At 37.6% G+C, this 60493-nt stretch overlaps 3 protein-coding genes and 2 non-coding genes across 5 annotated transcripts; 3 read left to right on the top strand and 2 right to left on the bottom strand.

Annotated features, from left to right (window-relative positions):
• Nucleotides 1–3390: 3390 nt before the first annotated feature.
• On the top strand, nucleotides 3391–4898 carry LOC149811587 (uncharacterized protein At5g48480-like). The gene is made up of 2 exons (XM_089992879.1): nucleotides 3391–3656; nucleotides 4369–4898. Exons 1-2 carry the CDS (start codon nucleotides 3391–3393, stop codon nucleotides 4601–4603), a joined length of 501 nt encoding a protein of 166 aa, XP_089849005.1. The 3' UTR covers nucleotides 4604–4898.
• A 3923-nt stretch (nucleotides 4899–8821) lies between these two features.
• TRNAK-UUU (transfer RNA lysine (anticodon UUU)) lies at nucleotides 8822–8894 on the top strand. Its single transcript has one exon. It is a non-coding gene; the product is annotated as a tRNA-Lys (tRNA).
• A 22551-nt stretch (nucleotides 8895–31445) lies between these two features.
• Nucleotides 31446–43956, top strand: LOC149811585 (protein PEP-RELATED DEVELOPMENT ARRESTED 1, chloroplastic). Its single transcript, XM_089992728.1, has 9 exons — nucleotides 31446–31813; nucleotides 32498–32653; nucleotides 34685–34753; nucleotides 34836–35006; nucleotides 37367–37510; nucleotides 38263–38403; nucleotides 38478–38543; nucleotides 38671–38730; nucleotides 43599–43956. Exons 1-9 carry the CDS (start codon nucleotides 31463–31465, stop codon nucleotides 43641–43643), a joined length of 1203 nt encoding a protein of 400 aa, XP_089848854.1. The 5' UTR covers nucleotides 31446–31462; the 3' UTR covers nucleotides 43644–43956.
• A 1001-nt stretch (nucleotides 43957–44957) lies between these two features.
• On the bottom strand, nucleotides 44958–51609 carry LOC149811583 (uncharacterized). Its single transcript, XM_089992869.1, has 5 exons — nucleotides 51472–51609; nucleotides 51010–51144; nucleotides 46635–46830; nucleotides 45794–45813; nucleotides 44958–45337 (listed from the first exon to the last, which is right to left on the bottom strand). Exons 2-5 carry the CDS (start codon nucleotides 51123–51125, stop codon nucleotides 45307–45309), a joined length of 363 nt encoding a protein of 120 aa, XP_089848995.1. The 5' UTR covers nucleotides 51126–51144; nucleotides 51472–51609; the 3' UTR covers nucleotides 44958–45306.
• LOC149811584 (U6 spliceosomal RNA) lies at nucleotides 47374–47475 on the bottom strand. Its single transcript, XR_016428667.1, has one exon. It is a non-coding gene; the product is annotated as a U6 spliceosomal RNA (small nuclear RNA).
• Nucleotides 51610–60493: the final 8884 nt, after the last annotated feature.

Here is a 60493-nt window from a genome sequence, read left to right as displayed (position 1 = left end):
TTGATACCAACGAGGGCTCTACTTGTTTGGTAGGAGCAGCTAGTGCACATCACCTTGGGTTGGGACGTTGCAGGTACAAAACCCAATGGTATTGTTGTATAACTGGTAGGGTCTGCCTAACTCGCGCTTGCCTTTAAAAAAAAAAGATATTGAAGCTCCTTGGATCCTCTTGGATTCATTTTTTATATTTGAAATGTGTTCAAGACTATTTTGAGGTGTATTTTGGAAAATGGATTTATGTTAGGACCGTTTGCTTCATCCAATTTTCATGAAAAATTGTTGAGTTGGCATCAATTGTCTTCCCTTGTCTCCATAAATGAAACAAACATCCAATCATTATATGGGAAAGTGTCAGTGACTCAGTTTCTCCCATTATCTTCCTCTTTTCATGTACCAATCTTTTTATACTTTCCTTGTTGGGCACATTTGCAACTCTTAATGATTTTTTTGGGTTTTATAAGTTTCTTGTGAATTGTGAATCACAACCACAATACTTTCCCAATTTTAGTGAAATATAGAAAAGTGCAAGTTATAATTACAATTCTCATTTGAAAATGCTTGGTTCTTGAATCTTGTGAAAGTTGGACACAAGACTGAACTTGTAACCAAACAATCCCAACTTTTTTTGTTTTTCAGCTTGTCCTACTTGTGACAAAAGCAAATGTCTTTTTTTTATGAGAAATCTTCCCTGAGAACTGATAAACCTTGGGTGGGGCCACTGACACTCAAGCTCTTATCAAGCCACCAGTTAAAGGCAGTCGATGAGCGTGGAACTTGGGATGGAAAGAGTCAAACACCTTGTCCTTAGGTTCTTTGCCACTTGGCAGGTGTGACCAAACCAAATGTTTTACGTATTAAAAGTTTTATGAGAAATTGTGTTGGTATGATTTTTTTGAAATCTGTAACCATTTACTTGAAATTGAGTTTTTTTTTTTGGATAATCCAAGAAAAAAAAAACCTGCCATCACCAATTGTGCATTGGCTCTGGCCTTTTATTGGTAAAACCCGTGAGGCCCTCACTGCCCACCAAGGAGTACACTTAGCTTAGACCTTGCAGCAAGGGACACTAATTGTGGGTTTCGAACTTCTAGCGTCTAGTCAACTTGATGACATTCACAAGTCACCCCTACCAGATGAGCAGAGCCCTCGTGGGCTGCTTGAAATTGAGATTAGGTACAATGTGATTGCACTAGGAGTGGTAATTTCTGACCGACCCGCCAACCCGCTTCTTAGCCGGGTTCGGGTTTGGCTTAAACGGGTTCGTGTCGTAAACGGGTCGGGTTCGTGTTAGGGGTATGCCAACCCGCCAACCCGTTTAATAAATGGGTTAGGCGGGCAGGTCAACCTGTTTACCCAAACCCAACCCGCCAACCCGTTTACCTGACCCGACCCGTTTATTAAGAGGGTTAACCGTGTTGTGTTGTGTTGGGTTACTCATTTAATAAATGGGTCGGGTTCGTGTTGAAGTATGCTGACCCTGACGCAATTGCCACCCTTAGATTGCACACTTTTAGTTGTTGCACTTGATCCCCTACTACAGTTTATAGTATGGATGTACAATGAGCCAAGCTAGCTCGAGCCCGATCTATTTAAGCTCAGCTCAAACTTGTTCAAAAAAATAAATGAGTCGAGCTTGAACAAGGGTTCAGACTCGGTTCACCTAAACAAACCAAGCTTGAACAGGCAAACCATCTCGATAAGTCCGATTATGTATTTTGTCTATAATGTAGGCATCTTACTTTTAAGAGATAAGCCATTGGTCATCTTTGAAAGTGGCATGGGTTCAATTCCCACTCTTTTCCTTTCTTTCAAAAAAGCATTTACACAAATTTCAAAAAGAGTAAAAACCTTCTTGAATTAAAGGTCTTTAGCTCGAGCTCAACTAGAGCCAAACCCGGGCAAAGGTTGTAGGCACCGATCAAAGCCCATTTCCACTAAATGAGATATGTAAATCACAGTGTAAGGTTAGTTTCATGAAAAATAACAAAACAAAAACAAAAGGTACTGATGACAGTAAGTAACCAATAAAGCCCCTTAAAATATCTTATCAAAAACTAAAATATGTTTATTAGTATGAACCAAGATTTGTATAGATTCTTTTACTCTTTTTAAAAAAAAATTATCGTATTAATGTGACCTAAACAAGTGGTTTTATATGTATAGATTCTTGAATCAGATGGATGTATAAGAAAGATCATTTAAGGGTTAAAAATCAATGACTTAAAATTTTTATAAATATTCAAGCATAAAAATTTGCATTTCTTGATCCAATTAGGGTGATCTAACAGTCCGTTTAAGAAAAAAAAAAAACTTATGAAAATCTCGATTCTTACCATCAAATATATTTGGTTATTCCAGTTTGCCACCTTAAACGCAACTCAAACCAGAACTCGGTTTAAAGTTGAGGTTGGCGTCCAGTCAAAAGGGCATTCTCCTCACTTAGCAAATGCGTAATTAAATCATCAATTAATATAAACCTCATTTAAACTTCGCGCTCGTCCGAGTCGTCGCCGCGTGGAAACGAAGTCTGACGTGGCAATGCAGTATCGGTTGAGGTGGGGCCTACGATCCCAACAACGACCACTTAAACGTTGGTCCCCACACCACACCCTTTTTTTCTGTTAAATAATAAAAAAATAAAAATAAAAAAGGAAGAAGTTTCCAGAAGCAGGGACGAAAAAAGACCTTCATTCTCCTTCTCTCTGTGGATAAAGACGCAGTAGAAAGGGCGGGAAAGTGAGGTTTTGGTCGAAATACGAAACTACCCTTATCTACGATCCAAATTACGAAAGAAATGTCTCCTGCCCGAACTACCTAAAACTGGGATATTTGGATCCTGTTTTGAAGTACCAAAAATGGTGAACAGTGAAGCGCGGGTGGTGTGAGAGAATTTCTTGTAGTGGTCATCATCTTCACCGTCCATTTGCAACAACTGACGGTCTAGATGGATCCGGATCGAGAGAGCACTTTACGGATACGGATCCCTTACTGCCAGACGCTATCTGCAGCAATTAGTCATTTTAGTACACTAAAGAATGGATATTTCTGTTACATAAGGGTATTTTTCTGAAAATGGAAAATCAAAAGTAGAGAAAAAACCCTAAACCCTAAACCGGGGCCGGAAGTACTCGTCTCGTGTTCTCGTCGGGTATTTATTATTTTATTTTTAAAATAAAAAAGAGAAGAAAGAAAATTCCGAAGAAGCAATAAATTATTTCCCAAGAAATCTCCACCGTCCGATCTGACCGCAACGCTTCTTTAAGTACTGGTACGCCTGCTCCTCCCAGCTCATTCTTCTGTGCCTTCGTTTTCCTCTCCTTCTTCCCCTGTAGGGTTTGGTTTCTTCTCTTTCTTTCTTTCTCTCTGTGTCGAGGAAGGTAGGAGGCAAAAATGGCGCAGGATGGTGTGGACTACCAGAACGGGAGCTCCAAGGCCGTGGAGTTCTCGTCGCTGAAGCCGAAGCTCGTGGTTCAGGCGCCCAGGGCGGCCGATGCCGTCGCCTTCTACAAGGTCGCATTCGGCGCCGAGGAGTTGGAGCGCTCCAACCACCCTAAGAGGAAGGCTGATCACGAGCTCCCTCTCATCCTTTACTCTCACCTCCGCTTCGGTGCCGTTGAGCTCTTCGTCTCCGACGAAACCGATGAATCTGGCGCCGGGTTGGACCTCTTCTCTCTATTCCTCCCTCCTTATCGTTCTTTCTGTGCTGGTTTTTCTTGTTTCTGTTTCTGCATCATTATCATCATATCTCTGTGTGTGTACTGGTTTCCTTTCTTTATTTGTATTTACGTAGTTCCTTTATTTTTTTTTGTGTTTTTTCCTTCTATTTTCAATGTAAGTGCATCTCAAAACTTGTTTATGGTAGACCGAAAGGAAAAAGGTGTCCTATATGTAGAATGCCACGTTTATATTCTCTCTGCTCACCACCGTAAGGCTTTCTTTCCATTTCTAATCATGATTCCGTCGTCGTCTGTGTCTATGATCGCTATCCTTGAAGCGGTTCTACATTTTTTGAGCCTTTTCTTCGCTCTCCTTCTGAAGACATCATTTGAAGGCTTTCTTTCCATTTCTAATCGTTAGTTTTCTCATTTGTTCTATCCAGAGCTTTTTTCATCATCCATGCGATTTTATTTCATCAAAAACTATTCCGAAACATCTTGTGGACGCTCAAACTTCGTTTTCTGAGTGGATCGTTGTGACTAGATGAATGATCATGAAGCTTCGCTTTGAGATTAGAAAATGACGATCGTGTCTCTAAGGGGTCTCTCTATCCACGGACTTATCCGTCAGTTAAAGTTTTTGTGATGCATGTCCGAGTAATCTTTGCTAAAAAAGCTATTTTCGTGCTTCGCTGGTTGTGAATGAAACTAGGGTGAAATCCGCGGCGACGCTCGGCGGGACGCCGTTCATGCTGTGCCTGGAAACGGAAGACGTCGAGGGAGCGGTGGGGAACGCCGTGAAGGCGGGAGCGGTTGCTGAGGAGGGCTTCGGAGTCAGCCCGTGCTGCGGCGGATGCTGGACAAAGGTGAAGGACCCCTTCGGCTTCGTCTGGGCCATCGGTTCGCCGTCGAAGCCCGCTCCCGTCGAAGCCGACGGCCAGGCCTAGAGGTGTTTCCCTCTCCTGACTTCGTTAGTGCTGAAACTGACTGCGTCTCCCCTCTTTGTTTTCAGTTATAAGAAAAAAGAAAAAAATGGAATCTGACTTTTTTTTAGAAGGTAGGCAGTAGGTTTTTTTATTCCGATTCTCCGGGAAAATTTCTCGGTGGCCGGGTAATCGCTATCGCGTCGGTTTTAGTGGGTGGTGTCTGGTTTTGGGGATGTAATTTTTGCCGGCAGTCCGGCCGCGGGCTACCGAACATCGAATGATTTTTATGGACACGTGGCTTCTTCTGGATCGTCAATCTCTCTGTCTCTCATATCGATGTTCCGTACGAGATGCGATTTTCTGGCGTTTGTTTGACAGAGATAATCGGGCTGATTTTTTCTACCTGATCTGTGCGTACTGGGTAGTAACGGTGTGATTACCGTGATGTCTGTGGGTATTTTCTGTGTTAGTGGCGTTCTGTTACCGGCCCAAAATGTCCGCATCTCGCTCTCGTCGTCCTTTTCTTCCGTTTTCTTTGTTGGTTTGGTGTGTGTTCGTATGGTGTCTTGTCGAGGGGTCTGTCTGCATGGTGGTTGTGATGGGCTTTTTTTTTATTATTAAATTTATAACCCGATTAAAACTTCGAGGCTATGACCCCTGACCCCTCGCCCGGGTGCCTAAGCTAGGCTTTGGCTTGTTCAGATGGGCGACGCTCATGAGAATCGAGCCGTGACTGTGACTGCTCGGCTAGCAGCCAAAGGCAACTCTCATGAGAATCGAGCCGTGACTGTGACTGCTCGGCTAGCAGCCAAAGGCAACTCTCATGAGAATCGAACCGTCTATCAGCCAAAGCCCCTGACAGAAGCGGGATTTGAATCCACGACCTCTTACGAGGACACCATTACTTGAGTCTGTCACCTTAATTGTGGTGGGCCCCCCTACCTCCGATTTTTGGCGGAAAGGTTGGGTTTTGAATTAAATGAAAGGTGGGACTGGAGAAGGGGGCCCACTCCTTTTTGCTTTCTTGGGTTTCATTATCATGAAGGCTTTGTATGTTTGACCGCCTTGTGTCTCTGCTCTGAAAGGATAGGTTGGTCCCACTGGAAAGTTGTTTCCCTCTAACTGTATCTGGTCTCATAGCTTTCAGCTTCTAAAATGTGCCCCCACCTATCACTATTTGTACTGTTTTGTATGCATTATGTGGACCCGACACCGGTAGCGGCCTAGTTTTGGACTTGCTTTGTCAGGTAACCACCAACTTCATGTGTGAAGATCAGGTGCGGCATATGCCTTTGGGGACACTGTCAGTTGTGGGGCCAAGGCTTGATGGAGGGCAATCACAAATTTGTGATTGCAACCCGATCCGGACTCAATTCATGTATAATCCGCTTTCAGTCACGGGGTTCGTAGAGCTGCACTGGTTGCCCACTGTAGCTATCATGTTCAATCTGGTGACGCTTTTGGGCTTTCTTTAAAACAAAAAAAGATTTACAAAAATCTGCTTATTTTTTAATCTATATACAAATACACACCTGAGTTAAACAAAATAATTCTCAAAGACCGGCCTCCTTGGATTCAAGTGGGTTTTTACTATAGGTCAAAAACCAATGTTAGTGGATCGGCCGATACACATCTTATCGGCAGAATTTGCAGGCCTGAATCGGCTATTTTTTAATCAATGTAAAAAATAGTAAACATATTATTTAATATTATTTTAAAATTAATTTAATAATTTTAATACGTCAATTAATAAATTTTTTATTATTTTTGGGTTGATACAGAACGATTCAGCTGCTGAGTATTGGCCCGATACAGCTAAATCGGTGGTGGCCGATACGGATACTGACAACATTGGGTCAAACCTTGGTTAATTAAACTTGTAAAATTACCTCAATATTCTTTTTTATTTCTTTTACCATGAAACAGGAAATCCTAGGGCTGCTCTCTCCCAACTGCTAGAAGATGGGCCTCTTAGTGATCGATGGAGCTCGTCTCTCTCTCCTTTTGCTTTTTCATTATTTCTTTATGGTTCAATTTGGGCCAATGATTGATCAATCTATCTCTGATTTGCCTAGAGTTTGATTCTTGGTCTGGGTGCGACTGAGATTACAAACCTGCGTGGGTTAATGGATTTGGGTATAAATAAAATCACGTATAAATAGTTTTTGTTCATATTCATAGTCACAATTTTAGTAGCCTATTTGATTGTTTGATTTTTGTTCATATTCAGTCACAATTCTTGTTTTTTGGAAGCTATTAAAGAGTGTCAATTGTACCTACATTGTTCTCGTAACGAAAATTAAAGGTATAAATAAACTCAACCAATTGTGGCCTATTTGATTATGCAATTTTATGTACAAAATCATCACCAAAATCCTTATAAACAGAAAGAGGGGAATCTTGAAACGAATTAGCGAAAGGGGGTCATTTTTAAAACTGACATTGCCAAAGCCTACTCCAGTATAGATTGAGATTTCCTAGAAGACAACTTTCTATTTAAAACTGACATTGCCAAATCATCACCGTTCGCCGTCTGCTCTCGACGGTGGTACCGCCAATGTCCTCCACGAACGGTGAGCACGGCGGAGGCTCCTTCTTCAGCAGGGGTTCTTCCGGCAGCCGTTTCTTCCGCTGTCAAGGATGAAGTGTCAAGGGCCAGCAAAGCCGAAGGAAAGGTCGATCCCGGAGGACGGCGGCAGCTGGACAAGAACTTCGACTACAGCAAGATCTTCGTGGCGAGCTCGAGAGGGGCCATTTCGGTCATACCTGCTCTGCTAGGGCTCGGAAGGACGCATCGCCATGAAGATCATCTCGCAGGCAAATGTATGCCACTGATTCTTGCTATCTTAACTACAACAGATTTTGAAGAAATTGATTCATTCACGATAGCAATAGTTTCTCTTTCTGTTCTAATTTTTTTATTTCATTGATTAGAGAGGAGTTTCTTTTGTTCGCGTTAGCAAATCTGGTTGCTGTTGTGATTGAAATTTAGGCAATTAGGGAGGAATTCAATCCATACGAAATCTTCTTTCGTCAGGGGCGTTTCTTTCTTCCGTAAGAAGAAGATGTTCCTACCGTACCAAACATTAAACAATGGATCACATTTGGAACATATCATCTGAGTACGGTCCAAACAAACGTTGGACTTGAAACAGTTACGGAACCAACAAAATGAATGTTCTTTTCCATCTTTTTTGTTCGTTTTGGCCAACCCTAGACAAGCCATCAAACATACCCTTAAGCAGATAAACTTAGCATACTTGGTCAAACTGACCTGAAAGGTGGCCAATCAAAACAGAAGCCCTTGGACTCAGCTCATAAAAGTCAAGTATCTCGGGGCTGAGTCGACGCAGGTCCTGAGATACCATCATAGGGGTTTGTATGGGTGGCGAGGAGTCAAACACGAAGCGACAACAATTTTGGATCACATGAAGTGTGTGATTGGAGCGGAGTCAAAAGTGGGTTTTTTTGTTCGACCCATAGGTTCACACAAGGTCCTATGCTACATCATCCCTCCTCAAACACGAGCAAGGTCATGTACCACAACTTGAACTTAAGGTATATAAAGCTTAATGAGTGCATTGATAGAGGTCAGTTCCCTCGAAGTGAAAAGAATAGTAAACATGGAAACCCTAAGTACCATACTGTCTTAGTTGGGTACCATAAAAAGTATTCTCTTTGGCAATTAGGGAGAGGGGTCAAAGGAATAAGGTCTTCAACATGATTTGGACCAAGAGGGCTTACCTCCAATCGCTGTTCTCCATTGTTTTCAAGAACAAATATATTCGATGGAGTTGAGAAACCTCCTTTAGTATTCTTATCTAGGCAATATGGAGGTTACAAAATCAACAAATTTTTGAGGAGTCTAAAAGAACCCCAAATCAAATTCATAAACCCCCAAAGCCATGATGGACCCAAATCACCATCTGTGTCCTGTTCCATACTACCTAGAACTTCGGATTCTCTATTTGAAACCATTCAGGTTATTTCATTGAGGTTGACTGTTCTCAATGGAGGGTAATCTGAATGATAAGGAATGGTGTGGGTGGACTAGTATTCTCACCTTGGTGGAACCAAACTCCAAGGTCGTTTTGGAGAGTGGAAGGATGGACCGGGTAGCTAAAACCAATCAACTCCTTCAAGGTAAACCCAACTTGCCTTTCAAAAAAAAAAAAAAACTCGTTTTTCGAGATTTGTTCAGTAAGTGAAAATGTTTTGTTATGGATATTTTACTGCCAAGCCGTCTTAGCTCAGCCGGTAGAGCGCATGGCTTTTAACCATGTGGTCGTGGGTTCGATTCCCACAGACGGCGCTTGTGTTGTGTATTTATGTTTCCTTTTATACGATTTATTTAGTTTCTCATCAAAGGCTCGTTCCACTACCCGACCCTTCTTTCATAGTGCCACTACACGTCGTTTCGAGACCGTCGACAGTACCGTATTATTGACCCCATAACTTTTTACATTTTAGAGAATGTTACTGAATGGCATTGGCTGTTTAATGGGAAAATGGAACTTGTTATATTTCATTTGTTTTTACTTTGTTTATTCTTCCAAATATAATTTAATTTTTAAATAGACATGCTTTGCTGATATTTGGATAAATATTGGCTACTAATGAGCTAGAAATCATAGGCGCAAGTTGCATCGACTCAATCTAACCACAAGGATGTGTTAAGCATGGTTTGTTTGCAAAGGATCAAGCTTTGCATCGTGCTTTTGTAATATAAAAATGTGATCTTTGAGTTACGAAATTTTGACACATTATGGGCAGTTGATTTTTGAACCCTTTTAAAAACCTAATTACTTGCCATAATCACATGATTCAAAACAAGTTTCCTACTAAACAAACCCTGTAGATCACACCCTTAACATTTTATTTACAAAAAAACTAGTATTTTTTTGAAGAAAAAAGTTATTTCTACTCATTAGTTTTGTACCTTCATTAGTGCCCAATATTTACCTCTGATATTTTGCCAATAAAATTGCAAGAGAAAAAGAAAATTTTCAAATTTTCACGAGAATTTAGCCGCCACACTTTGGATGCCATGCACCACCCATATCAAACATGGGACAACGCTTGGGCAAGGACATGTTTGTCCCAGCATGAGCGTGTCCCCCTTATCAAACACGCTCTCAATCTCAACCTTTTTTCCTTCCTACATATTCTGTCATCCCTAAAATGATCTATGAGATCCTATACTTCTTGTTCAATCATTCCCGAGTGGTTCATATGCACTAGGGGTGTCAACCGATTGGACCCCCACTAAAATGACTGGGTCCAAACCTGGATTCGGGTCTGATCAGATTTTTCATAAGAAAAACCATACCAGGAGTCTATAAGAATTACATAAACCAGACCTGGTCCATGCTTGTAAAAAAATATCTTTTAAAAAAATTTAGATTTAAAATTTGTGGATCTTAATGGGAACTTGAGTGAGACCCGGGTTTGGCATAAAATTTCTTAAATCATATCTAACCCATTTAATAATCGGACCTCATGGGTCTAACCCGAATAGTTAATTGGACCCCCTTCTTTGTAACCAAACCCTGACCCTATAGGATAGGGTATTTGTCGGGATCGGGTCATACCCAATCCGTTGAGACCCCTATGTGAGCCTAGAGTAGTCAATGCGTTTGGGTTTGTATCAAACCAGGGTTTGCTCGTATCACGGGCTTAGAAAAGAAGGCCCTCACGACATCGCTTCGGGTAATCACAAACATCGAAAGCAGACCCTTTTAGCGCACAAGCAATGCACAATACATGTGCACGAGCAGAAGCAAGAGAACGCGCATGCACAATCACAAAGAGAGCAATGAGGCAAGGATGCAAAAAACTTCTTTATAGATACTTGAAAGCAAAGTACATCAAAAGGGGAAGAGAGGGCCAGAATACATGGGGTACTTAAGCCGTAAGGCCTTGTGGGGCACTCGAGAGTGCCAAAGTGGTATATATATAAGAAACAAAAAGGTGAAAAACATGGTGGTCCGAAACACGCTCCCCCGCTTAAGTTGGTGTTGTTCTCGATGCCAATTGTTCATGGTAATCTTCTACAAGCTGTCAATGCTGAAACATGTCACTGGCCTTTTCCCAGGTGGCTTCACATTCTGGCAGTCCCTTCCACTGCACTAAGTACTTTTTTACTTTCCCAAGGCAGTTGTTGGAATGATTAAGGATAACTCTTGGTTCTCTGCCTGGGGGGGTGAACGTTGAGGGTGTACGCTGCAAAATGGGAGCATGTTGAGGCATGTTCCGTTGAGGGTCTCCTTCATCTTCATGGAATGGCTTCAGGTTGCATATGTGAAATACTGGGTGCACTTGAAAGTTTGCTGGCAAGTCCAACCAGTATGCCAAGTTTTTCACGTGCTTGATAATGGTGAAGGGACCATCATACTTGCGAATAAGGCCTTGGTGGTGACCGTAAAAGATAGTTGTGCGATAAAAAAAGAGCTTCATCACTACCTTGTCTCTAACATGAAATTTTATTGGTCGACGCTTCTCATCTGCCCATTTCTTCATGCGCTTGATCGCCTTGTTCAAATATGCCTTTGCTAACTTTGTCTGATCTTGCCAGTTCCTAACAAACTTGTATGTATAAGGTGCTTTGCCACGTCCTTGTGCAGCAATGGAGTGCAAAGTCTATGGTTGTTGTTCGGTTATAACTTTGAATGGATTGTGGTCAGATGACTCACTCTTTTGAATGTTGTAGCAGAATTGAGCTGAATCAAGTAAATCAACCCAATCCTTTTAATTGACACAGACAAAGTGCCACAAATATTCCTCCAACATGACATTGATCTTTTCTATCTGTTCGTCGGTTTGGGGGTAAAAAGTTGTGTTGAAATGCAAGTTTGCCACCATCAAGTAAAACATTTCTCACCAAAACTTGCCAGAGAAGCGGACATCACGATCGTTGACAATGCTCTCTAAGATTCCCCAATGATTGACTATATTCTGCATGAATAACTTTGCAGTATCAACAGCTGAGCAGGTGGCAGGGGCAGACACGAAGATAACATACTTTAAAAACTTGTCCACAACCACATAGATAGAACTGCAACCTTGTGCTTTTGGCAAGCTCATAATGAAATCCATGGTTATGCACTCCCACTAATGGCTTGGAACAGGTAGGGGCTCCAGTAGTCCACCAGGTCTTTGATTGATGGGCTTGTTTTGTTGGCAAATCAAGCAAGTTTGTTCATAAGCATCCACATCATTGCATATCTACGGCTAGTAGAATGCGTATTCTAACAACGCCAACGTTCTTTGTTGTCTTCGGTGACCCACCCAAGTAGTATCATGGAACTCTTGTATCAAGCAGCTCCTTAGAGTATTCTGTTGCAAAATATATAGATGGTCGCCTGCTAAATAGAGCAAATCGTCCTCTGGCCAAAATCTTTGCGCCTTTCCTTCCTTCACCAATGTGATCAGTTGTTGAGCCATAGGGTCACTCTTTAAAGCTTCTCGAACCTACTCGAGAAGGTTGTTCATCGGTTGACTCACATTGTCGTCCCAAGCATGCAAAGCTGCAAGTTTCGCCTTCCAACTCAAGGCGTCTGCAACAACATTGGGCCTGCTTGGCTTGTACTCGAGGACCATATAGAATTCTGTCAGGAAATCCTGCATGCGCGCTTGCCCTGGACTCAGCTTCTTTTGAGTATGAAAGTAGCTTATGGTAATGTTGTGAGTGCACACAATGAATTACGACCCCAAAAGATAGTGTCTCCATATGCAGAGACAGTGCACGACCGCCAACATCTCACGCTCATACATAGTGTATTGACGCTCAGCGTCATTCAACTTTCGGCTTTCAAATGCCATGGGATGTCCTTCATGGAGCAACAATCCTCTAATAGCAAAGTCAGACGCATTGGTCTGCACCTCAAATGGTTGCCGACAGTCGGACAACCTTAGCACTGGTTCCTCTGTTAGGGCACGCTTCAACCCATTAAAAGCCTTCTGGCATGCATTAGACTATAGCTATGGTATGTCTTTCTTCAGCAGATCTGAGAGCGCAATAGCAATCTACGAATATCCCTTGATGCAACATCAATAGTAATTTGCAAACCCCAAGAAAGAGCATAATTCAGGAACCTTAGAAGGCGGCTCTCATACTTAAATAACCTCAATCTTCTTGTGGTTAATTTTCAAGGTGCCTCCTCCCATAATATGGCTAAGAAAGTAGACTTCCTTCCGACCAAATAGGCACTTTTTCTGCTTGACATATAGTCGTAATCCTTCAGAGTTTGAAACACAATATGAAGGTGTTGAACATGCTGCTCGATAGAATCATTATACACCACTATATCATCTAAGTACACAACGACAAACTTGTCAAGGTGCGGGTAGAAGATTTTGTTCATCAAGATTGAGAAGGTAGTGGGCGTGTTTATCAAGCCGAAGGGCATGATAAGGAACTTGAATGCCCTATATCAAGTTATGCAGGTAGTTTTTGGCTCATCCCCTTCCACAACTCTGACTTGCCAGTAGCCAGATCTCAGGTCCAACTTAGAGAAAACCTTCGCCTTTTTGAGCTATTCAAACAAGTCTGCAATCAAAGGAAGTAGATACTTGTTCTTCATAGTCATTTTGTTCAGTGCCATATAGTTGACACACTGGCACTTCGACCCATCGTGTTTCGCCTGAAACAACACGAGGGCTCTAAATAGAGCTTTGGATGGTTGGATGATTCTTGCTTCGAGCATGTCATCCAATTGCTTGCATAATTCATGCAGCTCAAGAATTGTCATGCGATAGGGAGCCATTGTGGATGGTTGTGCACCCGGCACTAACTCGATCTAGTGGTCTACCTTATGCCTCAGAGGTAGCTTTTTCAATAGTTTGGCATGCATAACATCACTGAACTCCTCCAATACAGGCACTAAGGCCCTTGGGACATCAGCGGCTTCTTTCGCTTCATCTATGGCACGGATTGTGACAAGAAAAGTCTTGTCACCACTTCTCATGCCTCTCTTCAATTGAAGCATGGACACCAAGTGCTCGCAAGGCTTCACCAGCATCGTAGTAACCATGTAGGGCTGATTTTTACTCTCAAAGTTAACAACGTTGAGGTGAGGCATTGACAATGTCTTGTTGCTTCTTAAGAATTCCATTCCGAGGATGACTTTGAAATCATTCATATGCGCGACTGATAGCGTGATCCTTCCTGACCAGTTATGGATCAGCACTGGCGCATCACGAACAACACCGTAGATGGCCTTGGCTTCTGAGTTAATCGCTTTCATATGGCTCTCCTTCCTTTCCCACTGCAATCCCAACCATTCTGCCTCTTTACGCGATATGAAATTATATGTGGCACATGTGTCTACCAATGCCTTGGTGAGTCTTCTGTTGAACAGAAGTTCCAAGTACATCAATTCTTTGAATATGATCGGTTCTACAATATTTATCACCTTCACTGCATTCATCATTTGCATTGCACTAACTGTTGGTGCTTCTGCAGGTTGATGAACTTCCTCATCCTGAATCATTCACAGCTCGGGGTGCACGATTATCTCTATTTCCTTGACCGTGATTTCTGTTGAGACATGTATCCGCCTAATGATCACCATGGCAGATACAATAGTCACGACAATGATAGTTGTCGCCTTGGAAGTTATTCTGGTTCTAATTATTATTTTGGCGATCATGTTGGTCTTGATTATGCTGGTTTCCACAACCAGCATTTTGCGCATGATCATTCCTTCGGTTGTCCCTTTGATTGTTACAGTCATTTTTCTATTGTCTGCCTTGAAATGTTGTATTGTTCTTGTCAAGCTCGACAAGTTTCTCTGCAACCACAAGTGTTTCAGCTAGCATTGCAGGGTCATGTCAAATGAGTTCTGTGTTTGCCCACCCTTACAAACTGTTACTGAAATATAACAACGGATCTTGATCATTCATTTTCTCGACTTCTAGCATTATCGAAGATAATGCCTTAACATAGTCATGCACTGACCCTGTCTGTTTCGATGCCAGCAACCTTTTGTGAACAATTTTTTATTGATTTTTAGGCAAAAAGTAGTCTCATAATTCTTTTTAGAGGTCCTTCCATGAGACTATAGCAACCAACCCACGTCGAACATCACCCAAGCGATGTCTCCACCAAAGAGTTGTTTTATCCGTAAAGTATATTATTGTGGTTCGCAGCCTATCTGCATCCTCCTCTATTCTCGCAGCTTCTAATAACTGGTCCATTTCGTAGATGAAGTTCTAAAGATCCTTTGAGTCTTGCGTACACTTATACTTTGCAGTCTCCGGTAGCCTATAACGTGGCCTATCCACATGCATTGCAGCGTTGCCAGTTGGGGCAGTTCTCAACTACTGCTCCAACTGATCATTCTTCTGTTAGATAACATCTAATTCAACAGTCATGATATTGAACCGACCTAGCAGATCATCAAATTTGGTGGCAAGGTCCTCCATCGGGTAACCAAATTTAGTGAAAAGACTTTCTACAGAGTCCTCCACTCCCTCTACCGTTGTCTTGATCTCTGTGTTGAGATCCTTAAAAGCAACATAAGTCCCATTAACCAACTTCTCCTTGTTGGTCACTGTTTCAGTCAGCTCGGCAACATCACGTGAGATGGCTGACACCCGATCATCGGCCATGAAGTCTTCTTCAAGAAGAACCATACTGCCTAAAGGAGTCATGACATTCTTCTTTGGTGCCATTGTCATTCTCAATGTCGACAAGGCTCTAGTACCAACTTGTCACGGGCTTAGAAGCAAAGGTCCCCAGAACGTCGCTTCAGGTAATCACAAACACCAAAAGCAAGCCCTTTTAGCGCACAAGCAATGCACAATACACGCGTACGAGCGAAAGCAAGAGTACGCACATGCATAATCACAAAGAGAGTAAAGAGGCAAGGATGCAAAAAGTTTCTTTATAGATACTTGAAAGTACAGTACATCGAGAGGGGAAGAGAGGGTCCGAATACATGGGATACTTGAGCCGTAAGGCCTTGTGGGGCACTCGAGAGTGCCAAAGAGGTATATACATCAGAAACAAAAAGGTAAAAAACATGGCGGTTCGGAACAGCCTAAAACCCCCAAATAACAACCAATCGGATTTGAATACTCAACTTGAATTATGCCAAGTAATGAAAATAAATCCTAAAGTCTACACGTAAAATTTGAAGGGTGTTTAAAATATACATTTATATTAAAAATACATATAAAATAAGAAAACTAACTATATTGTCCTTGTAAAATAGCATGTTTTCTGAAATGCCTCACAAATTGCTGAAATCCTCCCCATGTCCAAATTTTGATTTCTGGTTTTTAGGATATTTTTGCCCTTTTGTAAACATAGCACGACATTCACAAATCATTTTTGTGAATGTTCCAAAAATGTGTGAACCTTCGTTTACTAAAAAAATTTGCATAAGGGCACAGGCAGGAGGACGTTCATAAATGTGTGAGGACATTTGCATGCAAAGGTCAAAATATTTGCAAAGCGAGAGTATTTAATTAAAGAAGGTTCACAAATATAATACAATCTTCGTAAATTATGTTTGTGAATGTCTCCAAAATGTGCAAACCTCCTTTAACTAAAATCGCATAAGGGGCATAGGTAGGAGGACATTCACAAATGTGTGAAGACATTCACAAATGTGAGTATTCAGTTAAAGGAGGTCTCCAAATATAGTACGACCTTTTTCAAATCATGTTTATGAATGTCTCCAAAAAGTGTGAACCTCCTTTTATTAAAATCACATAAGGAGCACAAGCAAGAGGACGTTCACAAATATGTGAGCATATTTACATGCGAAAGTATAATAATTATAATTTTTAAATATTAAATAAATTTATTATATGAAATTAAATCAGATCTGAAGTCCAAAAACTTGATCCAACTAATATTTGGATCTAGATCTTCTAGCAAATCTGAATACTGATATAAACCCATATTCGATCTTTTAATGGATCCGGATATCCATATTTTATGGACATGCATGTAAATATTTAAATTATTCACAGGAAAATGGTAATTTTATAATCTAGGGTCTCTCTCTCAACAGGAGGCTGGCCTATAAATACCCCCTTGGGGTCTCTCTCTCTCTCTCCTCAAAAAAATGGCCCTCCACTCTCTCTCTCTCTTTAGAGCTTCTCTCTCCTCCCCAACTTTTCTCTCTCTTATTTAAGTATCTCACGCCTTGTTATTTTTCTAATTTGTTCAGTTAGAAACCTTTATAAACCCTGCCTCTACCTATCGACGGTCTCTGTTTGTTTGAGTGAATTTTGCTCAAATAAATTCAACATTTGGAGCTTGGCAAGCAAATGTTCTACCCAATTCGACAACAATTTTGAAGCCTTGTAATAGAAGCACTGCAAAAAATCACCACACCCAAAGAAGAACTTGAGAACGCACTGCCTGATTTTTCACTTTAAAAAATAAATAAGGTATGTACTCGTGTAACTCATCTGGGCCCTTGTATGAACTTATAGGACCTCCTAATTTCCTCTTGAACCTTTAGGATTTCTTTTACAAAGTAAATGCTATGATTATGCCGAAATTTTAGTCTATTTACGCTCCTTCATATAGAGGTTCTATCAAAATTTTAAGAATGATATTTGGATTTTTTGAACTAATATAGGATCAATACTGCCCAAATTTCAGTAAATTCAAATGCACTAACACTTTAAAATAGAGCAGGTGTTGTCCAAAATTTTATAATAATTTTTTAAAACTACAATATGAAATAGGATAAGAAATACCCAAATACCTTATTGTTATAGCCTTCTGAAATAAGTAAGGTGTTGCTTGATATTTCAAAAAATCTTAAAATGAGAATAAGAATTTCCAAAATGATTTGTACAAAATTATTTGAATTATTTTAATTTAATTTGATATATTATAGAGGATGTGAAATAAATGAGTAGGCCTTGAGGTTTGGCATTCCTATTTATAGGGATTACTTGTCTAAAGCCCTAATTTAATTAAATAATTTTATGAGACTTGTATGTAGTATGTATGCTAAGATCAACATATGTATATAAGATTGAGGTTGAGTCATGAGTGCTAACCTAGGACAATGGGATTATCCAGAGAACCATTCTTGATTGAATGATTAAAAAAGTACGTTATGATACACTGAATTGCGTTGATGCAAATGTTGTATCATTTTTTATAATCATTTATGTTTAAATGATTTGAAATGCATATTATGATGCATAAATATTTGAGGAGGCAAAATTATGCTTCAAATGTGAATCCATGCTATTTTAAATTATAAGCTTGTTGATTTTGAAAATACATATTGATGCATAGAAAACGTTATGAGTATTGACTCAAAAATGTAAATTATTATAAAATTTGAGCATGTTGCATTTATTATAAAATTGGTATGAATTGAGAAAATGTTCTCAGAAAAGATAAGAAATGTTGCACTAATAATTTCGAGCTTGTCAATTAAGGATGAGCGAGTCAGTCAAATGTGAATCGACAGCAACACTAATCCTGTGAAATTTTCAGTAGTCTCTATGAAGGGTAACACCCAACATCAGGTAGTCTGAACTTTGTCAGTAGTTTTTGTGAGGGATAATTCCCAACATGAGGTAGTCTGGCCGGTTGAAAAAGACATATCCCTCAACCACAGTGGATTAGGGGGATTTTGGGGCTTGGTTGAAATAACTGGTAGTCCAACCACGTATGTGTGTTTAGTAGTTGACTATGATCATAGCCAGTGACGGGAATCCTTGATGAAGGTTCCTTAACTCTGGTATCGACATCTCTACTAAGGATAAAATATAAAATAAAATTTGTGAAAATACACCCCTGGAGGTAGGAATACTCACAATATACCATGATAATGGTGCCGCAGGTGTTGAATCAGGATTATTACTTAATTTTGTAAAATGTTTGCTAGCATGATATTTAATACAAAATAATTTAACTTGAAAGATAATAATATGATTTATGCATATAGGATAAACATATAAATACATAATTATCTGTTTAATTAATTACTTAATTTGATTATGTAAACAATTCTTTATGTTTATGTAGATGAAATTATTTTGGTTATATATGTAAATCATAAGGGATTGTGAGATACACTCAATTCCTTATGATCATTCAATTAATTGCATATAATCAGATTTAGTTCAGTTTAAGTGATGGCTATGTGAAGTGAAATGTGAATATGCATTAATAAATGCATAGTTTATTTGCAATTATGGATTGACACATAATTGAGATGTGTCTTGTTGATGTGTATTGTGTGATGTCACATATGAGAGGTGTGATATAATTGTGTATGTAATTTCGTACATACTAGAGACCTAGTAAAGGTCTATAAGTATCTACTTTAACATTAAGTTGTCTAACTTGTTTTTATTAAAAAAAAAACAGGTCACAAAAATGAACAGATGGATGTTGCAGTACACGACGACTCTACAAAATTTTTGGTATAGATTAGGATAATTTAAATTATCTTTGAGTCTTTGTGTTCTAGTTTATAATAATTCTGATAATCATTCAATAAAATAAATTATTTTTGAAATGATTATGGTTCGTTTACTTTTTAACCTGTGATGAGCCTGAAGATCAGAGTAGGTTTTTGTTTTAAAAATAACTTTCGCAGTGTTTTAAAAAAAATTAAGTAAAAATTTTAGGTCTCTGGATTTTTGAGACTTTACAAAAGGTTAGGACATTCGCAAATGTGAGAGTATTTAGTTAAAGGAGGTCCGCAAATATAGTACAAAAAATGACCATACTATATGATAAATTTGATGTGTTTTTCAAAATGCCCCATATAATTTACCAAATCTGCCAAATGGATAATTCCTACAGGTTCTCAAATTTTGTAATGTTTTTACTCCTCGCAACTTCAAATTTTTTATTTTTACAGGTCATGACGTTAAAAGTTGATGGACTTGTGAAACTCGTCAACAAAATCATAACTTATATTATGATATTTCAAAAATTATTGCAAAATTTCAAAAATCTTGTGAAACACGAGAGTATTGCAAGCCACATTGCGAGAATCCTTTAAGTGTTGTGAAAATCCTTTACCTTGCAAAATTCTCAAGGGGTATCGCATTGGTATTGCAATTTTTTTTCTTGTGAGATTTTTGTCTATATAAATGATGCTTTGTTTCTCAAATCCTTATTTGCATGTGGATCTCCCATTTTCGCAACCCTAGGGTTCTTTTGGTATCCAATCCTTTTGACGATATTCTGATGATATTTTGGCTTTGCAAAAGTCCCTCATCGGTGGTGGTTCATCGGCAACGGCTCACCGACGGAGAAAAACCTCGAAAGCATGGGCGGCACTTCATCGACGATGATGTTTTTCTGTAAAAGCATCAACAGTGAGAATATTGATGGCACTTTATTAACGATGAATTTTTTCGATAAAAACATCAATAGTGAAAAGATCGACAACACTTCATTGACGGTGAGTTTTTTCAGTAAAAGCATCGACAATGAGATCTTATGGTATGGGTGGGATATGAAACCAAAAGTCTGCAAGTTGTTCATGAGTGTAAGAGTTTATCAGTTAAAAATTTGTTTTCATCATAGAGAACGTGGATGATGATGATATAGAATTGATAAGGGGCCTCTGCTTTAATGAACTATGAAAGCTTTTAAGATATATTAGACGATGATGATGATGATGATGATGATGATATAGACTCGATGTATCTCAGCCATTATTCAACGTATCTCATAGTCAACATTTGTTCGACACATTGTATGGGTGAGATATGAAAAATAAGGAGAACAACAAAGAGTGTAGAATTAACAATGGCATTTTGTGTTTTCTCCTCATTAAAGATGCGATGAAATACAACTTTTTTGAGGCCAAAGAGATGAAGGTACCTCTATGAATACTTTGTTTTCTTCCCATAAAAAAGGCAGTAAAAAGTAGCATTATTGTGAAATAATAGAATAAATGCAATGTATGACAACTTTATTTTGTAAAAAAATGAGAAATTCACACTTAAACATGTGAGTTTCCTTCAAAGATATGTTAAAAGATGATGATGTAGAGTCGACATATCTCACAGTCAGCGTTCAATCACATGGTATATAAAGTTCATGATTTTTTTGGATTTTTCAAAAATAATAAGGGATTATCCTGGTATTTTTATAGTAATTCATCAATTTTAATTGTCAATGAGATTTTTGGACTTTTATCAAGTTATTTAACATTTATGAACTTTTTAAACATCTTTGGATTTGGATCTTGATGGGGGATCCACGAGGATCGACCCCCATGAAACCCAGTTCAAAATATTCATTGGAGATATATGGGATCCACTAGATCCCCTAGTTAAATAAGTTTGGACCAAACAAATGATCCAAATTTGTAAAACACCATAAGGACTCATATCCATTTGATTGACCCAGTCTGAGTTTAGATTAGTTTCAAGTTGGATCTAGGAAGAAATCTAGATTACTCAAAACCTTAAGACTTAGGATTTTGATTCCTTAAATGGATCTAATTTCAAAACAAGATTAAACCAAAACAAATCCAAATTGATGAGCACTCTGGATCTAGAATTGGATAAAAAAATATGAACCAATTCTCAAACATACGAATATATATATATATATATATATATATATATATATATATATATATATATATATATATATATATATATATATATATATATATATATATATATATCGATAAATTCTTGCGAAGGATCTTGTTATTTGGATTGGATCCACTAGATGGACTCAATTCACTATAAAGTAAACATCGATGGAAATACATATATATGTGCAATCCATATATTTAAAATAATATATATATAGAAAAATATATATATATATATATATATATATATAGAGAGAGAGAGAGAGAATATATATATATATATATATATATATATATAAAGAAATAGAGATATGAATGGCTATTTGGATCTAAGATCTAAACAAGACCTAATGAGGGTCTTATTTAAAATAATTTAGGGGGTTGGATCCATTTGAACCCAACCCAACTAAAAATACCACACTATTTAATGCTTAAACACATTGATTTGAAATTGGATCCAAAATGGACCCAATTCAATCTCAATCCAAATCCATATGCCTTAGATTTAGACTTGAGAATAAGGTTTGGATTAGATTTTGCTTTAAAATCCAAAACCTTACCAGACAATATATATATATATATATATATATATATATATATATATATATATATATATATATATATATATAAAGTGAGTGGTGGATTGAGTTGGTCCTCAAAAAACCCCCACTTTTAACGGTTTGGGTTGGATCTGTAACCCAAACCCGGATGGGGCCACTGCCACATGAAGGGGGTTATAAGCCCCCTTCTCTCTCTATGGGTTCTTTAAAAAACCCAACACAACAACCCACCTCATCTCTTCTTCTTCACTCTCCTCTCTCTCCCTCCTTGGGTACGCTACCACCCCACCTGTGGGAGGCCGACACCCAACCACCGAGGTGAAGGCTCTCCCCATCCCTATCCCCTACTTCTTCTTCTTCTTCTTCCAGCGAGTTGGGGGCGAGCCAGCAATGTAATACCCATAATTTTTCAAGGATTTTTCTTAAATTTTCATAATTTTCTTATTGTGCGATAAATAAAAATTTATAATTCAAGTTAAACAATATATTATAGGGTATGCAGGACTTCACATTTTTTTCTAAGTGTAAGAAACACTCTTACACGCCCCAAGGGTTTCATCGACCCTATTGAATCCCTTTTCTTCAGAAATCATTTTTGAAGAATTCGAATTATCCTTAGAAAGAATGTATTTAATAAATAACTAAAAATACATGGATATTCAAATTTCAATAGATGAAATGCATTCACATTTAAGCCTAATTTAATTTTATTTAGAGTTATTTCATTAATTTCACATTTTAATTAAATTTAAATTTCAAGTGAATTAAATTAGAATGAATTTAAATTTCAAGTGAATTAAATTAGAATTTATTTAGTAGAATGAAACTTGTAAATTAATTAAATTTAATGATTTTGTAGGAGTCCATAGGTGGGCCATCCCATCCTATGTGCCACTCCATTTTAAAGTTTAAAAATACTAAAACAAAACTCATGGTTTAAAAAAAATCAAGTTTTAAAAGCAAACTTACCAAATTACTTAAGAAAGCATTAAAGTCAAAACTTGCCTTTTAGCAAGTTTTGGCTCTCTATGAGAGGAGCGTCCCCTCCTAGAGAATTCTAGGAGAGCGATGGCTGGACCAAAGATAAAAAAAAGAAATAATGAGGGAAAAAGAAAGATAAATAAATAAAACTTAAACTAGGCAACTTGCTTGATAAGCAAGCAAGTTAACAAATTTGAAATTGGAAGGAGGCCAACCCCATGGGGGTCGACCAGCCCATGTGGGCCACATTATAATACATATATCTAGTACATATTATATGCCATGTATAAAATAAATTTTATAGCCTAAGGAGCTAAAGTAGAAATACAAAAAAAAAGAGATTAGAAAAAAAATAGAGAAAAATGGAAAGTAGGGAGATTTAGATATTATAAACAAACCTTGATCTTAAATCAAGGGTTGGGATTTACTCCAACCCTTGACCTCCCATAAGCCATATAAAAATAGAGGAGGGGCTCACCCCCCCCCCCCCCCCCCCCCCCGCCCCCTACTCTCTATTTGCATCTCTTGAAAAATTCCCCCCTTTTGCCTTCTATTCTTCCCTTGCTCCCTTATTTCATCTACTTTCTTCCCCTCTTCCATACATTTTCGTGGTGTCTTCACCCTTGGCCCAACAAGGAAAACACCAACGTTCATGTAAGGAGCAAAAGAAGTCAATTGGTTTGGTCGTTGCTCGTGTTGGACGGCTGGTTTGTGTCAAAACATCAATTTTGTGCGCATATAAGCCAATTTCACTAAAAGGATAGGGAGTTTTATACTCTACATGTAAGTTAAAATTTATAGGCACGAATTCCTTCAAATTTTCATAATGATAGACCTTAAATCATGCGTCTCACACATGGGTTTGACTTAGGGTTGTCAAAATATAAGATAGAAAGGGGTTTTCGAAAGAAAACTCCTTTAAAAATTGATTTCTCCAAAAATTGGGTAAAAGGAATTGAAATAAACTTTTTAAAAAAGAATAAAAAATGAATTTATAAATCAAAGTTATATTGGATGTAAGAATAAGGCATAAATTTCAATTTTTCTAAAAGAAATCGATTCATCCCCAAAAGTAGCCAAAATTTTGAATTAAAAATAAAAAAGAAAACATATATGCATGCTATCGGTTTCTCAAAAATAAAATCCATAAATTATGAAAATTTTACTTATTACTTATATGTTTTCTTATAAATTTTATTTAAAAATATTAGATTAGGTTCACGTGAATATACTATAAAAATTTTCATGATTTTTGTTATGTCTTTCATATAAAAATATGTATTTCATGCTATTGGTTTTCTCAGAAATCAATTCTGTAATTTTAGAAAAAATCATGTTAGATCTAATTATTTTCATGCAAATTTTAATTAGGAATTATAGTGAATATGCATGTGAATACTCTATGATTATAGCATAAATTTTTTTATTTTTATTTTATTGAAAAATTATGTATTTTATATATTTTATGATAAAATTTACCGAAACTATTTCTCAGAAAATAGGCTTCGGGGAGACGGGTCTGTTTTTCGGCCCAATGGCTGCAAAAACAAGATTTGTCTATCATAGACTAGTTTAAAGTAGCGTATTTGTGTTTTCAAAATTTTTTGAATGGGTTCATGTAAAAAAATCAGAAATATGAATTCAAGTGACCTATTTTGGGCCTACCTGAATGCATATACCCATTAGTACGTATTTCTAGTCTGACACCTGACTGGTAAATCGCTCGTATCTCCCTCGTCTAGAGGAGTTTTAATGAGCGGACTGTTTGCACCAAAATATTCGTAACTTCCTCATACGAATGATTTTTTATGAACGATTTACCACATAAAAAAGCTGACACAATTCTCTACAAACTGTGAAAAATGCAGCTCTGATTGTTGATTAAATTTTTTTTTAACCTCTATAACAGTCAAACAGAGTTGGGTTTTTGTGAGTTTGGAACAAGTTTAGGAACCGGCTACCAAGTACGTGCATAAATTATATATTGGAATGTGTGCCTTTATGAATGAATGTCAGCCTATATATGCACTATCAAGAGTTAATTTTCTGCAAAAAATTATATGCCTACCTATGAGGCATGAATTAAATGCTAAGCGAAGGAATAAGCTTGCCTATATGGCCTCTCGCTAATTAAGGGATCATCATGTCCATTTTGCGATCTTAATGACAAATGTTAAAATGACCGTATCTATTGTACTTTATGTTCATATGAATTCTATAGTGATGATGATGATGATGTGAATGTATGGATGCATGCAATGTTTAAGAAAAATCCTTACCTTTGTTTATGCATATGCGCATATGCTTGAAAAGAATGAAGTATGAACATGTTATCTAATGCAATGTCTTAAAATATGTATCCATTGGTCATGAAGTGGTCGAATCCCTTTAGGGGATTTTTATATGGTGTTGCATGTAAAATATTTAATTTAAAAAAGTTAAACATATAATACTAAAGAAAGGTGTTTGCAAGGAGATGGCAAGTGGTACTTACAACTTCGTGGGAATAAATTTTTGAGCATGAAAGGTTGCTCCTTCCCAACCACGAAGATAGGAAAAAACTCTGCAATAGACTACAACGTAAAGGAAAGAAACTCATGAGTGAAAATTGGATGCATCAAGATGACAATGTTGAGAGTGCTCTCTTGATACACTTGTCCCTCATCCGTAGGACTTATGAAATATGCTCGGCCAGGCCAAAGCCACCAATGTTTGAAAACATTGCCTGCATCATAGCCCTAATCAAGGTACAAGCATGTATTAGTATCCACAAGGATAAGAAGTGAAACTTAAGTAATTGTGTATTAGATAGGCATGACATGCATCATGTAAGAAAGACAAGTTAATTAAAGATAAGAATTGGCTCATGCATAAAATCGACTTGTACATTGGTAAGTGCATGCATTTATTAACTGTTCATGTATATTTAATTATTCGGGTATGAATGGTTGATTAATTAATGTTAGTTTCATAAATGTATGCTCGTATGAGATATTATAAAAGGAGGTATAATTTTGTTGTATTTACTTTTGTTAATTGCATAAAAATTTAATATATTTCCTGCTTACTTATTCTAATTTGCATGTTCTGTATAGCTCCACCCTACTGAGATAAGTTTTGTCTGACCCTATGGATTTTATTATTTGCAGGTAGCGAATGAGCTCACATGCAATGACGGGAGGTTGCGACGGAGACCAAGCCATGCCTTTCCCAACCTCCGAGTATTTTGGACTAAGAGCACTTTTAATTGCTCAAGACTATGATATTTATTTGATTAAATTGTTAAATAGACATTATTATTAATTTTGAGATATAATTGGACCATTATTCATTTATAGTTATTCTTTTATTTTGAATTTGTCCAGTTTGGTTTTCCACTGCTATTTTACAAAATCATATTTAAAAAAAAATCCATGATTTTCAAGATACAAAATTTGGGGCATTATAAGCAAGGTTGCTCAACAACCCCCCCCCCCCCCCCCGCCCTTGAGCCATCTTCTATTGCTTCCCTAGGAGTTGTTGTTGCTACCGCGCCTGGCTGGAGGCCCCCAAGAGCTGAGTGCCTCCATCGCCCTTTGCCACCCTCTTCATCTTCTTCTTCTTTCCCTCTTTGACTTGCGACAACATAGCCAGTCTCTCCGCCCTTTTTGTTTTTTGGTGAACCATGATGGCAACAATAGCAGAGTTGTTGTTGCTCCCTGCCATGCTTCCTCAGAGCTCGGGTAGCTTTGGGCCCTATACGCGATGGTCGGAGGCTCCCTGAGCCTTGCACATGGTGGTCGGAGGCCACCTGAGCTGGGAGCCTTCCCGGCTCTTAGGTAGGGAGGCTCAAGCCCACCATCCCCCCCAAGCCGGTATGCCCCCTAGGTCTCTAGTGGGGCTGGACTAGGCTCGACTCAGTCAAAACACCATCGCCTTTCCCTCATTTTTTGGCTTGGTTTGACTCAATCAAATTAGACTAGGTTGAGCCAAACCGAGCCATCTTGGTTTAAAGCCAAGTCAAGCTCAACTCAGTTAATTCGACTGAGCCTGGCTTAGTTAGATCCAACCAAGCTTGGCTCAGTTAAAATCCCTCCCCCCCCCCCGCTCCCCCACTCTTTCTAGGTTTAGCCAAGCCGAGTTCAGCTCGGCTTAACCAAGCCCAACCCGATTCGATTAACCTAACCAAACCCCGACTCGGTTCACTCGAGTCAAGCCTGACTTAGTTAAACCAATGGTGTCCAGTTCAATTTTCTTGAGTCGAGCCTAGCTCGGTCAGGCCAACCAAGCTCGGCTTGACTTAGCCAAAATAAAGCCAGGCTTGGTCCAGTCAACTCAAACTCGGTTCAAATTCAACACCGGTGTCACCCCAGTCACCACCTCTGCCAAAAATATATTTTTAATCGTTATTCTTGTTGCGGTTTCACAAAAATACTTGAGTGCTTCAAGTACGTGCATCAACACATTCTCATACCTCTGGCATGTATACCGAGGCATAGGCAAACTGTCACCTATGCTCAAACTTTGCCAAGTATTGCACATTTTTTGAGGTAAGGAAAATGCACGTGCTGACCATGATTGTGTAATCCTAATATGAGTATTTTATAGTTACGTTATATATATATATACGATTTATTTCAATACATAGTTTTGCGTACTCTTTTATTTAAATTATGTGTATTTATTTACAATGACATTTATGCAAGTATTAAATAAATTGTATATATACATGTATATATATATACGATTTATTTCAATACATAGTTTTGCTTACTCTTTTATTTAAATTATGTGTATTTATTTACAATGACATTTATGCAAACACTGCCTTCTTAAATTACGCATGCAGTTTGTGTATGCTTGCTTTATTTAAATTACGTGTTCATTTATTTATGATGATATTTATGTGAATGTTGTTTTTTTAAATTATGCATGTATCTATTTATGTGTACATTTTTGTGTATGCTTGCTTTATTAAATTATGTGTGATTTACTTATGTATGCACACTTTAATATGCATATATGTGCTTTAATTCTTTTTTTAAAAAGCACATGTGCTTTAACTTTAAGAAAAAAATTAACTACAAAAATTTAAATTTTATAAGTTAAAATTTTTTGGGTGTTACATGGCATGGTTGTGATAGGAAAAATCAAGAGAACAATACAGAGTATAGAATCAACTGATGATATATTATGTTTTCTCTCCATCAAAGATGTAGTGAAATCCAATATTCTTCAAGCCGAAGAGATGGGGGTACATCCGCACTTACTATATTTTCTCTCTATGTAATGTATGAGCGACTTTATTTTGTAAAAGAATAGAATGAATGAAATATATGTTTGACTTCATTTTATAAAAGAATTGAATGAATGCAATGTATAAGCAACTTTATTTTGTTAAAGAATTAAATGAATGCAAAATGTATAAGCGACTTTAACTTGTGAAAGAATAGAATGAATGCAAAATGTATGAGTGACTTTATTTTATGAAAGAATGGAATAAATGCAAAATATATGAGCAACTTCATTTTATAAAAGAATGAAATGAATGCAATGTATAAACTTCATTTTGTAAAAGAATAGAATAAATGTAATGTATGAGCGACTTTATTTTATAAATAAATGGAATGAATGCAATGTATGAGCGACTTTATTTTATGAAAGAATTGAATGAATGCAAAATATATAAGTGACTTTATTTTGTGAAAGAATGGAATTAATGCAAAATATATGAGCGACTTCATTTTGTGATAGAATTGAATAAATGCAAAATGTATGAGCGACTTTATTTTGTGAAAGAATTAAATAAATGCAAAATGTATGAACGACTTCATTTTGTGAAAAAATAGAATGAATGCAAAATTTATGAGTGACTTCATTTTGTAAATGAATGCAATGTATGATCGACTTCATTTTATAAAAGAATAGAATGGATGCAAAATGTATGAGCGGCTTTATTTGTAAAAGAATGAAATGAATGACTTCATTTTGTAAAAGAATGAAATGAATGCAATGTATAAGTGACTTCATTTTGTGAAAAAATAGAATGTCGTTTATGTAGACATTCTTTCACAAAATAAGGATATCATAGTAAGGGTTTGAGAAACAAAGCATAATTAATATAAACAGGAATTTTGCAATACCAGTGCGATACTCCTTAAAAAATTTGCAATATAAAACTTTCGTAAGTTTTTAGTAATTTCGCAATACTTCATATGATACTCCTTGAGACTTTCGCAAGGTAAAGGATTTTTGCAACACTTAAAGAATTTTTGCAACGTGACTTGTAATACTCCTCACGAGTTTCACAAGTTTTTTGAAAATTTGCAATAATTTTTTGAATATCGCAATATCAATTGCAATTTTGTTGACAAGTTTCACATCAACTTTTAGCATCGTAACCTCTTTACAAGCCAAGCATGAGCTTATTTTTCAACCGTTATAGGCAGACCCCCACTAGTTATACATCATATCATTGGGATTTGAACTTGCAACCTTCCTACTCAAGGTGACGTTCACTAACAGCTCCAACCAAACAAGCCGAGCCCTCCAACCTTACCCCGAAGAAAGGCCAAACTTTTAAGTTAAAATAATGGTAAGGGTTTCCCTTGTGAGAAATAACCTCCAACATAACCAATGGGGGCTCCTTTTGTATGGTAGGAGCTGTTAGTGCACATCACCGTGTGTTGGGACGTTGCAAGTTCAAAACCCTTTGGTATGTTGTGTAACTGGTAGGGGTAGGGCTAACCCCAGCTTGCCTTTAAAAAAAATAAACTCCAACATGATAATAAGCAGGCCAAAATTTCAAGTTAAAAATTGTTAGGGTTTCCCCCAAATAGGGAATACCCTCCAAAATAAGTGGGTCAATTTTATCTGGTATCAAGCTCCAAGGGGTTTGGCATAGTGGGAGGGGACCTTACTACTAGAAGGGTGGTCAAGGTTCCATTCCCATGGGTATCAACCCTTTGCATATAAGAAGGGGCAAGGGCATTATGTTCCTTATTCCTGCTAAAGCAAGTGACTCTCTAGACTCTTAAGTATGGCAGATGCCAGACATAGTCAGCACAACTAACTCTCTGATCCTGGGGTTTAAAAAAATTGTTAAAGTTTTTCACTGGTTAGAATTGAGAAGTACCCTAAAAAAAATTTTTTTTAGTAAAAGGCAAAAGAATAGTTCTTTGTACCACCACATTTCTGAGTGATTTTGCTTACAGCCTTTAAAGTCAACCGAGGCACGCCAAAGAACCTTAACCACACCCTTATACGAGTGGGGTTTGAACTTGCAACGTCCCATCACATGGTGACTTGCACAAATTGCTCTTACCAGATGGTCGGAAACCCGTTGGTGATGAACGCTCCCTTTGTATATATAACATAATAACACGCTCTTCTCAGGTCCTTACTGCATCAGGTCCTCCTTCAGTTGGATCCTAATGGGAATTAGAAAGTAGCATCTCAAAGTTGGATTTGGGTCCGGTGCAAAGTGGACCTATTGACAACCTGTGAATCATCAAGCTAGTTTTCAATTAACTAGGTCCGAGTTCCATTCAGACCTATGCTGGACCTGATTCTTCTAAAGCAGGTCCTGTTGGATCTAAATGGGAACCATCGACTCAAAGTGGATCTTATTTTTGGTCCAAGTTTGAACACATTGACAGCCCATGAAACGCTAAGCTACTTTTCCTTCTCTTTCTTTGTCTACAAAAAAGAAAAAAGAAACACCATGTGATAGAGCTTCGACCTGGGCCCAACCCATATTTTCAGATCTGGGTTCTAAGCATCCTAATATGGGTCACTTCTGGAACATATATAGTCTCGAGCGATTCGGACAGAGTCAGAATTGGTTAACCAGATACAATCGGTCTGGTCTAAATCCGGTCTATAACAGGACACATCACATAAATCAACAGGTTTTACTTGATTGGCAGATCTGGATTCAGATCCAACTCGTTTTCATCACTGCTGCTAGGGCTGGTAAATTGGGCTTGGCGAGCCGAGCTACCAGCCAGCTCGTTTAGGCGTACAAGCCGAGCTGCCAAGTACAAATAGGGAAGCTCATCTAGTATAGGCTCGTTTTATATATTATGCATAAATATATTATATATAATATTATATAAGTATTATACATATAAAAAACTCTTAAAAATAATTTTTTAAAGAAAACAGGCTAGCTCATGATCGGCTTGTAAAGCTCATGTCGTAATGAGCTCAAGCTTGGATCGGCTCGGCTCATGATGAGATCTCGAGCCAAGCCCAAATAAGTCTGGCTCTGCTTATTTACCAGCCCTACCTGCGGCACATCCTGAGAGGTGAAAGGATCAGGTGCAATATGATTGCACAAAAATCTGTGCATTAAGCACCTGATCACCATCCATCTTGGGGATAGGCCTGTCAGGTATGGTGCTCAAGACCTGATGGGGGGCGATCAGGTGCTTAATGCACTATTTTTGTGCAATCATATTGCACCCGATCCGGACTCTCCTGAGAGCATGGTCATAAATCTTTTTATCTGAATTTCTCGGCAAAGGGAAAACTCACGATAAAAAAAAATTAAGAAAACCTCAGTAAAATATTGGTATATTAAAATATCAAAAACACATAATAATGCAAGTAACAATATTAGAAAAAACATTAAAATATAAAAATATCTAAAACTCTGCATATAACGTTAATAATGAGATATTTTAAAATAAAAAAGGTTTATATCGGTAAATTTTAGAAACGGAGTATATTTGTCATTATGCTTGGGAGGATATATCGGTTAATTAGAAGTTGTCCAACTCCAATCCACTCTGGAGAGAGAGATGTCGGGTGCTCTTCCTTTCCTCCCATCCCCACTGTATCCAACGAAGGGAGGCGCTAACTCCCTCGTTTCTCCCTTCTCCCCTTCACTCTCGACCACGGTCATCGAAGTTTCTAGACACCCATCTTCCCTCTTCCTCAGAAAGAAGGGAAAAAAGGGCTCCCTATCGCGTCTCTGCAGTAGCTATGAGGTAGGAGGAGGTTTTGCAGAAGGGAACGAAGAGTCGATGATGGGGAAAAGGGCAGGATCTTCCTTGATGGATGGTGATGAGAGGCCGGACACCTCCAACTACGAGGCTCTGCTCAGGGGAGGGGAGCAAGTCACTTCCGTCCTCCAAGAGATGGTGAAACTGGTAAAACCCAGCTCCCCAAGAAAAGCATCTTCCTCATTTCCCTCAATTTTCACATTACTTGCGTGTATAATGCATTTCAGGCATGATATTCATAGTTGGTATCGTCCTATCATGGAAGTTAATGCATATGAAGATGGTATAGCTACTAAGCTTACATTAGTCTTGAATTTGATTTGTCACCATCTAATATCTGTCATTACAAGTTGCTTCCCCACTCATTGATTGGATGGAGCATGTGTGAATATAACCATGGTCGACTCGGGTGACTAGTAAGATTCGTGGGGAGGAGTTGGTTGATGTATGGTAGTATTTCTTGAGTGAATGGAGATGTATGGTGGGCAACAATCTTAAAGATGGGCGACTCGAGCGTGTCTTTGAGTCCCCGTCTCAGCCTACTCATGGCAAAGATGAGTATGCAGCTCTTCAAGCTCAGGCTTTACATAATAAATTTGTATGTTAATGACCATAGTCAATTTGATGCAGTGAGGCTTGTAATAGTAGTGTTATTTTGACAGAAATGAAAATTTAGCTTGCTTTAGTGCAGTGCTACTGCTCTTAGAAGCCTCCTAATGAACTTGTGACATTTTTTTTGGTGTGTGTGTGTGTGGGGGGGGGGGGGGGGGGGGCATCGGTTTATACCAATAAATAACTGAAGAAAACATTTTTAGACGCATAATGTTGCAGTTGGAGGATATGAACATGGACGAGAAATCAGAGGAGGTTGCAGTTGAGTTGGCTGCTCAAGGAGTGATTGGGCAGAGAGTGGATCAGATGGAATCTGGATTCTTGATGGCTCTTGATTACATGATCCAAACTGCTGAAAAAGATAATGATGATCAGGTATCTTATTTGAGTTTCCAGTGTATATGTGTATTAATAATGTTTTTCTTCCATAAGTACAGGATCGGGTATTCTAGTTGAATTTGTCTCTATGAATTTGTTTTAATCTTACGTGGGCTTTGAACTGATGGTGCATTTTATCCTCATCGGTTCAGGTCCTCGTGTATTGTCAACTAGTGTATAGTTTGTATTAATTTGTTCTAGTTTAGCAGTTCAGTTTTTCATTTTTTATTTGTGAATTAGAAGTAATACATTTACTGGTTCTGCTTCCCTCTTATTTTGGCTTTCAAATATGTTTGGTCTTTTATTTTTTCCTTTAAGCTATAAGGAAAATGCAATTTGGTTACATAAATCAAAACAAAGCATCATAGGAAAGTGATGCAAAGTTTATGAGGAGTTAATCAAGCAGTAGAACACATAGACTTTTCGCTTCGAATAATTTGTTCTCCCCTGATGAAGGTGCACATCACCATTTGTTAGAATTAGTTGGATTCTTCACAAACATGTCCAATGGATAGGAGTGATGGACAGCAGGGAGCTACTGTAGTAATTTTTTTTGTTTCACTTATATTTGTGGATTAGATAATTATTTGCATTTCACATTTTATTCTGGTGCAATGGGATCAGTGAGGTGGTTCTATACTTCTCTCCCCAAACTTGATAAAGGAAACTTGTGAACAAAGCAACCACTTTGTCTGTCATTGTCCTGATCAGAGTTACCGGAAGCGCCTAGCCTATTGGGGAAACGCGCTTCCCCGAAGCGCGTTTCGGAAGCGCGAAACGTCGCGCTTCCGAAACGCGTTGGGAAGCGCCAAGTTTTTTTGGGAAGTGCATTTCCCTTTTATGGGAAACACGCTTCCCATTTATAGGAAATGTGCTTCCCATTTATGGGAAGCATGCTTCCCCCCTTTTTCCATTTTTTTTGTATTTTGTATTTTGTATTTTGTATTTTTATTTTTATTTTTTTCCTCTTTTTTCGCTTCTCCCTTGCTTCCTCCTCGCTTCCTAGGTCGCTTTCGAGACTATTCCTGATTTACATTTAAGTCATCCCACGCTTCCCGCTTCCTAAAATTTTGAAAGTCCCTTGCTTCCCGCTTCCCGCTTCCCGCTTCCTCGACAGGCAACCATGGTCCTGATCTATATACAGTCATAGATCACAAGTGACTGGGCTAAGGCCATAAGGTTGCAATTATAGGTGCGTTTGGATATGAGTCAACAAAGAGGAGTGAGGTGTGGTCAACAAGCATATGACCAAATGTGTGCAACATTTGGACTGATTAACATTGGCTGAACCAATTTTTCTGCAATTTGAGTCACTCTATGTTGACTTTGTCCAATTTTGTCCTTTTTTTATTATTCTTTTAGGATTCAAATAATTGTTACTTGCATGTTAATTTATTGATGCAATAGATATTTTTGTCAATCTATATGTTTTCTATTTATACAATATATTTTCACTAATTTAAAATATAAAATAAATGTTAGCAAAACCTAGCTGAGTCACTGGGTTGACTTGACTAAATAACAAGTTAAAACCAAACTAGTCAAGACTCAAGACATTGGGTTTTGAAATTGCTGCCACGTTTAGTGATGATGCCTTGATGCCCTTTTTCAATTTCTTTCTTTTTCCCTGATTTCTTATTGATAGGATTCCTGTATTTTAGTTGATGTTCTCACAACCTCTGCCAGGATATTACTCCAAGTTAATATTATTTTGTCATGCATAATTCATATTTATGTTTCGCTAGAGATTGCCTGTTTTCTGATTTCTCTGGTTTCCTATTAAATGTGCCCTACACAATTTGAGAAAGGTTTCTAAAATACTGGCAAGTTTATTCAATTTCACTGCCTAAGCAGCTGTAGAAATTGGGGCTTATTCTCATGGATTTCTTAATCTTTGAGACTCTTAAATTGGTGAATTTCATATTTAAATTGCATGAATGCTGTAGTCTGTACTGATCCAGATATCCTTTCACAGAGGCATGTTTTTTCCTCCACTTCAATGACATTTTCTTTTTCTGTGGTATCCAGCGCAAATCAATCTTGGAAGTGATCAAGCAGACTGTTTTGGATCACCTAGCCAAGAAGTGTCCTCCGCATGTAATGCCTTTTCATCCCCTTCTATATTTTGACGAAAGATAAGTGATTGTGAGCCTGAATACCCTTTGCATTTTGGGAACAGGTTCAAGTTATTGGTCTGCTTTGTAGGACTCCTGTTAAAGAAAGCAGACATGAGTTGCTACGCCGAGTAGCTGCTGGTGGTGGTGTATTTCAAAGTGAAAAAGGCACAAAAGTGCAACTCCCAGGGGCCAATTTAAACGATATTGCGAACCAGGCTGATGACCTATTGGAGGTAAACGAATGCTTTCTTGCTCGCCATCATGTTAGCTTACAACCAAATGACTTAGTTACTGCTCTGCAATCCAATGATGGACCGGTCTTTTATTGCTTCTACATTTGATAATGGTCTTTGTTTTTTAATACTTTCGTTAAATATTTGCTTCCAATAAATATATTTCTCATGACTTTTAAAAATACATTTAGTCATTTAGTCATATTCCTTGTCCAAATGATGATTCAATCCCAATATAACGACCTGATAAAAGGTGATGCTCCAAAAACAATGAACAATATGCTTTTTGTTGTTTGCACCTATGTTTAAGAGTAGTGTGTCAGGACCTGATTCCAGAGGGGTCAGTCCTGCAGTGCTGGCCTTGCTGTGCGTGAATCAAAGCTTGGGAAGAAGTCGTACCTGTGTGTCTAAGAGCCGGGCTGGATCTGAGGCCGTGGCAAGGTTGCTGCAGCAGCGGAGGCAGGGGCTGCTGTGGTGGATGAGAAGCGTGTCCAGGTAGGTGTCGGACACGTTGCAGCAGGCAGGGTCTTGCCGGGTTCATGTCGCAGGGAGGGGGATATGGTCAGGCAAGCGTGGGGCAAGCAAGGCGTGTTGCAGGGCAGGGACACAACCAAGGATGAAAAAGGGGCGTGCGTGGGGGTTGGGCATGTCTCCAGGTAGAGGACACGACTAAAGGGTAAACTGACAGGGAGAGAGGGAAACGTCTCACCTTGCGGGGGCGGGCTGCGAAGCAGATGGCGAAGGACGGTGGTGAGAGAAACATGTTCCTAACGAGCCGGCGGCGAGCAGGGATGAACGAATGGGTAAGGAGCAGAGTCTTTCCCTCAGGGAGCAATCATACAAACCAGAACAAAGAATAGAGAAGAATCTCAATATGCTTCATTAAAAATAAATTATACACAATACATCTATATATAAGAGTGGAGAAGGGAAAAAAGGTAAGAGGTACAAGCACAGTCCCACCCTGAATGGGATTCCAGAGAGGCGTTCCACTAGAGTCCCAGCCTGGGCAGGACTCCAAGATGGGCGGGTTTCTTAGAGAATCCTGGGTGAAGTGGGTCTCTCTCTCTCTCTCTCTCTCTCTCTCTCTCTCTCTCTCTCTCTCTCTCTCTCTCTCTCTGCGCAATCCCAGCTGGGCGGGTCCTAGATGGGGCGGATCCAGCTGGTCGGACTTGGAGCACGTATGGGTCTGTAACATAGTGTAGAGGCTAAACCAATTTATTTATTTATTTATTTCAAAGCAAAATAGAATGGCCTATGGATTATTATTAACATACTCCAGTGCTCTCTAAAGAGTAACTATGAACAAATATGTGTTGGCAAACTTTGTCCATAAAAGACTGAGGAAACCAATTTGTTTGCTTATGTTAGAGCAAAATAGGGTGGCCTCCAGGTTGTGGTGAATGTTCTCTCTATGTAAAGTTACATACTGCAGTGCCCTCTAAAGATAACTATGAACAAATATGCAATGTCAAAACTCAAAACTTCTGCAAAAGATTGAGGAAGTAAACAAATGGGCACCAGTGCATCTAAGTTGACCTAATACAACGTATACAGACCTTTTCTCTGTGTATAAGTTACACAACTCAATGCCTGGGAGAAACTTGTCCCTAAAAGATTGAGAAAGTAGACAAATGGATTGCAATGCATCTAAATTGATCTGACACAACAGATGCAAACCGAGTTTAATTTCCTTTTCAGCTCTTCTCTCTGTCACTATCAAATAATTCAAAAATCATGACAGTTATCTTGGTTACTGAAGTCAAAGATTTCAGCATCCTTTTACATTTCCCTTTCCTGATATCTGCTTAGGTAATTGGTTAATGGTTTACAACCATGACGCAAATGGTTATCAACTTTTGCTGCTGCTGGAAAAAATCTTGTTTCGTCTGCCAATAAGCTTGTGGGTGAAGAGTTGTGCTTTAGCCAATCTTACGACAGCATTTTGAATTTGTTATTCCATTTTTAATTCCATTGATGTAGAGCTTTAGCTGATAAACAGTTTCCAATTTCTCTTATAAGGATTCCATTGCTGTGTATGAATCTGGTGTCCAAGAGATTACACATTTCTATTGATCTACAGATTAGGATTGCATCTTGCTAAATCCTGAAATGGTTTCTCCACATTTGGCATTTGTGTTCACTCTGAATATCTGCCTTTGCCGCTACTGACAGACCTTATTGTCTCTAATGTTTTTTAAATCTTGCAAACAGAGTCCTCTTTTGAAGCTTTGCCTAAACAAAGTTGGAAATGAAATCTGCAGATTTTAATACCTGAACCATACCCAGCAATATAATAGCTTAAGAAACTATCATAAGCATTGGTTCTTCTACAAAGCTCCTAAATCTTGTCTTTGCAGACAATGGAAACTAGGCCAACTGTTCCTGATCGGAAGTTGCTTACAAGGCTTGTTTTGATAAGAGAGGAAGCAAGAAACATGATGGGTGGTGGGATATTGGATGAAAGAAATGATCGTGGTCTAAATACGCTCCCTGAAGCAGAGGTTGGTTGAGACTTTGTGTTTTTATTTTTCATGCACTGGGATGTTATGCCTTTGACCTAGTTTAACCTTTTCGGAGTTGCCGGGAATTTTTAGGTCCAGCAAGCTTACGTGGATTGCCTTTAATTTTGTTGTAATTTACCCAAGTTTTCTCCTTAACATTTTTTAGCAGCTTTATGCTACTCTAAGCATATGCATTAGAGCATGTTACCACTTACCACGTAAAAACTACTCTGGGTCCCTGACTTATGGTTCTTGGTTCTTCTATGCAAGAGTTTCTCAAGTTGAGGGTGGCCAATTACACTGATGTTCTATAAATAAAGTCCTTGAATTTCCATTATTTGACTGGCTATGCCATCTACTTTAGAAGTGAATGTATTTCTCTAGATGTCTTAGTACAATGAAATTCATGATGCCTATGTAAATGTTTGTCAATCTTATTGCCATGGTAATTTTTGTTATTCTATTAGCACTTTTTAAAACTTTTTCTACCATCTAATAAGATTTCCAACTCAAAACTTTAAACAGATGTGCATTCCACTCTCTCAAACAAGCTAGTTTATCAAGTATATTTCTAAATTTGCTAAACTAAATTTCCTTTGTGAAGGGATGGTGTACATCTCTGCTTATCAACACACCTGATTTATATACACATTAAACTTTTGGTACCCTGAGAAAAAAAGGAGGCCTCTTTCAGATGTTGCGTATGCTTTTCTATTTCTTCTGTGAATGATGGACCAATTTATTTCCAACAGGTCAACTTCTTAACCAAACTGGTTGCTTTAAGACCTGGAAAAGCTGTCAGGAATATGATAGCTGATGTAATGCAAGGAAAAAATGAAGGTGCAGATGAAGTCGATAGCAATGATCAAACTTCTCTAGGAATTTCAGGCAGGGTAGGTTTGTTATACTTTATAAATCCAAATCATAATTTCCTTGAGGTCTTTGATATATGGTGCTAAACTTTTAGGAAAGTGTGACTGGTCGAAAACCGCTCCCTGTTCGTCCAGGAATGTTTCTTGATACAGTTTCAAAGGTAATAAAACAACATGAATGAAACATCAGCCTAGTTAATAGTAACTTGTCAGATGTTTTAGCTCCGAACTGTGAGAAAATAACGTGCAACTAAAATTTCTATCTTTGTTGCCTTTGCACTTGCTCAGGTTTTGAGAGGAATCTATGCTGGAAATGTATCTGGTATCACAGCTCAACATCTGGAATGGGTAAGGCTCTCTTCTATATTGCTTATACTGCAATTAGTGTCTGGTGGTTCGGTGACCTGACATGGGGATTTGTATACCTTGGCATTGGTCAAGTTGCTAGGGGTTCAATTCTGTCCATAGGGATTGGTCACACACACAAGCGCACATTATATGCAGGTGCACACCTATGTCAGATGTACATGGTTATAGACATGGGTCACAAATACAACATAGTCGCAAGATACAAACACATGATTTTTTATGAAACTTAGAACAAGAAGACAACTTTTTAAATAATATTTCTGATACTTATATATGGCAATATATTTATTATAATATCACATTTATCAATTATATATGTGTGTGTGTAAAAACTAATAATTAGGCTCAGAATTATTAGGAAAACACAAAAACTAACAAAAAAAAATTGAAATTGTAAAGGAAAATGTTATAAATGCACACATGGTCTTTCTTTCTCTCCTAAAAAAAAGGAAACACATGGTTTCTAACAAGTGCCATAGCGGTGTCATATGTCACTGTGTCATCTCATGTCCCTATGTGACTTACACACAGACACTCATAAATACAAATATAGATATCAATATGAAATAAATTAATAAATACACGCACATGCACCCTACATCCTTTTTAAAAACCATCTGTGTTATACCCTACTCTCTGCAACCCAGTCCATGTGAGAGAGTTCAATAGTGACGGGAGGAGCACGAAATTGTACGGATCTCAATGCACTCCGGAATGCGTCTCATGAGCCAAGAATACAATGTAGTTAAACATACATTCACAATGAAAATACTCATAGAACACAAGACTTAAAAATAAATAATTTTATTAAGTATGAAATTCAAATAAGACAAAAGAAATGAAAAATTACAAAAGAGCCTCAGTACGACACTCAAAACCTAAAAAACTACTAATCACTCTCTCTCACACACACACAAAGGTACACACCCACCCTTTATATAGAGAATAAGAGTATATATATAAATATATATATATATATATATATATATATATTATACATATCTTAACACCCCCCTCAAACTTACAGTAACTCACCGTAAGTTTGTAATTATAAAAAAAACCATTACATAAGATATCAACATGTTCTTTATAATACAAATTCTTAAAGGGGCTTATAGAGCTTCCTTGATATGCTTGAACTGTCTTTAGAATTATCAATGCCTTCAATATTTTGAAAACCTGTAAAGAGAGCAAAATAACTCGTGCAACTGTCTTTAAGATTGACTAGCTGTTCAGCCTAGTCCAGCAGTCCAACAACCAGCCACCCCCAAGTCAACCAATAGTTGACTTGGGTATAGTGTTGTGAAAAGCGTTGAGGCGTAGCGAGGCGCTCCACCAAAATCTGAGGCGAGGCGTAAAGCGTAAGCCTCAAAAAAATTTTTGAAAACTTAAAAAAAAACTATAAAAAATATCTAAAATTACAAATAAATAAAAAATGCTTTATTGATGAAGCGACAACCAACAAGAAATAAAAAATCTCAAATAAATACAAAAAAATATGAGATTAACATGTAAAAGTAACATTAATGCAACAATTCTATTCTCTACAATGTGACCTGCAATACACAGATTTGAAACTCAATCTAATTCTGATTTCTACTATGTGACATGCAAAATACGAGTGGTCTTTGAGTAAAGAGGCATAAATACCATGGCTTGAAGATGAGTAATTAAAGCCACAATTAAAATTATAAAAAAATATGGTGTCAAGCATACTTAGCAAGATAAGAAAACAACAAAAATAATTTAGAAACAACATATAGTAAAAATCAACCACTAATGTTGTTCTTTACCAGTTTTAAGAATAAACATTATGACCAACAGCAAAGCCAAACTAGCAACTTAGACACACATACTCATTATGTTATACAGAGTTTTTAACATAATCAGTAGCTGCCAATACAAACATGCACACATGCACACACACATAGACACACATACACATACATATAAATGTATATACAATGCATGTTGTACAACATAAATTCTATCTATTTCATGTTGTATACCAGCCCAAAATTTAACGTTAAAGGAGAGTAGAACTCAATCGAACTGCAGACTGCTATTTCACACAGAAAAATAACAAAAAAGAAAAATATATACAAATTTCTTTCATATCTAAATGACAAAAGAAATTTTGTAAATGAAGAGGGGAAGGAGCATTACCTAAATGAAGAAGCTTGTGTGGCCGAGAGAGAGAATGTGTGTGAGAGACGAGAGAGACACTTCGTGAGAAAAATACGAGAGAGAGAGAGAGAGACTGCGTTAAAATAGATATAGGGTCAGGGGCCCTTTTTTTAAACCCTAATTTTACCAAAATTTCAAGGCGTGCGCGCCTCACCTTGAGGCGCAAGGCGTATGAGGCGCACGCCTCGGGGATTTTGCGCTTTATACATGCGCCTCAAGGCATGAAGGCCCTTGCCTTGAGGCAAGGTACGCTTTTTGCGCCTTGAGGCGCGTTTTTAATAACACTACTTGGGTATCATATATATAAATATATATAATATACGTGCATATGTACATACATATACAATATGTATACGTATATACATATATAATATTATATACATATCTTAACACCCCCCTCAAACTTACAGTGACTCACTGTAAGTTTGTAATTACAAAAAAATCCCATTACATAAGATATCAACATGTTCTTCATAATACAAAATTTTGAAGGGCCTTCTAGAGCAAAACAAGAGCAATTTAACAAAAAAATAACTATATATTATGGAGAGAGGATGGCCAAGCATACAAACATACAATATTTAAAAGATATTTAATAAGTCAAATTAACATTTTTCAAAATCATTTAAAGAATTAATTTTGAGAAATTTCAAACGCAGTAATCATTTATCACTTTAATCATTCATGAAAATCATGCACACATTCATCTATCATAAAAGGCATATTAATGCATAACAATCATGGATTTTCATCATTATTAATACTACGAAGAAATAACTAACAAAAGAGTATAAATAGCAAAGCATCTTTACACATCGAAAGATATAAATAAGCATGGATCAATTAGAAGCAATATTTAAACCAACAACTAATATATTTATGAATGAACCATGCAATAATTTAGAACCAATGAAGAAGTCACTTATGGATCAATTACAATAAACAATCTTTCAAGAATACATGCTTGAAAATAAGTGAAAAAAGGGATCTCAATGAAGATCCAAACAAATACAATAAGAGTGGCCAAGCACCACCCGTTTTACCAAAAAGTAATACAGAGCGAGATCAATCTCAAGAGCAATCAAATGCACACAATAGCCACTATGAGCATACTAATGAAATGCTTAAAAAAACATGTAATGGAGTATGCAGAATTACAAAAACAAAATGCAAAAGCACATAAAGTCCAAGAATAGACAATACAAAGGGCCAACAAAGGGCAACACAAACAAGTAAAAAAAAATATTTTTTTATTGAATATATGCTTGAAAAAGCATAAGCTTATGCAAATTATGCAAGAAGGTCAATCATGGAATAACTCATGCAACTAAAGTATAATGCAAAATGCATTAACATATTTCAACAACCATTTCTCGTAAAAGAGTAAATGAGTTTAAAAAAAATTATGAAGAGATTAAAAAATCTCATTACATCATAATGAATGAATTTCGTAAATTAAAACACTAGTTTGACCACCACAAACAATCACCTCACTAGACATCTAATCCTCAAAAATCAAGTGTATCAGGGACTAGAACAAACAAGAGCATAATCCCAATGCCACTTATGCGTTAAAAACACACACAAAAGTGTGAATAAGTATCTCTTGTCTAGATATAATAACACTCAAAATGAGTGTATTATCTACTAGAATAAAAATATTATCTTAATGCCACTTATGGCTAAACAAATGCATAAAAGTATGAATAAGCATCTCTTACCTACATATAATGACACTCAACATGAGTGTATAAGCTACTAGAACAAGAATATAATCACAATGCCACTTATGGGCTAAACAAATATACACATGTGTGAATAACTTTCTCTTGTCTATACATAATGACACTCAACATTAGTGTATCTGCTACTAAAACAAGAGTATAATCACAGTGCCACTTATGGGTTAAACAGACACACAAAAAGTATAAACAAACATCTCTTGTCTACATATAATGACTATTAGATAAGAGGCATAACAAGGAGAAGACATTCAGGGTAAGAAAGCTTGTAATGAAAACACACTAATGTTATCAATAATAATATCAATTTTAACCATGTTGTCGAAACACCATGGCTTCAAAAATAGATAGCCATCTATGTCACAGGGATTCGGCTAGCAGGGTGCCGCACCCGCGTCGACGCGGGTGCGGGTGCGGCACCGGGTGCGGTCAACCCGATCCTGGGTGCGTTGACCGCACCCAGGATCATTTAGGTCCATTTTTTAAAAAAAAAAATTGCCCAATTGGGCTGCAAATTTTTTTTAAAAAAAAATTATGCTGACAGCTACAGCAGCTGACAGCTGCGAAATTTGAAAAACCCGCGTGTTCCTCCGACCCCCTATATATATATATTACATTTTTGCCTCTGCCGCACCCCCGCCCGCACCCGCACCCATGTGACATAGATAGCCATCAGATAAAAAGAGTTACAAGGATAGCAGTTCAACATCCAACCATCCCCAAGTCAACCAATAGTTGACTTGGGTATATATATATATATATATATATATATATATATATATATATATATATATATATATATATATATATATTACCACATTCTGCATGCTATCTGGTTTGGTTTTGTGTTTTAAATTGCTTAGAATTTTACTGCTTTCCGCAACTTTCTGATTTAACTGCCTATTTTATTGATTCCAGGTTCACCAAGAAACTCTTCAAATTCTTCAGGATCTATCGTTCTAATTCCTTGGAGATCTTCTCACATGATGCATGACTAATCTTTGATCTTCTTGTGAAATCTATCAAATCTTTTGTATATTTAACTTAATTCCCTCGGCAGAATCAAGATGTGAAAACTTTTTGAGTGTAATGCCAATTATTTATGCCTATTTTTTTCAACATCTCCATGTAATGGAAAAGAAACAGGTTTTTTTTTTTGAATTATTGCGTGCACATGTTGCTGCAACTGGAGAAGAGAGCATTTCAACTTGTAAAATTTGTTTGTGGCTGTAAACCTGCGTTTTTCCTTCAGGATAATTTATACTCACTTGAGCTGGTATGTCTGGTATCAGTGACTGTTTTTACTTCAGGATAATTTACTCACTTGAGATGGTACTGTTTCTTTTTACTTTCATTGTGAAATTTGTAAGAGGCAATGGCATCTTCGGGCAGTTTCTTTGTTACATTCTTTGCATGTAAATTGCTGCTTCTGCAACCTTATGTACAACATAAAATGTAATAGCTCGTACCCACTTGAAACTAGATATTGTGAGGCATGTGCAAACATCAACGAGTCAGATGCGCTCTCGTAGCACATTGAGCTCTGCCGTTAGGTCATGTTTGATGCGCTGGACAAAAGCTGCCTGTTGGCTTTTGTCCTCCCAAATTTTGGGGACAAAGTGGCCCTGTGGGGACTGTTTTGTCCCCAGATAGGGCGTGTATCAAACGCATGACAGCCCACCACAGCAACTGCTTTGTCCCCTAACAAGTTTTGTCCTGCTAAGTCAGATTGTGTTCCCAGAGTGAAACTGGCATGTTTGCTTTGGACACAAATAGGATGAACAATCACAGCTGAGAATCCAAAAAACTGTGATTGTTCACAAAATGAGTCTTGTGACCAACTTTCACAGGATTCTCAAATGAGAAAAACAATCACAACTTGTATTTGGTGTGGAGAAAACTGGAGCCTGAGAATTCCCAGAGTGAAACTGGCGTGTTTGCTTTGGACACAGGTAGGATGAACAATCACAGCTGAGAATCCAAAAAACTGTGATTGTTGGTCACAAAATCAGTCTTGTGATCAACTTTCACAGGATTCTCAAGTGAGAAAAACAATCACAACTTGCACCTTCTGCTTCATTGAACTTGAGAACGTGATGTGATTCTTCTCAGAAAAAAAAAAGGAAAGAAAAGAAAAGAGAACGTGAAGGACGTTGTAAAAATACCCTGAATAAACATGAGAAAAGGCCCTACCAAAGAAGTCGAATCTGAGATACCTTTCTCCCTGTCCAAACGTAACCATGAGAACTACTATCTATTACTACAAGAAGATAGCGGTTCTTGAATAGAACTTTAAATATTAAACATGCTCGGAAATTCATTTAAACAGGTTCCTAACAAAGTAACCAGGCAACAGCTCAAGAAACTAATATGTTTGGATCTAACTGGTCAAATATAATCTAATCAGGTGACGCAATCATCACAAACTCTACACCCTACTTCAGCCTCTACCGAGGCACAGATCTCTCCTTCAGCATAAGAGAACAGGAGAAATTATAAAGAAACTTCAAAACCAAATAATCCGTTCAAACTTCAAAATCTTTACAAGAATCAATTCCTCGTTGGATTCAGCAAGGTCTGATGTCTTCCAAAGCTCTTCCACGCCAAGATATTGTTGTCAGCACACTCAAAATATGTGCACAATGTCGTATGCAAATCTGAGGGTGTTAAAGAAACAGTTCGCAGGAATCTAATGTTTGTTTGAGGCTATCCATGAAAGCATGCTAAATGAAACATACTAAATGGGGTTTTCAGGTTTTCCAGTACTTTTTCGCAATTCTGACCCCATTGATGTGTTCGAAACGATAATTTTACAAGGAATCGGCACATGGATCATGCTTTTTTGATGAAAAAAATGATATTTGGAGCCTTAAAATTTTACAAAGATTTTGGGTCGTCGATTTTTTAACCTCATAAATCGAATGCTTCAAGAGCTGATACCTATAGAATGTGTAGTTCACATCTGTGTGGTAAAAATCTAAAAGAAAACAAAAAAAACCCATTTGGCATGTTTCATTTAGAATGCTTTCATTGCCACACACACACCGAGACAAACAATTTAAAGATGTTCATAGTTATGAGGATCAAGCACCAAAACAGTGTAATAAGGATACGTCCAGAAGAGCACAAACGACTGCAAACAAGAAAGACTGATAGTTAGTTAAATAGATAAGTGCATATAGGACAAAGTTATAACACAAACAGATGGCAAAGTGCTTAAGCATTTTAATCTACAACTAGTAGCCATCATCACAATGAAAAGACAGATGCACACGCGCACACAGACACACACATGCACATATGCATGCAAGTGCCTCAGAAATGTTCCATGGCTTAAGTCAGCACAGAAGAAAGCATGGTATCTTTTTATGGCAATGTATGCTAACTATGAGCACAAAATAAGCAAAGACCACCCTACGATCTAATTGACTTAGCTGGCTTTGATCCCCAAGAATTCCCTAAGGATAATTCATTCCACATCCAATATAATGCTAGTGAAATAAAGGAAAGAAAACGTAAGATAGGGAAAATGGAATATTGGACAATACCCTGAAACAAGCACTGCAATTCTAGGCTTTCTAACAATGCCACAGAACTGGGATAGGCCAAAACTCATAGGATAGGCCTGAATTTCCAGTAACGATTGTCTCAATGATCAGAAAGGCATCCTGTTACATATCAATATTTTTCCTAATCCTGTGTTTATGATTGTAATGATATTCTGATATGGGATCCACAGAAATGCAATAAAAAAGCTGTTGCTACCACAAGGCAGAATCCTGTATTGCCTCAGCCAACATATATGACCAATACCAGTGCAGACATAACTTTTCCATGGTTCTGCAGAATTCCATCGACTGTAGGTTACAGTTAGGAAATGGAGTTTCGTGACACACACACACACACAGTTGGCTATGCAACAAGCAACATTTGATGAGAGAGATGGTAACACACCATAAGCCCACCAAAGAGGCCATCAAGTAGAACCCGATTCCAAGAATCAAAGTAGTCATGAATAGAAAACTTTGCCTTTGCTGCAACTCCCAAAGAAGTTACTGCCATGATCAGGAAATAAAGGACTAAGCCCATCAAACCAGTAAACCCCAAAATTCCAGCAACCACACCCCCAATGATAGACAAAAATGTGCGGCTGCAGAAAAGGAAGAAAACACAGTATCACTTATACAACTTCATGCAATAAAAATGAAAGAAACTTCTTCTAAATTGAGCAAGACAGTAGAAGCCTAGGTGATAAAAAAATCCTGAAAGCAAATAAAATCAAATGCTCTTTCAACAGAAAAGGAAAAGAAAGGAAAAACTATGAGAAACATGGCCAAACATTAAAATGTTCAAGATCCGCGTTCTAGGCACAGTGACATCCTATTAACTGGATACTTGATGAAAGCAAACTCCTCAATATAAACTGTGTGGGTGAAACATGCATGTTTTCATCAAATGCTCTATGTATATTCCAAACTTTCTCCGTACAAGCTACCATAAGTAGACCAATGGTAAATATGTGATTTATCTCGTGTTACAAACACATTGATTGACTAGATATATGGCAAAGAGAAATGAGAGCCTCTATGCAAGTTAGTTCTGAACAGAAAGCACCATTTAAAGCACTTGGCAATGGATACAAGTTGTCTAACCTCTGACTAACCCAGATTTTTTTAATTTTTTGATAAGAAAAAAAAAAGTGGACTATTCCTCGATTTGTGCATGTCATCCTTCTGCAGGGCCATGCTAATTTTCTCCATCGTTCAAATTTTATTGGATGCCAGAAAGAAATGATAGTCATATGTTTCAAGGTGAAAAGCAGAGGATGAAATTCTTGGTAACTGCACACAAGAATCAGTATTGTGGCACACCACAACAAATCCCCTAGAAAAGGACGAAAAGAATTGAATACGCTTATGGTGACGGATCATGGTACAATTAATGAACATTATTGCAGGGATAACAAGTAGGCCTGGGAAATGGAGCAGCTTATGACTTGGCTAGTTTAGTTCATAAAATAGGCTCGGCATGACCCATCTCATATAGGTCACGGAACCAAGCATGAACAAGGAGTGACCTGCACGCCATGAGCTCGGGATCAATACAGCTCACCATGAGACAAAGGCCAAGATCAAGCTACACTTCAGCATAAATGGACCAATCTTGTATTAGCCCAAGCTTGCTTCTTTGACTCTTTTTACCAGCCTAGCAAGGATGAGAATGAATAGGTTAAATATTCACCCCTCATTAAGTTCCTCAAAAAGACAGAGAAACTAAACTGGAGCCTCACCATATCAAATGAATTAGACATGAGATCAACATATTAATCAATTGCTATGGTGCATTGTGAGGCATTGATTCTTTTATCCCTTAAAAACTTGCTTACATGTAACAATCACATGATTTAAAACTCATTTTCTACAAAACAAACCTTCTAGATCACATTCATAAGGTCAGATCTACAAAAAAAAGGTGATTTATACTCGATAGTTCCATGCTTTCAATAGCACCAAATATTAACTCTCTTTCTCTCTCTCTCTCTCTCTCTCTCTCTCTCTCTCTATATATATATATATATATATATATATATATATATGGAAAAATATTTGCTATTAATGAAGGTAAGGAACTAATGAGCTAGAAATCATAGGTGCAAGTTGTATCGACTCAATCTAACCACATAGATGTGTTCAGCATGGTTTGTTTGCTAAGGATCAAGCCTTGGATCCTGCTTTTCTGATGTAAAAATGTGATCTTTTGAGTTATGAAATTTTGGCACATTATGGGCCATTGATTTTTGGACCCCTTTAAAAACCTAATCACATGATTCAAAACAAGTTTCCTACTAAACAAACCATGTAGATCACATCTGTAACATTTGATCTAAAAACAATTGGAAAATTTTGAAGAAAAAAGTGATGTATACTCATTAGTTCCTTACATTCATTAGCAGTCAATATATATTTACCCTATTATATTCTGTTCTCTATTGATATACATGGACACATAACGTCCTATGTCGACATGACACACGAGATCAAAACACACCACAACATTTCATGAGCACAGACAAACCTGTGTCAAATTATGAGACTTACTAAGGCACCATATTAAACAATAGATGTTATTTGCTATAGGCTGAGTGTGCTTAAGTAAACAAGTCAACCAAACAATGAGTCCATCTCTATCTATAGCTATGCCTGATGTCTCGTATCATTGTAAGTATCATATTGTTTGGGCCCAAAATAAGATACGTATCATGTAGTATCGTAAAAAATTATAACTTTTAAATAAAAAAATTTCAAAAAATCAAGAAAGATCAGAAAAAATAGCAAAATTAAAAAAAAAATCATAACACATGAAACAATGATGAATTTCACAAAATAAAACCGTAAAATCACATATAAAGCATTTATGTCTCTATGAGCTGTATACAGGGACGTAGCTAGGATTCATGCGAGGGGGGGGGGGGGGCAAACAGTGGTGTAGAAAAAAATTTGCTTGATAGTTGGGGGTTCGGGCAGCGCCCCCGAATTTTTTTTTTGAGATAAAATAAAAAATGGCTACAATTATTAATAAAAATCTATTTCATATGGACAAATCAAACTATTTGCTGCAGTCAGGGCTGGGCTAAAAAATGGATAAAAATCTATTTCATATGGAATCAGGGCTGGGCTAGGACTGAGCTTTTAAAAAAAAATTAACTGTTTCGGGAGGCAGGACTGGGCTACAGCCCAGTCCTGGCCCCCCCTAGCTACGCCTTTGGCTGTATAAGACATCATCAAACATCAACTAATGCCCTCCTGCCTGTAAGGTGGAGGTTCGAGGGCATGAGCCCCAGAGGCAAAAAAAATTTGGAAGGTAGTTTTATAATTTTACTCATAATAGGGATTTTTTACCTTAACCCATTTCTTTGAGTGAAAAAATGGCAGAAATGCACTTGTACTTGAGCAAACCACAAAAGCCCTCTCCCTTGTGCACGGATCGGCCCCCAAATCGCTCTCATGACTCTTAGGGTGTGTGGATACCCCTCTAATAGCTTCTACACAAATGAGAAAGCCGGCCCTCAGGAGATCTTTAAAACCCAAAAAATAAAAAACAAGTTTCGGCCATTTTGAAAGTGCGTTGAAGGTGTATTATACGATACACCCTGTACCGTACAATACACACTTATATCATATCACTTTTTTCCATAGTAACGATATGTATCGTACCGTATCGTACGATACTTACAACATTGATTAGGATAATTAACTTAAAACACTAGATGTGAGTGCTTAAATGGCCCAATAAGAGCAATGGAAGCGGCTAACAGGAGCTCTCTAAGTGTTCCATTAGGTGCAGCTGCTCCACCAAAGTTTCTCAACTTTCTTGGAGAATCTATTGATAATTCAGGTAATGTAGTTACTCGGTCAATGTCTCCTAGTGCAAAAACCAGTTGAAAAGCATGAGAAGCATAAGGAGACTAAACAGCATAGGCATGCAGATATTCCATTTATAGTCACTGGATTGTCCTGCTGTTGTGAACCATGCTCCTCCTCTAATGCATTTTTCAGGCACTCCTACAAAAAACTGACAAACCTAGAAGTCCCAAGAGTCACTCCAGGTCATGCCCATGAAAACCATAACTCCGACTAGGTGGCTTGCTGATGGCTTTCATATGCTCAAGCAGAATATCACAGATAAAGCCTAAAAAGAATGGCCCAGATAGCTATCACCCTATCTTGCCTATAAATAGCGATAGAGGAAAAAAGGAAGAGGAAAACACTATATTTAACCATATGAGTTGTTCTTTAACTGATATGTATGTGGATTCACGGTCTTCTGGAAGGTTTAGCATGCAACTATGATCCTAGAACCATAAGAAAGGATCATTTCCAACATCAAACTCCTTGCAATATTTGTACATCTGTATGGACTTCCAAAAGAGGATTACTATCATTGTATCCAACATGAGGAATGTTTGATGGAGTATCATCAACATCCTTTATCATTGTAAACTTGTCCAAGGGCTATGAATTTTGTCCACATCCATTACTATATTTCATAAAAAACTCTTCCAATTTTTTGTCAAAGAAAAATAAGACATGCATACATATGGTCAACATACATCAAAAAGAGCAAACTTTTGTATGATTGTGAAGGCATTAGGAACAGTTCTTGTTTCTTGATATGCAGGAATAAAGAAATATGCTTATGGACCTCAATGAAATACTTATCTGTCAACCTAACCATCAAGCATGCACTTGACCAGAGTAGTCAAGATTAAAAAATCAGCAGGGCAAAAGAAGGGCATTGAAACAAAGAAAGCAGTTGTTCAAACGAGAACCTGTAATAGATAATCTTCATATTGTTCTGCAGATTCTCCGCACTAAGGATCGGCACGTCGTCCTGACTACCCCTCGACTTCTTTTCGGAAGCACCCAATTCATTCGCGACCGCCATATCTCTTCCAAACTAGATACTAATCAACATAAATCAAAAATAAAAAAGAAAAGAAATTATGTTCAATAAGCAATAAACGATCGGACTACAAACATCAAGAATAGAGTATAAACTTTCCCCAATCTCCCAACCAATCGATCCAAAAGCTAACAATGCCAGAAGCGAAGAACAATCAGAATTCGTTCGGGAGTATCAAATTCGGCATTGGAACAACAGACAGAACGAATTACTCCAAGAAATTTCATTAGCAGAATAGGGATCGCGACGGGAAAAGAAAGAAACCCACCAAATTCATCGAAAAAAACGCAACGTAGAACCGATAATAAGAAGGATTATATGTTCATACCGATCGACAGACGGCCGATTCCGGACGTCGATGCGGTGGAGAGTAGGGGAAGGGGAAGCGATCGACGCTCGGACGAACTCTTGCTTCGGTCTTCCAACTGCATACAGTAAAACGTCCCCGACGCTGGTCCCGGTCACAGTTCTTCCTTATCGAGATCTTATCGGAAAAGGAAAATATCGCAATAAATTCAACGTTTTTTCCCTCCGGTAAATATCGGCAGATTTAAAATATATATATATATATATATATATATATATATATATATATATATATATATATATATATATATATATATATATATATATATATATATATATATATATAATAAAATATTAATAAAAATATGAATGTTATAAATATCGTATTAATAGCGCGATAATAACATGATAACCCCTATGTCACAAAGACACACGAACACGACTCAAGGTCAAGGGCTGGTGAACAAGTGGAATGAACCCAACGGGGCATGTTCGGGCTTGGCTCGTTTAATAGTGGATTGAGATGGTGACTCGTTTAGATGAAGCTCTGCTCATCTTTGAATGAGACAAGATGAACACGAGCTAGCTTGTGTAAAAATATTTTATATTGTTTATATTTAAATATATGTTTTTTATATATTATATTTAAAATATATATATTTATATAATACATTTAATAGTTTATACCTTATGTATATATTTTTTATACATATATGTAAATCAATAGATTTTCATAGCTTTTTTATTTTTTTTTATTTTACAATAAGAATGCAAACTATAAGCATGGTTTTATAGAAATAGACTTTTGGATCATCTTATAGGCTTGAAAATCAATCGCTCAGAATTTTTGTAAATATATAAGTATAAAAAATCATATTTCTTAATCCGATTACGATGATCCAATAGTCGATTCTAAGCAAATGAAATATATTGAATGAATATGCAGGGTTAGATTTGCAAAAAAAAAACTATGAAAATCTTAGCTCATACTAGTTTACATATTTTGCTAGTTTATATATATATATATATATATATATATATATATATATATATATATATATATATATATATATATATATATATATATATATATATACCAGCTCTTCCACCTTGTATTCGAGCTCATCGTTTAAGCTAAGTGCGCTTCTCATCGAAGCAGGTTATATGTTCTCCCCCCGAAGAGGGCAGTTAGCTACATCTTGTGTTCGGGAGGTCCCAATGAGCACCACATATTTAAGCATGTGTGTCTCGTATCCCCATGTTTGTCAACATTAATTAGCATTGGAGTTTGATGTGATTGCAAAGACTTAAGTACCCTCTCCTCCATTGGTGCCAAAAAAATGACGATTCTAGAAAATGAGTGGTTGTAAAGACTTAAGTGCCCCGAAGATGATTATTTAAGACCTAGTCTCTGCATTGCAAGATTATCCGAGAAAGAAATCTCCCCTGGAGGAGGCCATGAACAGCAACCCTCTCACTCTCTCTCTCCCTTCTCTTTCTGCTTCTGTGCACATCCAACAGAAGATCCTACATTGCTCCATCAAGCACCGACTGACCTGCACATTGACTGTTGTGGAGCCTGATTCAGAGTTTTTACTGGAGCCTGATTCAGAGTTTTTACCCTTACAGGAGGAGGGTTTGGGGTCTCCTCCCAGCGTGGGTATCATCATTCAACTAAATGAGTTGTGGATCCTGATTCAGAGTTTTTACCCTTACAGGAGAGGGGTCTGGGGGCTCCTCCCAGCGTGGGTAGCATCATTCAACTTGAAGAGTTGTGGAGCCTGATTCAGAGTTTTTACCCTTACAGAAGGGGGGTCTGAGGGTTCCTCCAGCGTGGGTAGCATCATTCAACTTGATGAGTTGTGGAGCTTGATTCAGAGTTTTTGCTCTTACAGAAGGGAGGTTTGGGGGCTCCTCCCAGCGTGGGTAGCATCATTCAACTTGATGAGTTGTGGAGTCCGATTCATAGTTTTTTCCCTTACAGGAGGGGGTTTGGGGGCTCCTCCCAGCGTGGGTAGCATCATTCAACTTGATGAGTTGTGGAGCCTGATTTAGAGTTTTTGCCCTTACAGGAGGGGGGTCCGGGGGCTTTCCACCGGCGTGAGTTTCGTTGCGCGGTCAGCGTGCGGGGGTCCAGGGGGGGCCGCCCCTGGCGCGGGTCCCTCGGGGGGCAGCCCCTGGCGCGGGTCCCTCGGAGGGCAGCGCCCCCCCAGACCAATTTTTTTTGGGGCCTTGTATAAATTTTTTATTTCCTTTCCCTCCTTTAACTATCAAAAAAGAGCAATAAAGCGTTTTGTTTAATCGTTGGGCTCATGTTTCCTTCAGTTGTTTCTTGCTCGAGGTTTTCGTAACACCCCTTCCCACGATTTTTCTATTTTTTTTCTATTTCTTTCCCACGATTTTTTCAATGACTCCCCTACAACGATTTTTAGTGTTGTCGGGTCTCCAACGAGCCCTCACATCAATTTATAGTATTGTCTGGTCTTCCAACAACAATTTGTAGTATTGTCGGGCCTTCCTACAATATTTTGTAGTGTTTTCAGGTCTCCAACAAGCCCCACGGTGATTTATAGTGTTATCCGGTCTTCCAATAGCGATTTGTAGTATTGTCGGGCCGTCCTACAACGATTTGTAGTATTTTCGGGTCTCCAACAAGCCCCACAATGATTTATAGTGTTATCCAGTCTTCTAACAATGATTTGTAGTGTCTTTCGCAAATCACTATAGCGATTTATAGTGTTTTTGGGTTGCACAATACAAAATAATAGGGGTCTGGTTTTTAGTTAAAATGAGAAATGAAATGACCATAGAAATTGCTGAAAATTTACAAAAATAAACTAGACTCAATAACAAAGACACCACTTTTTACAAATTTGGAATATGATCTCCGGTTAGGGAGATATGGCCCACACAAGTTGGTCCTAATTCGGGTAGCGATTTACAATTATTTGCTTACTGAATAACACTACAAATCGCTATAGTGATTTGCGGAAGACACTACAAATCGCTATAGTGAGATCCAACAACACTATAAATCGTTGTGGGGCTCAATGGAGACCCAAAAATACTACAAATCACTATAGTGATTTGCGGAAGACACTACAAATCGTTGTTGGAAGACCGGATAATACTATAAATCGATGTGGGGCTTGTTGGAGACTAAAAAATACTACAAATCATTGTAGGAAGGCCCAACAATACTACAAATCGCTGTTGGAATACCGGATAACACCATAAATTGATGTGGGGGCTCGTTGGAGACCCGACAACACTAAAAATCGTTGTAGGAGAGTCATTGAAAAAATTGTGGGAAAGAAACAGAAAAAGGAAAATAAAAAAATCATGGGAAAGGGTGTTACAAAAACCTCGAGCAAGAAACAACCGAAGGAAACATGAGCCCCACGATTAAACAAAACGCTTTATTGCTCTTTTTCGATAGTTAAAAGAGGGAAAGAAAAATAAAAAATTTATACAAGGCTCCAAAAAAAATTGGTCCGGGGGGCGCTGCCCCCCGAGGGACCCGCGCCGCGGGGGGGGGGGGAGCCCCCGACCTCCCCTCCTGTAAGGGCAAAAACTCTAAATCAGGTTCCACAACTCATCAAGTTGAATGTTGCTACACATGCTGGGAGGAGCCCCCAAACTCCCTTCTATAAGGGCAAAAACTATGAATCGGGCTCCACAACTCATCAAGTTGAACGATGCTACAGTCAGTGTGCATGTCAGTCGGTGTTTGATGGAGCAATGTAGGATCGTCTGCTGGATGTGCACAGAAGTATAAAGAGATGGGAGAGAGTGTGAGAGAGTTGATGATCATGGCCTTCTCCAGGGGGAACTCTTTGCCTCCCTTGATTTCTTCTCTAGAGAGAGAGAGGGTTTTACAGTGTTTTACAGAGAAGAAAGAAGAAGAAGATGACGATGAAAAGTTCAAACAGACATTTTTGATGGCTCAGGTTCATTTCGTTGGATGACCATCGGATCGTCGGCTCACCATCGTTTCGTTGGATCACCATCGGTGAAACGATTAAGGTTCATTTCGCAGTGTAGACTTTGAAGAGTCAACATCATCCTTGACTTTCTGAATGGAGGACATGTTTGTCCTTTTTTTTAACCATTTGTTTTTTCTTTTTTGAATGAAGAGCATTTTCGTCATTTTCTCAAACCATCGTTTTATGAGAAGAATAGCAAGAAAGGGTACTTAAGTTTTTGCAACCACACCAGACTCCAATGCTAAATGATGTCAACATACACGGGAATATGAGCCCCATGTGCTTGTATACGTGGTGCTCATTCAGACCCTCGAACACAGACGTGGGATTCAGTGAATCGTCGGGGGAGAACATACACCACCCTCCCTATACCCGCTTCTCATGGCTCCCCTTGCTTGCTATAGGAACCGATTACAAAATGAGTTCATGATGCACCTAGCCTGCTTTGTTCATTTTACCAGCCCCTAACAAGGATACATGATTTTTTAATATTTAATGAATAAACAATTATTTTTTGATATTTTAATGTTAATTTTTTTTATTGAAATAAAACTTAAAAAATAATGTTAAAATATTGTCTGTACGCATCAGCATCCGTGTTCACGCGTCCCATCTTGTCCGCTCATGCCACTATAGACGCGCTGCCAAAATGACGTGTTAAAAAACATAATAGCTTCAAAATAGATGATATTTTGAAAATATATTTTTCTGAGACTAAAAATGTCATAAGATTTTCAAAAGTTGGCCGATATTTGTGGCTATGACCCTCAACCCTCAGATGTAATTGGGTTAGATTCGGTTCAAATGTGATCTTTACTGAATCTGATCTATTAAGATACTGTCTAACTGGATTCAAATTTAGATTCGGATTCAGGTGGACGAGGGTAGTACAAAATCTAAATCCAACTAGTATAAAATAGCTAACTGAAGACATTTTTTCTCAAATATTCGGATTTGGATATGCTTCATATTTGGTTTGGACTCAAAATTTCATATTTGGGATGTAAAACCCCAAACTAAATATGAATTTAATTGTTAAGCTTTTTCTTTACTGAATCCAACCAAAGACAATCAAATTTGGTTGAACATCCTACCCAAATGAATCATTGTCATGGTTGTTTGAATGTGTTAGAATTGTGTTGGCCCAATTGGACTTCGTTCATTAGTTCAACATAGTCCAAATGCTAGGAATTTGTTCTTGGATTATGGCTTTTCTTTTACCAAAAAAACATGATTTTATAAGCCAAGAAACTATCACACTTGGTAGGTTGTTTGTTTTCTATCCTAACCTAATCATAAATACTATAAAAGCTGACCAAAAATTGCATACTTTATATTTTTTCTTAAAATGACACTCACCTTGTAATAATTTGTTTGTCCCTCTTTACAGAGTTTTCAAAAAAAAACAAAAAATGACCCCGTATGACAAAATGACGTATTTCTCAAAAAATCTCACAATTGACTAAAACTCGATGATCAAAATCGTAAATGTTAGGTGTTCAAATAACTATTTTAACCTTCGCATGTGCGGACCTCTTGAGGACACGTGAATTTTCTCTATAACAAACTTTACTACTAATTTTTTACTCAAAATTTTAAGGATTATGAAGAAATATCGAAAAAAATAAAAAAACTTAGACAGAAATATCTTTTCAACGACATCTGAATCACTGGAAATGATCGACGGACGCTGAGATACAAGTCCGACAGTATTTCAAAAAAAGAAGATGAACAAGCGTAGTTGCACCAACCCTGGTTATTCTATGCTATTTTTTTGGTTGCCTGTTGATCATGCATAATATTTGCATTTTATTAATCATTATTTATGCATGATCCGTGTTAAAATCGCTCTAAAAACCCATTTTTATTGTTAGTTCTGAGAAATTGCATTGAATTGAATTTTATCAGAAAATCGTATTTTTCAAAGCTTTCCCTGGATATATATATTTTTTTTTTAGTGTTTCTATTATAGTTAGAATGTTTTAATCATAGTTTAGTTTGCTTAGGTTTTTATTAGCTAATTTTTAATCAGTAGGAAGTTTGTTTGTTTGTTTTTAGACAATAAAACATGTTTTACTAAAATGGGTCTTTTGAAAAATATGGAAAAGTGTGAACTTGTTTTGAAATTTTTTCTTTTACCCTAATTTAGTATTATAAGTAGTCTTCTACAGGAAAAAAAGGGGCTCTCTCTCACGTTGGAATTCACGCAGCCCACTTTGAAGCTCTCTCTCTCTCTCTCTCTCTCTCTCTCTCTTTCTCCACCAGCCAGTTCGTAGTCTCTTCTATTTTTCCAGCACACAAAAAGGTAGCGTGTTGATTTCATGGGGAGAGACCACTCTCTTCGCAACCACTCCAGCCGGGCCACTCGGTAATCCTTTCTTCTGCTCCCCTCTCTTTTCACGTATTTGAGTTCAGTTCATTATTGTCTTTGCTGAAAAAAGAAAAAAAAAAAAAGATATATCATAGGTTCTGCATTTTTCTGAGACTCAGTATTGTGGTTAATTTTCTTTGGTCCAGCGTTGTGTTTATTTTTGTTGGTTCAACGTTTTATATTTGTTTCCCTGTCAATGCATGTTAATCCAGTCAGTCGGTTCTGTGTGCATTATTTACTCACATCAGCGTTTTGTGTAGTTAATTAGCATTGTTGTTGGTTTCATATAGCATCAGCTCTTTAACATTCAGCATGTCATTTGCGTTCAATTTTAGTTTTTTTTTTTTTTTTAAGTTTAAGTCTATTCAGTCTTAACGTTATTAGTTTTCCTGTTTTATTGATCAACATAGTTTAGTATCTTGCCTGTTTTGCTTTTGGTTAAATTCAACGTGAATGATAGTTTTGGTTAATTAGATTTATTTTCAGCAATAGATTCAGTTGTCAGTCATTAGCGTGTTGGTATTGTGCATCTAATTCATTGTCCAGTCGGTCTGCATACAGTACTTCATTTTATTGTCAGTAGTGTCTTTTAGTTTCCCCATTGCATTCAGCATTCTTGTTAAGTTCAGCATCTTTCTATTTTAGACGCTGTGTTAAACATCGTTCAGCCACCACAACGTCATTGACGTTGTGTGTAGGTAGCTATGTGCAAGACAATAGGAGGTTGTGCGTGAACTCATGTCTAACTTAGTTGAGAGTCATGAATTAGGTAGGCTTTGATTAATTTAGTTACCTAGATTCTTTGGGTATTTCAATAGACGTTGTTCACAAAATTAATGTTAGTACCCAGTAGAGTTGTTTAGAATTCAGTAGTTATAGGTCAAGCTGATGTTTATAGAGGTTAGGTTATTGAATTGTTTGGTGCAACACTGTCTTTTGCTGTTACATAGTATAGTAATTTTTATTTAGATTAGATTCTGTTAAGAGTTAATATCTGGTTTTTATGTACTCCTAACTATTTTAGTCAAATTAACATTAACTCATTCTTGTTTTTACGTTTCTTCATTGTATTTAATTAGAGTAAATAGTAGGAGTCAGTTGCATCGTTCTTTTTAGTTTATCATTAGCTAAGTCAGTTTCATTGTCATTTCAGGTTTGTTTTAGATTAGTATTTTTAAAGTCCAGTACAACATTAGTTAGTTAGTTTGTAATTTGTCTTTTAGTATCATTTGTTTTGGTTAGTTCAATTCATTTTGTTAATTTTCAAGTATTAGATTATGTTAGGTTTTTCTCGTTCTGTTGTGTGTTGTTTGTGTTTCTTGCAGGGATGGGTGAACATGCGAGAGAAGCGATTTTGACCCTCAGAGAAGCAAAAGTGCAAGAAAATATACATTACTTCAAGAAGGGACAAGAAGACTCGAAGCACTGAAGCCTTTCTTTAGGGTTTTATTTTATTTTTTTAATTAGGTCTGTAATAAAACCATTTATTTATTTTGTTTAAGCCCTCTGCGTAGGGCCGTACTCTCGTAGTTAATTATTTAATTAATTCTTTTTATTTTGGCAATAAAGAGTAGTTAGATTGTGTGTTTGAATATGAAGTATTTTCCGTTCCCTGAGATCGACCCGGACTCCACCACTTGTGCGAGCCGGTTTTTATATTTTTGGTGTCTGGCTTTCACTGGATTTTCATTAAAAATATTGTTTTAAAAAGGGTTTTCATAAAACTCACACCAAATTTTGGCGCCGTTGCCGGGGAACGGCGAAATACTAGTATTCACTTTATTGCCTTGCGTTTGTTCTTGTATTTTTAGGTTGTTAGTTTAATTGAGTTCTTTAATTAGGATTGTTTAGTTTGCTTTTCGCATTTAGGCTTAGAACCACGTGTGTGCATACCGTAGAGACAAGCTTACTTTTCTGCACAGCTCACCCATTAGGATCCCCTTAGAAGTGACTGTGTACGATTGGTACCGTGCACATAGATTTCATTTTCATAAATTCTCTACTGAGTGCAACTGCATGGTGCTTGTTATTTCTTGTTTTCAGTAATTGTTTTTGTTACTCGTTTTGTGGTTTGTGTGGTTTGGCCGCTAGCGCGTTAGTTAGGTAGAAAACCCCAATTTAGGACGGTTGCTGCACCGGTCTACCCTTTGGTGCATGCACGGGCGACGTTCGCTTGAACCTGAGCTTGCCGAATTTGTTGAGGATCCCGAATCTTTCTTTAGTTGAGTCCATCAATCCAGCCCCATGGCTGAAGATCAGCAGTTGATCCGTCCTCTTAGGGAGTACTTCATACCCAACACATACACTCCTGCCTCCTGCATCACAAGACCTGATGTGGGAGCGAACCATTTTGAAATCAAGGCCAGTGTCATCCAGATGTTACCCTCCTTTTATGGCCTTAGCAACGAAGACCCATACCGTCATCTCGACGAATTTCTCGAGATCTGCTCTACGGTGCGAATCAACAATTTTGGAGGTGACGCGTTAAGGTTGACGTTATTCCCCTTCTCCCTTAAGGATAAAGCCAAGCATTGGCTGAAGGCCCTCGATATAATTCAAATTACCACTTGGGAACATATGCAAAGGGAGTTTTTAAAGAAATACTTCCCAATTGGTAAGACGAACCAGTATCGAAAAGCCATCACTAGCTTTTCACAGATCGAGGGAGAAATGTTTCATGAAACGTG

The sequence above is a fragment of the Nuphar pumila genome, chromosome 17 (genome assembly GCF_984573655.1).
Source record: "Nuphar pumila chromosome 17, dmNupPumi1.hap1.1, whole genome shotgun sequence".
NCBI lineage: Eukaryota > Viridiplantae > Streptophyta > Magnoliopsida > Nymphaeales > Nymphaeaceae > Nuphar > Nuphar pumila.
Note: the sequence above shows the minus strand (reverse complement) of the source record. Positions and strands in the feature narration are given on the sequence as shown.

Coding starts and splice junctions, on each gene's coding strand:
- LOC149811585 (XM_089992728.1), top strand. CDS start 31,463: ATGTCGGGTGCTCTTCCTTTCCTCCCATCCCCACTGTATCCAACGAAG. Junction 37,511..38,262: donor ATACGCTCCCTGAAGCAGAG/GTTGGTTGAGAC, acceptor TATTTCCAACAG/GTCAACTTCTTAACCAAACT. Junction 38,544..38,670: donor TTCTTGATACAGTTTCAAAG/GTAATAAAACAA, acceptor GCACTTGCTCAG/GTTTTGAGAGGAATCTATGC.
- LOC149811583 (XM_089992869.1), bottom strand. CDS start 51,125: ATGGCGGTCGCGAATGAATTGGGTGCTTCCGAAAAGAAGTCGAGGGGT. Junction 46,831..51,009: donor ATGAAGATTATCTATTACAG/GTTCTCGTTTGA, acceptor CCTTTTCTGCAG/CCGCACATTTTTGTCTATCA. Junction 45,338..45,793: donor TCGTTTGTGCTCTTCTGGAC/GTATCCTTATTA, acceptor TAACACCCTCAG/ATTTGCATACGACATTGTGC.
- LOC149811587 (XM_089992879.1), top strand. CDS start 3,391: ATGGCGCAGGATGGTGTGGACTACCAGAACGGGAGCTCCAAGGCCGTG. Junction 3,657..4,368: donor ACCGATGAATCTGGCGCCGG/GTTGGACCTCTT, acceptor GAATGAAACTAG/GGTGAAATCCGCGGCGACGC.